This window comes from Vanellus vanellus (genome assembly GCF_965231255.1).
Source record: "Vanellus vanellus genome assembly, chromosome: 5".
In the NCBI taxonomy this organism is placed as follows: Eukaryota; Metazoa; Chordata; class Aves; order Charadriiformes; family Charadriidae; genus Vanellus; species Vanellus vanellus.
The window spans coordinates 25755575-25827663 of NC_138910.1; the positions used below are offsets into that span (position 1 = coordinate 25755575).

General features: G+C 41.2%; 1 protein-coding gene across 2 annotated transcripts; it reads left to right on the plus strand.

The window, feature by feature from the left end:
* The first annotated feature begins 2295 nt into the window (after window positions 1–2295).
* On the plus strand, window positions 2296–38451 carry MTX2 (metaxin 2). Of its 2 annotated transcripts, none has more exons than XM_082484445.1 (10): window positions 2296–2412; window positions 16247–16294; window positions 17277–17323; window positions 29835–29907; window positions 32976–33055; window positions 33798–33890; window positions 34622–34660; window positions 35071–35196; window positions 35844–35920; window positions 37951–38451. In XM_082484445.1, exons 1-10 carry the CDS (start codon window positions 2373–2375, stop codon window positions 38159–38161), a joined length of 834 nt encoding a protein of 277 aa, XP_082340571.1. In that variant the 5' UTR covers window positions 2296–2372; the 3' UTR covers window positions 38162–38451. The 2 variants fall into 2 exon arrangements, with proteins under 2 accessions (XP_082340571.1, XP_082340572.1); XM_082484446.1 differs by having other exon boundaries at window positions 32976–33052.
* The last annotated feature ends 33638 nt before the right edge of the window (window positions 38452–72089 follow it).

Here is a 72089-nt window from a genome sequence, read left to right on the forward strand (position 1 = left end):
ATGGCCTGAGCTCCACTCAGTTTTCCCCCTGTTTTGGCTAACTGTTTGGATTTGTCAATAGGTTTCTCTCGGTATGGATTTGTTGATACTTGCTGGATTAGTTCCTGATTTCTGTTCCCTGACTTAGTTTGCATTGTCCACCTCCATTTCTGGAGACGAGCTCTTTGTGTCAAACCGAGCTGCACAGTGAAACCTTCCTCTTTAATTGGATGCTAACATGTGGATTTGGCCTAGCTCATACCTAATTCATGCTCAGCCTTATCAGGGCAATTTCTGTGTCATGTCTTGTGTTTTTAGCCTTCAAAGTACCGTTGGTGATGAAAGGACGCAAATACGACACACCAGCTTAATTTAGACTGTTGTAATCTCCTAATACAAAGCCAGTCAACTCCAAGACCACTCAGAGTTTCTGTAATTTTGGTGCTATTCAACTACCACTGTAAAAAGAAATGTAGCTTTCATCATCATTTAAAAATAATCAGTCCTCTTCCACATCACTGTTTTCAGTCCTCAGGCCATTGTTCCAACTTATTTACTGGCTCTTCTGCTTTTGCTGCTGCCCTATTAGCGTGCTTCCACTACTAGATGGAGGATATATTTAGTGATAATGCTTAGTGATTCAGTACTAAGTGTCACCAGAGGACTTTCATGTGCTTTACAAACCTTAATACATTTCTATATTTGTTCCGTATCTTCTAGTACTTACAAGATTTAAGATCTTACAAGACTGAAATATCATTGTGTTATCTGTCCTTCACAGTAGAATAAGTCTATCTGATAAAATGAGATATTCTTAATTCTTACTAAAGTGTGGCTAAAGAAATGAGGATCAAGAGGCACAGCAGAATAACGGAACAAGTCTTTCACATATCCACTATCTTCTCTGCAATCTACAGGTTAGATGCATAATTTAATTTTATGGCATTTTTCCAAACTTTGGATAGTCTTTATATTACAGAATTAAGACTAAGAAATTAATGGGTGTTTAAAGGCAAGGTGTACATCTCAAAATGCAGAGTTTGTCTTCTGGAATCTTAGCTGGGGATGAAGAAAAGGCAGCTGTACCCTTTACTGAGTCCCTTTAGTTATAACTTATTGTCCCCAAGACACTTCAGGAAGCATTTCAGTACCAGGCTGTTGAGAAGATATTCAGCATGGTGAGTAAAGAAAGCACCGAAGATTCCCAGAACAGCCTCCTGTCAGATTCAGATCGGTTTATGCCCACTTTGCCTCTCCTCCATCATTTGTGTTTTAAAGGTCAAAAAATTAATGGTCCAACTGGTACATTGTTCTGAACCAATCCAGGGGAGCAATATATCCCAAAGCTGTATAGCCAGAACTAACATTTTTGTTCATGTTTATATCAGAGAAGAATTCTAACTTGCAATTAGTGTGGCACTTTCAGGAAGTTTTTTCTGCTTTCAGGTTCTAAACCATATTTAGTGATTTCTGTGATCTTCAGGGAACTAATGGGGTTAAAACCCTACATGTGCCGGAGCTCCAGATAGATGAACAGCAGAGGAACTGAAGATGGCTGTCTTGGGAGACCCTAGAGCTCGTTACATCATTCCCAATAGCTCTTTCTACACTGAATTTAAAAATAAAAACAAACACCACCCCCGACTTTGCCTGAGCCACAGTATTTTTAAAGGTGGGTGGGTTTTTTTGATGTTTCTCTAGCGTTCCAGTGCAGCCTTGCCCCCGATTCCTCTCTGTAGGACCATAGCCTGTATTATTTCATTCTTCTACCAGGGCAAGGCTGAAGTGTCTGCAGCTATTCGAGAAGGGTTATGCCGCTGAAGGGTTTGGTGCCCACCACGCGTTTGGCGAGGGACGCCATGGCTCCCCGCGCCATGATCCTGGACTGTGTTTGTGGCTACCATTTAACATATCGGAGGAGTTTTTTCACTCCCCTTATATTTCCAAGTTAATTATTACACCGTGGCTAACTATCGCCATTTTGCCCCGGATAACGTTTCCACGGGAAGTGAGTTCCAAAAGTGAATTGTTTTATTTTTTATTTTTTATTTTTTTTTTAACTCAGACTGGAGTAACTGAGGAGACCGAGACACAAAGATCCCCAAAACACCGGTTTATTCAGGGGTGTCTCTCGGAGTGGCCCTCCCTCGCCCACTGAGCGCTCTCCCCCAGGAACGGCCCCGTTCCCCACACGCACAACTGGCACCTCGCCGCCTCCCCTCACGGCCAACGGCGGCGGCGGGAAGGGGGTGAGGACGGCGGCGGCGAGCGGGCGCGAGGCCCCGCCCCGGGCGGCGGGGGCGGGGTGGGCCCCGGATGCAGTTGCTGCCGCGGCGGCGCGGCGATCAGTTCCTGTGCGTGCCCTCGGCCTGTCGCCGCCCGCTCGCCGCGACATGTCGCTGGTGGCGGAGGCCTTCGTGACTCAGCTGGCCGGTGAGGGGCGGGGACGGGTGGGCGGGGGGGGGGTACGCGGCGGGCCTCCGCGTCGTGTCAGGCGCTGCGCTGCGGGTGGCGGCGGCGGCGGAGCAGCAGGAGCAGGCCCGCTGGTGGCCTCGGGTCCCCTGGGTGACCCCCCTCAGGACGGGGCTGGCTCGCCGTGGGAGCGAGCAAGCCCGGCGTGCCCCGGGCAGGGGCGACAGTGGGAGGCGGGCGGCGGTGGAGCTGTGGAGAGCTCGGCCGTGGGCGCCCGTCCCCGCCGGGCGCTCTGAGGGGAGGGCAGGTCACCCTGCCCAGCTCCACACAGGGCAGGTTCACCGGGGCCCCTCCTTTACGGGGTCCTTAACCTCTAGCTGTGCTAGGGCGCGCCTTTGATCCGATTGATTCACTTCTCTGTCTCTAGAACGCTTTACTTTTCTTCAGTGGTCAAAAAAAACCCCGCATTCTATTTATAATTTCAGCAGCTGGAGTTGAGTCCTGCTCTGTGGGAGAGCTCAGTGCGGTGCCATCCGCTCCCCACGGGCGTGTACCGTGTCTCCTGTGTTGCTCGTGTGAAGCTGAGAAATGCAGGGGTACCTTTGCTACTTGTTTAGTGCTCTTCTGGTCTACTGCAGCTGGTTGTGAGCTGTGTCCTGGAACAGAAATGTGTATCACTGTGGAGTTATTTAGCAAAAAATAATATTAATCTGCTCTGAAGGAAAAAAAAAACAACACACACCTTGCATAATTCTTGTTTTGGAAGTTGAAAATACATTTAGTATGTTGTATGCTGAGAATCAGTGCATTGGCCAGTTTCTCCTTACTTGTTATTCTCTGTTCCTGGTTCCTTGCTGCTACGCAAGCTCATAAGCAATAAATACTGCAAGGAAACAGCGTTTCAATTGCTACTGACCTGGTGAGGAGGAAACCAATGTTTTGTCCAAGCAACTGGGTCTTCTGTCATTTGGTAGAGGCCCCAGTGTAAGAGTCTGAGTTGGATTCTCTACTATGAATGTACAGTTTCCAGAGCAGGCTTGCCCCTAACTGCTAGGTAAAGTGAAGGTGGTGGATCTTGAATCTGGGTGAGTAGAGGTACTCATAGACAAGCTTGAAAGTGGTGCTGGGGTCTTGGGTTGGCATTTGTTAATTGACAGATGTTAGCGCAAGCCGTGCTTATGTTCTGAGGGCCGGAGCGCTGGACCCTCAGGATGCGGAGAATGTGACATGAAGCACTGCTGATCGGGACTATTTACTAGCCATTATCATCTCTTCAGTATATTTTGTTTATATTGTGAAACACAAGGATAATGACTTATGTGAGTAGATGTTAATTCTGCTGTGTTCCTCTGCTCTGTGACCTTTATGAATATTCTAGAGTGACAGCTTGCTGATATTTACTTTTTTTTTTTTTTGGAATTACAAATACAAACTCAAAACTATACTGTACACAGCCATCTCGTTACTCTCTTATTGAAAGTGCTGGCTTTTTTTTTTTGGGTTTTTTTTTTTTTTTGGAACAACTTCCCACTAAACAAGCAAATTGTTGTGGAATACAGCAATGACAGATCCAAATTAAGTATAGCGTAAGGAAAATGTGTGTTTGAAAAACTGGAAACAAGACGACAAAGTTCTGCAACAACTGGCTCTTTTCGTCCTTGCTGAAGTGTTCTTCCTCTGTTACTGGAGAGATTCTTGCCTCCCCTTCAGGGTAGTTGCATGCTGCTTATACTAGCCTCAGACTCTTGTGTTAACAATTGTACTATTAAGGTGGTGCTTTGAGGACATCAGAGCTGCTCTGGACCCTTCTACAATTTGATAAGCTTAAAACAGTAGCACTTCATCTTTTACCTGTCAGTCACAGGTTAAGCGATGCTCACTTTGTTTTTATTGGTAAAGTAATATGTAGGCATCTAATAGAAAAATACCGTCAATATTCCTCTGTTTTGCAGAGCAGAAATGATTGGTGCTTATTTTATTAATCTTGTACTTCTGCTGGATGTGCAGCTACTTACTGTGACTAAAGGTACAGTACAAATCCTTGTTGCAGACCTGCCCACTGAATCAATCTTTAAAACAAAATTATGACATTGCCTTTGCTTTCCCAAAAGCGAATCAGTGTCAAAAACAGTTACCTGCCTTGAAATTAAAAAATAACTTTGCCAGTGGGTCATGGCCTTCCTAGCTTGTCTTACCAGTCCCAGACTGAAACTAAATAATGGCAAAATCACTCTATTTGTTCATATGGAATATTTTTCAAGGGAAAAAAAAAGAAAGTTATCTGGGATCTTGGCCAACACTTACCACACTTCTAGATTTCCTGAGACATTGCACAGACAGAGAATATTTCATTCTGGTACCAAGAAGATATAAATGTCCCGCAAATGTAAGAATATTTGTGAGGATGAAAAATGGTGTATCTGCAGGGAAAAAATACCACTTAACCACGACACTTTTTTTAATAGTGCCTTACCCCCATATCTGTGGTTGTGAATACTGCCTTTCTGTTACGTAAGGGTGGAAATGTAAGAATGATTGAGAATTTTTTCCACATCCATAAAAATGAAATTTCATTGGCTTGTCATTGAGGGTCCTGTTCATGAAGACGGTCACTTTGTCATGGCAGTTGCAATGAACTACTGCTGCTCTAAGATGTAACATCTATGAAGCATGGGTCTTTGCATGCAAGTGTTTAAAGACAATCATCCCAGCATAGTTTGTTTTCTGAAAATGTTTTAAAAGCTGAGGGGAGGGTTTTGGTAGAGAAGAGGGTTATAACTTCCTTTTACATACTGACTTGCTTGTGTACGTATTAGAATTTGTTTTTGTTTTGTTTTTTTTTTTTTAAAGTAGTACCTATCTTCACCTTTCTTGCATCTTATGCATTCACTTCTGACGTGTCTATTCACTGTCTTGGCACAAATTGAAACACAGAAAATACCATCTGAATACAAGAAAAACTTTTTTTTTTTTTTTTTACTGTGAGGATGGTTTAACATTGGAGCAGGTTGCTCAGAGCAGTTGTAGAGGTGCTTGGAGATGCTCAGCACTGAACTGGAGATGGCCCTGGGCAACCTGCTGCAATGTTGCAACCTGGACCTTCAGAAGTGCCTTTCAACCTCAGCCATTTGATGACATTCAGTTGCTCAGCCTGATTGCACTGCTGCAGTAATTCAGCACCCTCTCTGTGTATCATGCATTCACTTGAACATGCTAAGGATAGCCTGCTGCTGTAATGCATTAATGATTAAATACAAAATGATGACTAAATCACTTATGTGGAATAAGACACTTGCTTTAGTGCCATTCAACTGTTTGCTTATTCAGAAATATAAAGAGGTTGATGCTGTGTCTCAAGGAATAATAAACAAATATTTCCATAGCTTCATGAATTGCAAGCATGTTATGGCACGTTTTAAATCATCTATTTCTGAACTGTAGAAAATATTAATTGGATAATATGGTAGAAAATTTGTTTAGAGTAGCTCAGCATCAATCACGTATTAACAGGATAGGAAATGAGTGTTTATACTGTAAGAAGAATTAGAGTGCCAGCTTTCAAGTGGTCCAGAACATTAATCTTTCTAACTCTAGTAGTTGTGAGAAGCTGACTGCTCAAATAATCTATAAAAGATTGTTGAGAAGATATTTAACTGATCACTAAATTACTCAATATGCTTTACTTTTTTTTTCCCCAAACAGTTTTAGATCAGTGATCAAAAAGAGAGAAAATAATATCCTTGTTTGTCCTTTGATCTCTGGAAAATTACTTATGTTTATTGCCATTGAGTTACGTCCAGGGGTCTTAGGCTAGTTATAATACTAAGGGAAATGAATGTAGTTTGAAAAACAGATGCCCTTCTGCCTTTAGATATTTTACATTCTTAGTGAGTCTACCTCCAGTGAGACACGCCAGAGCAAAAATAAATCTTTGACGTGCATGTTTTATGTATTGAGACAAGCTGCAATTTGACTGAGAACAAATACAGAGGGAATGAAACCTGACCACCTAAATTGTTCCTGCACATAAAGACATAAAATTTAAATTGAGCATTTTGTGCATCGAAATGTGCATAGGTAAATGTTAAAATTTCCTGTACGTGTAAAGTGAAAAAAATAGTTATTCTTGCTTAATAATAGGTTGTCTGTAGCGCAGATTGTTTAAGCCTGCTACAGAGATGCTTGTAGTCAAAAAGAGGTGATTTGAAAATACCAAATTTGTCAGGCTGTATGATTTTATCTTACAGTGTTCTTTTACATGTGCTTTTTTGGTAATCAAACTGAAAGGAATCCCTTTAATACCTGTTCAGTTTCAATGAACAAGTCTCTCATGCTGCTCTTGCCAATTTATACTCAAATGTTTTATGACTTGATTTGGACCAACCCCTTGAGTGGATTGTCTGCCTAATCTTTTTTTTTTTTTAGGTTGGGGAAAATGACTTTCACAATTACTATAGTACAGTACATATTTCATTTTAAGATATTGTTATTTCGTGTTTTTAAGAAGCAATATAATTACAGTTTATAATAGAGTATGCTTCTATAGTTGTTTCTGGCTCCATTAAGACTAAGCAGTCTTTCTCTAATCAGCATTTTATTGTTATATGTTTTCTGCTAAAGTAGTATCTTCTTTTCTCGTGCCAGAAATTAGATTGCTCTAGAAATAATGGTAACAAAATCAGTAAATGAAAAGTAACATGTGTTTTGATGTTGTCCAGTTTGATTTGCAAGTGAACTTTCATCAATTGTAGAATGATTCGGGTATGAGTGCTGTTTAGGAACCTCACTGTTCAGCTTACAAGAGGTCACAGAAAAATGACTTTGGAGAGGAACCAGATTTTTCTTCTTTCTCACTCCTTCTGTCTCTCCAGTCCTTGGATGCTCTGTTCTCTGACTGTCTCCAGGCACTAACCTGGTCGCTTCCTGTAGGTTTGGACCCTATAAGCCACTTCCTTTTCAAAACAAGAATGAATGAAGGAGCTTGGTTGCTGTCCTCCTTTGGTCTAGTTGAACAGGTCTCTCATGCTGCTGCGTTGCTGGGCATTTTCAGCTGTCTCTCTTGAAAGTCAATGAGAAACTGCAGGTGCATGCAAGCCATGAGGAGGACAGAGAGAAAGTCCACACCAGGTTCTGAAATTTTAATTTTTATTATTTTTAAATTCTGGTCTTTAGTGATTAAGAAGACAACATAGATGTAATGTGAACATGAATACTTTAATACAAACTGGAAGAAGGTACGTGTGGTAGTAAAACCTATGAAATGGGTAGGAAGGATTGGAAACATCAAAGGAAAAAATTACAATGGGGCTGCAAAGAATGCAGGAAAAAATGATACCAGTCTCATTTAGGGGGGAAAAAGCCCAACTGAAAAACTGAAATGTGCATACTGAGTTGGAAAGTAAAAACGCTGAGATGGGAATTTTTAACAGTTCTGCCTTCTAGCTGTTGCATAATAAAATTGGAAGTTCTTGATAGGGATGCGAGCATTACATTGGCTTCAAAGTCCAACTGCACATGTATTTTTTTGCATTTGAATGCCATATTGGAGAAACTGGATGCATTGGAGTGTGTTGACTGAAAGCCTTCGGAAAGAAAAGAGGAAGATGGTGAGGATATGATTAAGAGAACACGATAAATGTTTCAGATTTTGAAGCAGGGAGTCTGCAGTGTTTCCTAGAGGTGAGGAAGAGCCTGAGCGGTGCTACTGCAAATACCATTGTCTGTTTTGAGCTGACTTAAAGACTATGAGCCCTAAAGTAGTATCTTCCCTCTTACTGTTTGCATTGCGTGGCTGGCTGACTGCAGCAATGCTAACTGCTTGCCTTTCTACCCTGCAGAGCTCTGAGATCTTGGCTCTTCTTGCGCCTTTGCAAGACTTTGGCATGGAGAGTCTCTGTTGTCAACACTTTGTATCTCCTAGTACTGCTGCGCTCAGGGCTGTGGGTGAGATAGGAAAGAGAGAATGAAAGAGCTTTAACGAAAGGCTACAGGGGCGAGGGCTGGGCGAGCAGGAACTGTGTTGGGGGGGAGCAGCTTTTGGAGCTGGTGCAGGATATTGAGGTCCTGTCTGGTGGGACAGATCTGTAGGATCTCTGTCACGGATAAGAGTAGGGGTGCTGTGGATGAGAAAGCAGGGAGCTCCTCGGGGCACATCGCAGAAGTGGTGTTCAGACTGCCAAACATCCTTAGGGGAGGAGGAATTCAGACTGCCGCAGAGAAGAGAGGATTTCAATCTAAAAGAGCTTTCAGAGGACCGATTCAAAGTATACAAATGTGGATAACATAGCTAAGAAATGTCCTAGTCCAGTAAGGCACTTAAGGCATTCACGAGTTTCATACCTCCACTGTCCTAATCTTCACAGCTCCTGTGCTTGAAGTTTCGCTTCTTGAGTCAGGGCTAAAGAGGACCAAGGGACTTAAGTAGCACAAAGGGAAGAGATTGATTTAGAGATCTATAAAAAGCTATAATTAAGAATTACAGAGCTTCTTTGAGATGAAACATTTATGCTGAATATCAGGAATAAGTAAAATAGCTCCAGCTTGTCAGGACTTTATAAATAGATCTTTTGAGATCATTTAGCTGGCTCACTGTCTAATTTTTGCTGAAGAAATCCAGATGTTGATTTAGGAACAACTTTTATTTATGGATTTGATTTTATTGAGATTTTTTGGCCTTGTCTTTTGACGGAGGCATGATTCTGCAATCACGGAGATGCTGAGCGATCTCCCTCCTGTGGCTTCCCCTAGCAGTGAGAGCGCTGAGCACCCTAGAGGACTGAACCGCAGATGTGCATGCTCTGGAAAGCCAACTCAAAGACAGTAACAGAATTGGACTAATGCTTAAATACGTGCAATTAATAGCTTGCTTGGAGGGTGAAGAAGCAGATTGTGTCATGCTAAATGGCTGCTGCAGTAATGTCTGACACAGACTGTCTTAGTGGTGCAGCCACAGGAAACTCAAGTTTGAGAATTGCTGCTGAGATTGAGTCTTTACATTGACAGTCTGCTTGATCAATAATTACTGAACAGTCATGATTTATCTGAATTGTAATATCTCAACGAAGGAGGCCTGGGATGGATTTAAGCAAATGATGTAATTATTTGATACATGATTTAATGCATACTGTTTAACTTGTGTGAAAGTCAGTTTTCATTTGGCAAGGCACTATGAAACACTTGGTCCTTTGTCAGCAGAGCGAGGGAGTTGCTGATGCTTTCATTTTTTCTTGGCCCTTTTTAGTTTACAGGATCAGGCCAATTACATGAAATTGATCTGTACTCAGTGTGGGTGGGTTGGACTGGTGGGTCTTAAGGCAGCTAATTCACAACTTTCTCATACTTCCTTTATTGATCACTGTTAATTTATGAGATGTATATTTTTAACCGCTTTAGTTCCAAAGTGGCTGCAGCTTCACTGTATTAAGCAAAATACACCCCTCCACTTATCTCCTGTAATAAGGATCTGGAAACACATCAATTCCTGGTGTTTTCTTTTTAAACAATGTATTGCTACTTGCAGATATGGCTGATTTGTGTTATGAAAAGAGAATGAAGTGATTACATGCCCCTTTTTTGTTGCATCTTGACATCAAGCGGCTAGTAATCCTCTTTCCTTCTGGAGTCTGTGGGATAGCAATCAGTGCGGTTTTCTTTGGGTTATTACATCTAGAACATAGTGAGCAGCAGTTGCTCCCGTAGCACTAGTCTTGGGAAACCAGAAAGGGTTTTCCTGCTGATTGTTATGATGTTTGCTGCATAATGTTTGGAGACTTGTAAGTAATGTTGTTGGATGTGCATGTTGCCCAGATGTAAGAATTTCTTTTTAGTGTTTACTCTTGTGAGAAAACAGTTTGGAGGTATCTCATTATAATTTAATCAAATTTGTACCTAGGGAGAGGCTGAAGGAAACTGTGGAAATAATGTGTAAGTTAATCTCTTCAGCTGTAATATTGCAATACAGTGATTCAAATTAATGCCAACTTTTTTTGGTTTTAACAGAGGATATCTTGCCTCTTGGCTGTTTTAACAGGCCTTTAATGCCATGTGAACTAAACTGGTAAATACAGATGTTTTAGTGTTCCTCCTTTTTGTGCAAGTTTAATATCAAAGTTTTTAAGAAGAATATAACAGAATGGAAACTGATTCATGCAAATGTGGTGACTTCAGCGAAGCAGTTGTCTTTATTTCTGTGCGATCCATAAACTTCTTAATGTTTCAGGAAATTGCTCTGTCTGAGAAGATCAAATGTTCCCGATCCAGGCCCTATCTTCACCTACAGAACAGCACACAGTGAAGTACATGGAAGAGGTTGTTAGTCAACTGAGTACTTCATTTACAGAAGCAGAAAGAAGATATCAAAGGTTAAATTGCTGGCATACTGAGAATTCAGTAAATTTTAGTTTATAGGAGATTTGGGGCAGAGTTTATCTTGATTTACTTCTCACTGTATAGTTTCAGTACTTGAGAAATACTCAACAGGATAGTAACATTTGGTGTTAATTCTTCAGCCTTGTTTCTTATTAGGCATAGGCTAGCTTTATAACAGAAGATTATTTCTATCTGCATTGCCTTCCAAAAATGTTCTTGTCCCACTGAAAGTCTATGGTTTTGCTAAGAGCTGGGAACAGCCTAATTTCAAGTTGAGTGTTTTTCTACAAGAACTTTTAACTTGTTGATAACTTAATTTCCTGTGCAGTAGGGAACATCTTGATGCCTGGATCCAGAGGTCTCTGGCGTCTGTCTGTGCCCGATATTCAAGAATGCTGCAGCCTGACAGCAAGTGTGCTAAATGGGTGGCAGACTAGCAGGGCAAACCGCACCGCATACCCTACTGCTTGAAACTGGCTATTCGAACTAGACCGCTGAAACTGCTAAATTATTGTTTAGCATATTCCACAATTTAACATGCAAAGTATTTCATGTCTTCTCATTTTCACAGTCAGTCTTTTTTTTTTTTTAAGTGATAGGATTAAAGGCATAACTGTAAACCATTTATTTCATTACAGCTCTTTCATCATTGTGAAGCTGCTTGGGGACAGTGGATGAAAATGTCAATTTCCCCCCATCCATCCAGGCAGTACTGACACAGGATGAATAGTTTTCCAGTAATTCAGAGTGTAGGAGTTGAAACCGAGTTTTGTACACTCATGAAAAGACTGTGAACAGCCTGGACAAGGAATTGGTGGGGCTGAGGCGCTGCAGAGTGTCTGGGGAATGTGGTGCTTCCTCTTGCACAGGCTTCACTGGAGGAATGTTATTGCAGCCTCTCGTTCTTTGAACAAAAGTTCACCTCTGTCCAAGTATAGTATGTCCTGTTTCGAGACCATTAGTTGGACCTGATCTGTGTGGAGGCCTTAGGTGAGCTGCTGATCCCCTGCTGATAGTGGGGTCCAGTGGTCTCAAGTGTCTCTTCTTACAGCCCACGTGCATTCTTCTCTCTTGCTGTCCCAAAAATATTTGGGTGGATAAAGTCTTATTATTGAAATGATCGTCTGAAACATCTGGAAACATTGAAATCAAAATGCTAATTGAATATCTGTCTCTGGCCTTAATGTTGCTCAAGTAGAACATTTCACCACAAAATCTGAAAAAACGCATCTAGTGCAATACATCTTTAGTGGCAAAGAATTTGACGCGACCGTCATGCCTCATTCTGTGTTTTGGAAGTTTTTTTTGCAAGAGCAGAAATGATGTATATTCTAAGTCGTTCTCTGACATGACAGGTGAGGAATCTAGGAATCTGTTTTAATAGATAGTTACAAACTTGAGTAATTAAAACTTCACTGGGAACATGCAGCACACTAGTTCACAGAATTTTCTTCTAAAAGTCTAATTTGACACTTAAGAACCCTGTTAACACTTTGAAATCTGCATTTTCTATGCTAAACTGTTAATAAGTAAAACATTTTGACTAACAAACATGTTGAGCTTAGTGAAATTTTCATGCGTTTTTAGTCATCCACAAAATCAAAGAAGATTTTATGTAGGTGGTCTACTTGCCATTTTACTTCTCCGGCTGTTGTGATGCTGCATCTGCTGAATTCTCAGCTCCTAGGATAAGAAGACTTATGTAGTGATGCTTTGTGTGTCCATCTCCCCTTAATTCTCACTTCCCAGTTACTTTTGAACTCAAAGCTTATTGTTATTTTAGACAAACCTAACAGGGAGGACTGATCCTGCAGATGCCAGTTTCCTGTAACTGGCATTATAACAAGCAATGTGGTAAGGGGAGAAGTAGGGAAAGACAACAGTATGAGGTTTGATTGTCCTAAAAAACCAGCAGACAATCCACATGAAAGACTAAATATTTGTATCCTTTAAGCATGGGAAAAGTTTCAGTAGGATGGGAAAACAACTTTTACTAAAGACTGCAAGCCTGAGAAACAGACCCATTTGAAAACCACACAATAGTAATTCCTCTGATTACGGAGGCAGAAGGAAGAACCAAATAGTTCCTTATTTCTAAGATATGTAGAGAAGCTATTCCTGTAGGGCATACTTCCAGGCAGTTATTTCATCCTGTGAGCAGCTAATAGTAAAAACGTCTGTTGCGTAGGATCTAACAAATGTGATTCTGCATTGAAAGCTTCTGAAACTGAATTGACATCACAATTGTTAATTTTCTCTTTGTATACCTAGCGCCACAGTAGCTGTGGTTATCAGGGAAACGAATATCTACAGACCAGAAGATTATAGTTGCCGAAGGATAAACTGGATGTGACTTCATTAGTGCACAAATGATAAGTTTGTGAGGAGTTATTATAGCATTAATCAACTTGATGGATTGGAAATATGACAGAACTGAAGCAGCGTGTAATATTAGTGCCTATTATTCTACAAATTATGTCTTCACCTACATTCATAAGGCAAGAGTCATTGTCGTACATTAAAGATGTTACACACTTTCTCCTCTTGTGGAGGCATGTGACTTCCCTTCAGTGATTCTTCCTCCTCTCTTCCCCCAGTGCAGTTCTGGTCTCCCTTAGTTGCATGTTTTCATGTTACAACTAATCAAAGGCGGCTTGGGAGCTGATATTTGAATTTAGCTTGCACCTAATGAACCTGGACCTCTCACGTAGCAGTGTGTATTTAAACTTCTTGCTTCATCAGAAAAAAGTATTTCGTATTCTAAACATCTTGGAAGAAAAAGAGTGAGTAGAAATTGAAAGATACGGGACAGATAGTGAGTAGGTATTTAATTCTTTGATTCTAGAGAATTGTGGAGGCTTTGCATATATATTCCTCTGGTATCGTTGGAACACAATCTGCTGTGTGCAATTCTGAATGCATGCTGCTGAGTATTTTTTCTGGGACATGAGTAATAATAAGTGAATCTTAGTGTGAAGTTGATTGTTTTAAAATTCAGCCTGTACAGTGCTAGCAAAACCAATTACCTTTTATCTGGTCTGTGTGTAAAGAACTGAAGGCCTCAGTTCAAAGCTTGTGAGCGTGTGTCCACCTCATCCCAACATGGTCAAAATTGTGACCTCCCTCTGGAGAATGTCAGGTGCCAAGTGCAGGGGATATTGTTAATTCATTTTCTTAAAATTGCTGAAATTTGGAGTTTAAGGTGTACTAATAATGAAGGGTGAGATTTTCATGTGTCTGTTTGTCCTCGCTTCATTTACTTGTCAAAAGACATATATTAGTACAAAACTAAACTGTGAATGGATGAACACAAAGATTTTAAACTACCGTTGTCCTTTTTTCCCTTTAAGTTGGGTGTGTGCTCCTGCTTATACTAAGACTGTGGGATGAAGACTTCATATCATGACTAATAAAATTAGGGTCAGCAGATACGGTTCATGAAAATCTGTATGTGATTAGTGGAATGTGGAAGGAAAATTTAAGGGAAACTAGTTACAAAAAATATTCTACTTGTGATGGATATGGCATGCCTTAGCAGTGGTGTAGTTTTGGATTCTGTGCCCAGAAGCTGTTTTATATATGTATGTATATCTGTCTCCACAACTGCGTATAGCTTAGTGCCAAGATCAGACTGGAATTATTATTTGAATTTCTTGAAATATACCTAGCTATTTTGTTGGAAAATGAAACGTTCACGTGATTTTTGTGGGCCTGAAATATTTGAGTCACGCGCTTGTGTTAAAGTAGGCTGCTTCCTTTTTGGGCTGGAGTCCAAGAATTAGATATAAATCTGACATTTCAGACTGAAGAAAGAGGATCTGGCAAAAATTTTCAGTAGAAATAGGCCTGTGCAATTTGAAGTCCTCCGTACCATTTTGGACATGTAAAAAGGATGTTTTCACTGGTTGGCTGGAGTATTTATGAGGTCAGTGTACCTTCGTGACTTAGAGTCCAGCCCAGTTAAGTTTGTTAAAGTATAGTAATAACATTTTTAATTGCCTCATTCCATTTGCTCTTGCAAGACTTCAGTGGACCTGAAGAAATGTATGTTAGATAAATTATTTTAAACAGTTAAGGTTGTAGTACCGCAGACACTATCTTAGTCTCTTTTTATTTAAAAAAGTAAATGTACTTCCACCTCAAGAATTTTTACTCCAGGGCAAAACTTTAATGGAGGGGTGTAAAACCAATAACTGCTATAATAAAACATAAAACATTTTTTCATGACACTTAAATGTGATTAGTTGCTTTCTCATGCCCATACTAGTATAGCTTTGATAGGCTCTGTGCCCTAAAGTTAGAGGTAGTGACCTTTGCAAAACTGTGTACAGTGTTATAAAGTTCTGTTTGACTTCCATAAAAATTAATACTTCATGAGTATACAAAAAGAATGATCATTAGAAAATTGTGCATTTTTTCTTTGAGTTCTGAGGGCAAAGACACAAAGAATGACCTTACTGAAGCCAGAGGCGTATTTCTGTTTGAACCACACATACTTATTTAGATACATTATTGCTTTTAAAAAAATATTATGTGATTAGAGCATTAATTGTTTACAAATAGCTAGTTTGGGTAGAACACAAGGTTTGAATTGGTATTTAAAAATAGATTTTTAATCAGACATTAACAGAGAATGTAATAGAGATAAAACAATGTGATGACCTGTTATTTTAATGCTACCATTAACAGTAAATCAGTACTGATTGTTATTTTTGCCTTCCCATAAATTCAAGTGGTGTATGATTGATTAGTGCAATGGTTCTCAACTGGAAGATGTGATTGTCTTTTATTTCTTTGCCTTTTTTTTTTTTTTTAACAACTGTTGAACTGTTTTGAACAAGTGATGATGCAGTTTTTTTAATGCATAGCGACATTGCCATTTTAGGGTTGACCAGTACATCATTTAAAGCAGTAGGTAGTCTCAGTCATCCTGGTGGGTAGGTTTCTGAGATGCCTGAGCACCTGGCTTTGTACGTATTGTATACGACCAGTGAGTACACAACTTTAAAAGGTAGAAAGCTTTTTTTGTTTCCCCAAAAAATTCTTCACACTTGTTTTGGAGGTTTGTGCTCTTTCCTCTGGGTCTTGTTCTGTTCTTTCCCAAATTCTTTGTTTATTATCTTAATAAATAGTTGCTCTTGAGGGTGGCCAGAATTGTGATGGGAATGTGCATAAGGATGTCTCTATGGTGGAGGGAAAACAGCTGCTTTAGCTGCTTGAGAATTACAAGGCCATTCTGTAATGTAGCTTGAATTTTACCTTTTCTTGCAACATTAAATTTTGGGACTTAGTTTTCTGCTCTGTGTTGTCCTTCTGTGGGCAGGAGAGAAGACCAGGAGAAGAAAATGACCGTGGGACGTTTTTAGGGCAGGTTAAATCTTGCATCAGTGTCTTTGCAGTTTGACTTCCTGCTCTAGGTAATGTTCAGTTAGCGTCTGCAGGCTCATTGTTTTTTGGCTTGCTTAATTAATTCTTCTTCTTTCCACAGCCGCAGAGCCTTGGCCTGAAAATGCTGCATTGTATCAGCAACTGAAGGGTGGGTACACTGGTTTTTGCAATTAATAGTTACTTTATTTTTAGAAAACAGATTAAATATGCAGTAAGATAATTAGCTGCAAGGAAGCACAGAAACTGTTAAAAGAGTCTTTTGTGTTGTTTGTCTGGTCAGAGGTTTTAGCTACGCTTGCATCTGCCAGTATAAACCAGCTATTCATGGCCTATAAGGTCCTTGGTTTATTATTGACTCATTATATTGGCTGCTGTAGGCAGTGTAAAATGATGTGGTTGCAGGCACAGTTGGCAGATTTACTGCACCAATAGCTGAGGCAGCAGATTTTTGAAGTCTTGTGGTAAAGTGGGCTCTCAGTAAAAAGGAACTGTTAAAATGTATAGGCTAGGATGGTTCAGGCTCCCTTTAGCAGCTCTTCATATATCATCAGATCACATTATGGCCCCCATTTGGGGCTCAGCAGCCTGCTACAGTTGTCAGAAGACTGCAAAGTAATGAAGACTAATAGGTAGCAGCCCTAGTCTTCTAAGCATGGAATTTTTATTGCAGTGAACTTGTCATCTTTCTTTTGTGTGACAGACCCAGACATAGTGTGCAATATTAACTGCAAGCCGCTTTTATAGGTTTCTGAATGCTTTTACTTTTTAGCCAGAGGAGTTATGAAGATGCAGTTTTATTTAACTTTGATTAGAAGAAGAGTAATTGGCATAAAACTCAAGTATTGTTTTTTAGTTCTGAGCATCTTTTATTGTACATTGTTGGTAATGTATGATAAATGCAATTGCATTTGCAGGAGAAATATTCCTGGTATTCTTTTTTGTTTTCTCTTTCTTTTTTTAATATTCATATCACAGGTTTTGTAGTCCAGCTGCATAATAATTATATATGTGCTCCTTGTTTTATGCATGAGAAACGCAACCCGGAATGACTTACAGTTACAGGTCAGTAGCTAAATGGGCACGTTTTTTTGTAATCGTGTTTTTTGTTTTTGTTTTTTTTCTTTCAACAGAGGAACAAATTTTGCTTTCTGATAATGCATCTTCACTTGCTGTTCAGGTAAAATGTCATCTTTTCTAAACTAAAAATGTTAATTTCATTTTATTTTTTGAATGATTGGTATCTAGCTAAAGTAACTATATTTAGCTAAATGAATAATTTAAGAACTATTTCTGTCAAAATCACTGACTTATTTCTTCCATCTGATGTGCTTTACATTGAAGTACTAGAGCCTAAAGGGCATGAGGATTTTGAGAGTCCTGTATAGAGTGCTGCTGCTTGTACACGTATTTATATTGGTCTATGCTTGTACAGTATCTGCTTACCTGCCTACTCTGGGAATTGTGCATGGTTCCCATCTTTTTTTCACTTGGTATGCTAGTTCCTCTTGTAACATCTTGCATGGTGCTTGCTGGTTATTTAATTCTCAAAGCTAATACTGCCCCAAACTCGAAGCATATTTGCTTCATGCTGTGAGCATCAAGTCTCTCTATGTCTCTGATAGGTTTTCTCAATTTCATCATGTATACAGAGCTGAGATCCAATGTGGTTTTTAGAAGTAGTCCATATAATTGACAAACTTGCATCTCTAATTGACTTAAAAGCACCTCTGTGGTGTGAAGTCCGCGTAAGCTCCATTAACCTGTTAGGTTCAGTAACCCCAAATCTCGAGGGGATGTTTTCCCCATTAGTAGAGAGGGTCTGGCTGTCAGAAGTGGTGGTGAGCAGGATGTCTGTAAGGTTCCTGTTCTTAAAAGCAACTTTGCTGCTGCTTTGCGTAGTAGGGAGTTGCACTGTTCCCCTGCTTCTTGCTTTTGGTGTGTGGTCTAGCTCAGAGCAGCTAGAGCAAGCAGTCTTTGAGGGCTATGCAAAAAGGTGACACCTCGTTTAGCCACAGTGGGACACTTGGAGAGTGTAACTGACACTACCAGTAAAAAGGTTAGGATCATTTGATCATGGTACTACTTCCAGGATCTCTAACTTATTTCCTTCTAGTCTGGCAATCTAGGAAATACCTCTAAGACTAAATTCTATCACAGCAAGAAGATACCTTTATCCTTTGCTGGAAAGATGAGTCATCTTTGATATACTAAATAAACAAGGCAGTTTGTTTGGGCATTGTGTTTTATATTGTGCCTCACAGTAATGCAAATAAGTGTTTTTATTGCTCACTTCATCTCAGTGTTCCTTTTTATTCCAGCAACTGTATTTTTTGGAGTTCTCATGAATTTTCTTACCATCTAATAATATGTATAGGTGTGGCTTGTATTTAAAACACAAAGAAAAGCAGCGACAATATAACCCTAAAATTTCCTTTTCTAATGCATCATTTTGCTTTACTGTTTCCAGTCCATTGTTATCCTACACATGTCACTTAGATGATAAATTAACTATAATATATTAAAAATGCTTGTTTTTCTTCAATATTCTCTAGCTGGACAGCTGATAGTAGCCATGACTATAAATATGGCTCTGGTAGATATCTGATCTTAAACTTTATAGAACAATTTTGTGTTGGGGAATCATATCTATTTTGAAGAATCTGTGTAACATGGTTGTGACTGCAAAAGAATATCTGTCCTTGGTGTCTTTAATGCATTTTGAAATGATACTAGGATTTCTAGCTGTGTATTACTAGTTTAGTAATCAGAAAGCTGTAAATATACCTGTGTGTTTTGCGTAAGGAAATTGCTGAGTTCCTCTGTTTTAGGATTTACTTTTTATTCTAATGAGAGCCTGTTTATCTTTTCACTGGATATCTTTTTGCTGTTTTTTTTTTTGTTTGTGGGTTTTTTGGTGTCTGTGTGTGTGTGTGTTGTGTTCTTTTCCTGAGGAGGAGGAAGAAATGGGAGTGGAATAGGAGGGGAAATAGGAGCTGGTACCTGGGACTCTCTTTCCCACTGTTGCCATTCCTTTTCCCCCTCTTACTGATTTGGGGCACATGAATATCACCAGAGCTTGTTCATGGCTTGTCAAACTTCCATGTGGTGAAAACACATCAGAATTTTGAGTCCCTCTGATCAAAAGAGCATGTGGAGTCAGCCGCCTTCAGATCTTTAAGGAACATGGTTCACAGCAAGACTCTAAATGTACTGCAACTGGCCTTTCAGACCTTTCTCAAAATCTCCTTACAGCATCTCTTCATAATGCTGCTCTGGGCTAGCTCTCATAGGACATACATGCAGATAGTTACATCTAAAATAAAGAATAAAATCCAATGCCATAGTAAGTAATTAGTGAGAGTAAAAGTTGACTGTTTTAAAATTGACAACCCAGCAATACAGATGGCATTTCATGTACTTCTCAACAGAGCAGATCATGCAGACAGCAGAGCAAGTTACTCTCAGTGTAGCTGTAACAGACTATTGCAGGCATTTTGTTTGAATTAATGAGTAGTGAGGGCTGCAGATTGAACATAGGAAGTTGATTGAGTCTTGCTGTTTTAATAATGATTGGACTTCTGACTTCTCATTGTGCAATGAAATCTGATCTCCTGACTATAGTTACATGTCAGATAAGAGAGGGGAGGATAGAATCTTCTGGGAATTGCTGAGTAACAGTGGTGGTGCCTGCAATAGTTAAAAACCAACCAAACCATCATAGAATGGTTTAGGTTGGAAGGGACCTTGAAGATCATCGAGTTCCAACCCGCTGCCATAGGCAGGGACTCTTCCCACTAGACCAGGTTGCTTAAAGCCCCATCCAGCCTGACCTTGAACACCTCCAGGGATGGGGCATCCACTTCTCTGGGCAACCTGCCTTACCGCCCTCAGAGTGAAAAATTTCTTCCTAATATCTATTCTAAATCTCCCTTCTTCCAGTTCAAAGCCATTTTCCCTCATCCTATCACTACATGCCCTTGTAAAAAGTCCCTCCCCAGCTCTCCTGTGGGCCCCCTTTAGGTACTGAAAGGCCGCTATAAGGTCTCCCCAGAGCCTTCTCTTCTCCACGCTGCACAACCCCAACTCTCTCAGCCTGTCCTCATAGAGGAGGTGCTCCAGCCTTCTGATCATCTTGGTGGCCCTCCTCTGGATCTGCTCCAACAGATCCATGTCTTTCCTATGTTGGGGGCCCCAGAGCTGGAAGCAATACTCCAGGTGGGGTCTCATCAGGGCAAAGCAGAGAGGAAGACTCTCCTCCCTCTCATCTTGTGGAACCTCTCTACTGATTCTGATAGGGTTTTGTTATTGCTGTTGCTTGTTCTTTAATTCCTCTTCTGCCCATTGTTGTTCCTGGAAACAGACTAAATTAACAATTCCTTTGTCTTTTACTGGGTTGAGATTCTTTATATTTGCTGAAAATGCAACATAACTTCAAATGATCTAGTGTGTTATCTCTGGTACATCTTGGTGTTTGCACTCCTTGTTGTTAACTTGAAGTAGTGTATTATACAGTCCTGTTGAAAGTGAAGCCCATTTGATCTTAGGCTGCAAAATCTTTATATTGAATGAAGTTTTATTTTCACTGCGAAGGAATTAAAGTCAAGGGAAAATACTAATCAGTAATGATTATCCAGCTACAGGAAAGAGAGTGTTGTATGTAGAATGAAGGCTGTTTTCTGCTTGTTAGAAGTTCAGCCCTGTTCCCATTAAAGTTAATGAAAACGCATACACCTCCTGGGTAACGTGACTCATGGTTAAAACCATTCTTCGTTTATTTATTGTGCAGCTTCCATTATACAGCATTCCTGCTTATCAGTCTTATAGTAAAAAAAGCCACCAAACCCCAGAAGTGAATACACAACTATATTTCAATAACAAAATAACTTCACAACTTCAAGGAGGGAAAAGTGGAGTTTTAAATGGATTAAAAGTGAATTACCACAGGAGGGTATGTTTCAGCCTGAAGCAGAGAGCCTGTCCAGGCCCTGTCTCCCCTTTGATGCCTGGTGCAGGTAAAGCCTTTTTGTTCAGTGCCTGGGTGGAAGTAGTTGGCTGAGTAGCAGGGAGGGGGTTAATGGAGCTGCGCTGTGCCAGGCCTCTTGCCTCAAATGGCAGCGCAGAGCATCTCTGTGCGCTGTTCCAACTTGTCAGGAGGAGGAATGTGGATGTTGAGACTGCCTCTGTTACAGATTCTTCTGAAATCTTTATGCTGGTCCTCTCAGAGTCTTGCTTAAAAGGCTGCCTAAAGTGTTCAGGATTGTGGAAATTCTCATAGCTATCCGGAGGTTATAGAGGCTGCAGCTCATTATGTTAAGATATGTATTAATTGCTTGTGAAATTGATGTCCTTGTAAATGGTCTTAATATATTCCAGGAAAGTGCATTTAGTATTGTCTGTTCTTAGTCCTGAATGACAGAAGGATGTTTGGGCAATTTAAAATTGTGTTACACAGACCAACTGCTTATTTACTTCAACAAGTAATCAAATAAATGTGTAAATCGCGCATGATTAATTGCCCTCGACGGATTTGTGATTTTTTTTTTGTGTGTATATGAATTGTGGTTTGGTTTTTCTCTAGACAAAACATTAGCAGAAATTTGAACTTGTTGCTGAGGCTTGAACAAAGGCTTAGTACTGAAATGAAAATCTAACAATCTCTTTTTTTTAAAGAGAATAAAAGCTGGAATTCTTCACGATGAGAAATGCAGTATCAACATAATCAATCTAGCAGCATTGCATTGTAGCTGAAAACATGCTTAAATCCCAAGCCATACAGGTACTGTTTGTGAGTGAAACATCTTTCATATAGTTATAAGATGAAATTACCCCTGAATGAATAGCATCTTCATTTATCTTCAAAACCTCTGTGCTACCAGTGAATCTACTCTTTCCGCATTCTACAACAAGAATTACATTACACCATTAGAGCAGTATTGTGCTGCAGTGTAAAATAGATTGTTTTGGAGAATGAACGTGGCTTTGCTATAAATTACATTCACAGGTACAAAGGAATGTGTTATTTTGTTTAAAATAGTCACAAATATAATTAAGCTCTTAATTTATGTTAAACTACAAATGTGGCCATTACCATAACTGGATTAGGAATTTAATCTGTCACTCAAAGAATGATACTGAACAGTTTTCATTTATAACCTTAGACACACTATTTCAGTTACAGGGTCTGCAGCTGTTTGATATGAAAACTGAATTATTCTGTAGATTTGTTCATGGTTTTTAATTTTACAATGTGTTCCCACAATAAAGTAGAGAATAACTCTTTAGTTGTCATCACATATTGTCCTTTGTATGCTCAAGAAATAACGTAAAAATGAAAACAGAAAACGCCTTTCACTTTTTCTTCGCAACAGTATTGTGTGAGTGCTTTTAGAAATGCTGCTGAATAAGAGATGGCTTGGAATGGCTCGTTCTTTATTAAAAACTAATCATAAATATATCTTCTGCAAATGAAGCCTGGAGTGTGCCATCTGAAAATAGTGTTCCTCATGTGGGGACGTAAGTTGTGAACTATTTGAGTCTTGGCATAAGTAATTTCATTCTTGCCTCTGATCTCAGTAACTGCAATCTGGATATGATTTACATCAAGTTGTAACTCATTTTTAATGAGTATATGTGTTTGCTCATATGTATTATTCTGAGAGGGGACTGGAGAGGAAGAGGAGAGCGTTGTGATGGATCTCTGACAGGGTGATTCGCTGCCTGATGTGCGTTTGTTTCCAACTGACGATGTCCAAACATGCCTTTGTTAACTGGGGAGGGCAAAGAGGAAGGGAGAGGACGAGTAAAAACGGCACCTGAAACAATTAACTGTAGGAATAAAAATACAAAACTCCCCCCTCCCTTCTCTTATTCCTTCCCATTGTATTTTATACACAGTCATTTTCTGTCCTTGTCATGATAGGAAGACACAATGGGATCACTTTCTTGCATTGTTTTGAGGGTGGCAGCAGCAGTGGAGATCAGAATGCCAGTCGTGTGAGGAGGAAAGGGAGGGTGGGGTGAGTTGCCCCATGGCTGGCTGTTGTTTCTGGGCTCTGGGCTTTTGAACTATGCTAAAGCAGCACAAAGGTGATAGCTTTCATCTTTTTTTTTTTTTTCTTACTTTTTTTTTTTGATAATTGAAATCCAATGTACTACCTACGTTTTGAATTGGAAATTGGTCAGGCTATAAGAAAATAAAACAAGCATTAAGTTGATTGTGTCCTTTAAGCAATGCTGTTGTTGTAAATGTACTCCATAATTCTGGCAGGAGGTGTCATCTGCTGTGATTGAAATGAATGATAGGCATAAGATTGTTGATTAATTTTGTAACAAGTTGTCACCTCAAAGCTTCCTTTCAGCCCTTTTCACATAGCTGTTGATACATTGTTCTCTTGCTGCAAGAAAATGAACTGGCTTGTTTTGTGCTGACTTTGAAAACCGAGTGGCTTGTGCTGCTACTCTCTGGGAGGAGAAGACAGTGCAGTACAAGCCATAGTCCTGTGTGGATCAATGTGTGGCAGGACTGGAGAGGCACTGAGAGGCTTCTCCGTGGCTTTTCTTCAATCCATTGTCGTCACTCCCACACTCTTTCTTTCCTAGTCTATAACAGTAAATGTTGGGAGGGCAGGGAAGGACAGACATAATTCATCTGGTGGCACCTTTTTCCTCCCTGTACTATTGCTCCTCATGGGCTTGCAGCAGCTCTCCAGCTGCCTGTGTACACCAAAGTCTCCCATTATAAACAAGGTGCACAGAGGCAGTAGCAACTTTGTAGTCTCGGTGCTTTCAGTCTGGAAGAAGAGAGGTAGCATTGCTAAAAATATATTGTTCACATTTCTCCCTTCCCTTCCCAGGTGCTGGAAGAGTAGGTGATGCTACAGGTAGAGAGGCTGGAAGAGCGTGAGAGGGGAGACTGTTAGCCTCCAGGGAAGAGAGGCAGAGAGCATGCGTGGGAGAGAAGCTGATAGAGCCTATTAAGCCGAATCTTTATTTTTTAATGTCTTTATCTGTTTCTCGCATTAACGTCATCTAAAGAAAGGACACACTTTGTTCCAGAAATAACGTAGAGAAAAGTTTTTGTGGCAGACATTATACGGTTGACCAATGCCAATACTGCACAAGAAATTGGGCCCCTGTTTTTAAAATCACAGAAATGCTAATAATCAGTGGAACATATGGATAAAGGAGGCACTCCTGCTGATGCCAGGGGAATAAATTCAGTTCTTCCCAATCTGAGATTTCATTACCCTTCTTTTATGCTGCGTTAACTAGTATGAGCCATGAAATTACTCATTCCTTTTAAAAGCCTGAGTGTTTTGGTTTCATGTCCTTCAGTTGTAGTGAATTATGTATATTTATGCTTGAATGAAATTTCCTTTATTTGTGTAAAGTCTATTGGGCAATCATCTCTTGATCTTCTGTAGCACGAGCAAGGGGAAATAAGAATGTTAATCACTTCTCTTCATGAATTGATCCAAATAGTTAACCCTTTGGATAGGTGTTAAGCATTAAAAAAAAAATATATATCCTTTCCAGCAGGAATCCAGTTCTCATTTCCTTGCTTAGAGTTTGTTTGGAAGAGTTGTTTTCAAGGGATCAATAAACATTTTCAGTGGATATCTTATAGTAACTTTGAACCAGAAAACTTTAGATGAAGTAATTGTGTCAGTTTTACTACAGACATGAGAGCTAATTTTTTTTCCCATATTCTGAAGAACTGCAACTGCTGTAGTATTATTGCGTGAGAATCCTAGGTGCTAGAGGGATCCAGGTTGTGGCCTACAGTAGTCACTCAGTTCGTTCTGTGCTAGTACACTTTTTTCCCAGAGGTGAGAGAGCAGGAAATTTAATGCTGTTCTGGAATTACAAGCATCTTTGCAAGGTATGACAGGCTGTGCTCAGTTAAGTGTCTTGTTTCTAGTTTTGCTGTTACCATCTTGTTTACCAGTTTTAGGTTAATTTTCACAAGGGCTTGATTAACTAGCTTATGTGTCACATGGAATTCAGTTGCCCCCTTTCAGTCCCATTTTTAAGTTGATCAGCCAAATTTATGATGTTAACAATAATCTCTGATGTACTAGAATAAGCCTGGGCCCTTGATCTTTCAGATTGCTCAGCTTTTGATGCGGTGTCTTTGAAGGGATGTTGATATTGTCATAAATCTCAGTAGAATTGCACTGGGGTGGTTTCAGCCTTCAGTCTCTCACCCTTCACTCTCTAAGCACTCAGAGGAGCTGAGCTCACTCCCATTTACTGATGGTTTGTCTCACAAGAAAAGCGAGGGTTTACTCGCCTGCTCAAATTATATATGTGAGGTACCCAAAGGGAAACAAGATAATCTGAGCTGGAAGCTATGGTGGTCTGATACCATCTGCATACCAAATGTGCTGGTTCTTGACATTCTTCTTGAGTGGTCAAAAAGAGAACAAATCCTCCCTTGATCGCTGGGCTAAAGCGTTAAATGAAATAAAGACTCACAAAAATTGCTGCTTTTTCCTATATTCTCTCTGTAGGGTTTCTTTGATCTGTGCCAGTTTCAACTATTTTGATAATAGTTTATGCCACTTACTGTCTAACATCCGTTATTGTCTATAATCTAATTTACCTAATTGAATGCATCAGAAAAATATTTGAGGTTTTCTGTCAGTGGATATAAGGTCACGATCCTTGTACATCTTTTCTAAAAGAAACCATAATTTCTATAAATATGAAATGCATTCACTATGCTGGAAAAGTCAAAAACATCTATGTTGTTAGTACTAATAATTTTCGCAGCCTGTCAGTCACATCAATGAAAGAATGTCAGTACTCTCATAGCATTGTAAACTGCAAGGCTTGTTTCTTAAGCTGAGCCCTCATAGTTTGGGATAGTACTGTCTCCTCTTATCAGTTGACGTGTATTTTTGGTCAACTTGAAGGCTGTCCAATGGATCCAGTTTAAGCTGGATCAAGAAATAGATACTGTCCTTCTCTAGGTAATGATTAGTTCAGCAGTGTAGATCCAATAAGGATTAAACTTCTCTCATTGTGGAGCTTTCCTTTGTTTTCCTGCAGAACAATATTCAAGGAGGACTTAAAATTGAATAGGTCATGCTTTGGGTACAAATTACAGCTCAACATACTGGTCTTTTAATTTCCGGGGCTTCTATCTTTTTCAAGACTTAATAGCAGTTTTTGATTTTTAAATTTTTATTTTTAGGGTTATTTATGGCATTAAGTAATTTTGTGTTCAACTCTCTCACTGTTCTGTTTTCTCTTGTTTTTGTATTTCATTACTATTTCACCACTCATATTAAAGCTGATCCTAATTATAGACAAAGGCTGAAGTGGAAGAGGTGTTGGCACGTGGATGTTGAAGGGGGTTGCTGGAACAGGTCTTGTAAGGCTGCTAGAGGCAGCTCTAGCAATCAGTGTTTCTGAACTTTGCAGGGGGACTGCTGGGGTGAACACAGAACCAGATGGATTTGCCCAATTTTAATCTTGAATCATTCTTCAGTTTCTCAAATTCAGTTCTCCTTTCCCATCTATAAAATGTTCATCAGAACTGGAGATGACTATTCCAAGGAAGTTTTCTCAGGTTTTTGGTTTGGTGTTTGCTCTAGGGTCTCTCTGAGGGCAGACTGACTTATTTCTAAGCTTTCTGGACTCTGCTCTTTATTATGCAGAGTAGTGAATGTTTTTATGTAGTTAATATTTGTTCCCACATCAGAGCTCAGTTCTAGTTCAACCTCCTCTGTCGTCTTTTCTTTACAAAGTGCAAAAAAGGAACATGGACCCAGTGTGTTTGCATTTCTGAGATGCTGAAATGGCAGTGTATTCTCCATCCCCTTTGCACTAGGCCAGAGACTGAGGTAGAATTTCCCTGCCAAATGTAATAAAGGTCGATATTCCTTGTTCTGTGGATGTTTATTGAGGCGAAGGAGGGAGAGAAAGGTCAGATTCTGATTTTTTGATGGAAACTTGGCTGAACTCTTTACACTGAAAAGATTTTATTTATAGTTTAGCCTCTGTGCTGAGGACTGTTTTTCAGTCACAAACTGGGTTCTTGGTAGAAACGTTGTACTGTGTAGGAATGAATGTACAATACAATGCACTGCAGGCAGTAATTTACTGAAGCAAGTCATGTAACCTAAGTGTTCTCTGCCAGCATGTCTCATTTTTGACACGCTGATATGAGAAGGTAAAAATAGTTCTCCAATTCACCTCTTTTTCCTTAAATGTGTATCCATGCTTAGAAGCTTTTCAGTTATTCATGTGTTGCCCTAACTCCAGTGCAGTTCAGACTTTTTTTCTTCCGAGCTTGCAGTGACAATAGTACATGGCAGTTAAAAAAAATTCATCTCTAGCTTACTGCAGAATTGCAGAGTTAATTTAGTGGCTTACTGCAAAGGAAATTCATTTGGTAAGCCTAGACCAAATATGTTTGAGATGGAATTCAACAGCCAAGAATTAAGTAGAATGGTACAAGTTCGTTCCACTCCTCCCGCCCAAAGATGCAATTCTTTGAAGCTGTTGTTTGATGACATCGGTATAGTACTGTTGAGAAGATGTTGTTAGCTACTGGTATAGCTTTTGGAAGAACCAAGTCTCTGTACCATCTGAGTTAGAGTGAATGTTTTTTGTGGGTTACACCATGTCCAGCAATGGTAAAGGAGTGTATATATAAACTAAATCAAAGTCTCTGCATTCTTATCTCTTAGCTATTTCCAAAAAAGTTGCATATGAAGCCCCAGTTTGGGCAGAAGATATGATGTGTATAGCAGTAGCTGGAACAGCCTGCACATTGCTAGATCCTACAGAGCCAGCAGGCAAAGGAAGAGATCTAGGACTGAGACAGACCAATGTCTTAAATTCCTGTTTAAGGATTGGTCCTCTGGGTATTACTGTTTGCATGGAATTTGGGATGCTAAAATAGCAAAAGCATTGATTTTTGGTGGACACACAGACTTAGAAAGTGGGGTGGTGTCAAATGTGGGCAGTGCCTTATATTTCCTTTGGATCATAGTTGCTCTGTTAAGCAGTGATAGAGATTCTGATTGGGATGAGGTTTTGGCACTCTAAAGACCAGTTTATTGCTAAGTAGTACAGGACTTGCAGTATTTGGCTAATGTTGACTATGACTAGTACTCCCTTTTTATCTCTCTATCTGTATCTCTGCATGTGTATGTATAATAATTGGCTCCCAAGCAGCGCTTTAAATTAGAGTTAGGCTGAGGAAATCAAAAGCTGTAGAAACCCAGGTTTGTGGTGGGTTTTGCAGAGCTCCTAGAGTTCTGAGGCGGGCTCACATCAGCCGTAATCAATATCTTGCCTAGCAGCTTGCGACCATAGTTCCTTGTTTTAAATTGTGATTTGGGTTTGAGTTAGGTCATCTACACCTGCAAGAGCCAAGTGTTGTAATGGACCGTGCAGTTCTTGAATTTGGATGGAAAAGGACCAAAGCTTTTGGCTTCTTTTCCCTGTGGTACAGTTAGTATCAGCGCTTGGATTAGGGTTTGGGAATAAAGGACTTCAAGAGTGCAGGGGAAGGGAGAGGGGCTGTTTGGGTTATTTTTGTTTGCTCGATGGGTACTACAGAAGCCGGAAAGTTAGGAACAGGGCTGATGCCAGTGTTAGTTCATGCCTTATGGTCTCATTTAGTGCAGAGGTCAGCAATCTCAAGGTTAAAGTTTAGGTTACTTTGATGTCTACGATTAGGGTCTGAGCATTTAAAGCTGTGAGTGTGCAGCTTAGTGCTAGATCCGGCCATCTGATGAGCTAAGAGGATGCTTATGTAGAAAGTGCCAAGTTAGCAGCATTTTTCTTCATGGTGATAGCCGCCTTGGTGTAGGCTTTTTTAACCTCAAGCCACTGTGTGGTAAAATAGGTGTATTTTTGGAATCTGGAATTCTGCCCTGTGTTATTGCAAAGACAAAATGAACGATAGGACTTCAGCTGAGTTGAGAGACTCTAGAGGTTTAAAAAGTTCTTTATTTTCCATGTTCTGTCCAAATTGCAAGTATTTTTCTTGATAATTTGCTATTTCAACAGAAACACACTAAGGATTTTGTGATAATGGCAGGTGCTGATGAAAATTGGCATCCTACTCAGAATGCTGTGAATCTAAGGTTACAGATAGAAACAGTAAATTGATCACTTACACTCTCCATGATTCACATAGATTACAGATAATAAATACTTCTTCCCAAAGCAGACTTGTGCTCTGACAGTATCATGGAGCAAAACTTCTGGCGTTATATTTACTATTGTAAATATAATGTGGGAAGGTGCCATATATGTTTGCTGTGTTACACAACATGAACGTGGTTAGCCAGCTTTAGCTAGAAGTAGTAAGCACAATGATTTTCAGAAGGGGCAAAATGTCGCTTAATTTTGTACAGCCACAGCACTAATTGTTTCTGTGAGATACTGCTTCTTTGCTCATCTTGAAGAAAAACAGTAAAAGTAGATGAAATTTCATTAGAATAATTCCAGTCAATGACCGGATGATAAACAGTTGTCTAAGGAAGTTAAAAAACCTTGTTTTTCTTTAACCTACCCTTCTTTCTTCCTAAAAGCAATATGCAAAGAGCTACGCTTCATAAGCGTGTGCTAAGAACTAGCTAAAATATAGTCAAATGTATTGAGAAGAGCACGCTTATTTGTCACTGGTGTATTAATGCTTTTTAAATGTGACTCTTTGTTTCCAGGCCTTTTTGCAAATGTGCAATCTGCCAATCCAGGTGGTTTGCAGGGCAAATGCTGAGTACATGTCCCCATCTGGTAAGTGTGGCCTTCATTTAGATTACTACGTTATACCTCCATTTTGATACCATGGCAACTGCGCCTTGTCTTGCTGATAACAGTCGGTCAGTGCTACCGTGTATGGGTTGCCTTCCCCCCTCCTCTCCAGTGCAGTTTCTCCCCTGTAAACAATTAAAACAGTCAAATGCAAAGTAACATTGGCACAATGTTTAACTGCGACTGCAGTACCTATATATAGCATTCACACATTTCAGATGCCTGGCGGAAACCTCTAAAATGCCCGAGAGGAGTTGTGTCCTGAAGCAGGAAGACTTGCGTTTCCAAAAGTGGGTTTATTCTGCATCTAGGCAATATTCTAGTGAATGCTGTTATATTTTCCCATTGCTGGGGTAAGACAATACCAGAGGAGTATCTTTTGTTACCCTGTCTGGGAGACGATTGCCAGGATGTTGAGACAGGAGAAGACTGAAGGGTCCATTGTCACTGTTAAGGGTGACAGGCAGTTTTAAATTGTCCTCTGATCCATGAAACTGTCTGGGGGAAAAATACAAACCCACCAACAGTAAATTAAGTATTAGAAGGGTACAGCACCTACCTTTTGCTGGAGATGTCTGGTTGCCTAGAAACGTCCAGAGGCCAGGTCCAGAAGGTTGCCTAAAAAACAGAATTGTTGAATGCAGGGCTCAGAAGACTGGCAATCCTCACACTGTGTCCCAGATTTTTGTTGTGTAAGGAGGTACTTATTTACTGATTACCTGGCTCTGGCTGATGACTGCCACATGCAAGTGCCTGTCAGTATATGTATACCAGCTGTATGGGTTCTGCTGCTGCTACTGGTATTTTGGTCAAAGCAGTGGAATTACGCTATATAAAAAAACCCCAGTTGCTGGGCAATAGTGAAAAAACAGCAAAATATGAAGGTATATAAATTATTTGTTAGTAAATAAAGCTAGCTTTGAAATGCTGAATCCATGTAGAGAGGAGTATCTCGCATGCGCAGGAGTAGGGCTGGTGGCGGTTGCATGCTCTTGCTTCTCTGCCACTCACACCCCCATGTCCACACTTGCTGGCATCTGATGTTGTAATGTGGGTCTGAACACTTCCTTCTGCTGAAAACAAGGAGCACAAGAGGGGAAATTATACGACTTCAATTTTTAATGTAGGTAGAAATACATGTTTTCTTTGTGCTCTTACTCCTGGAGTCCTAGTTATTTTATTCACTTGCCCTGTTTCCTTTCTTTGTATTGGTTCTTTAATGATAATTCAGACAAGGTTTTCATTTAATCCCTTCTCCCTCCCCATCACCTTCTGTCTCACGGTAGCAGCAGACAAAGATCTGCAAAGATCTCATTGTTTTGGGAGGAAGGTTATTTATCTCATAGTTGTCCTAATGATGAAACCCATTCTGAGGGAGTCAAAAGTATGATACCAAAGGATTGTCTTGGTGTGTGAAGTACAGTCTGACTGAAACTGCTGAATTCGGTAACATAGAGGTCTGCGTATCCTTCCTCAACGTGCAGCGTGTGGATGCAGATGAAGCCTTGGTTGGTGCGATGCACTTCATTTATTACTCTTAGGCTGATCAAGCCAGCGAGAAGTGAATCTCATGATAAATACCATGACCGAATCTGCTGTTAGCATGAACTGGGTTTGAGCTAGGCAGAACAGTAGGTTTTTTGCGTTTCGGTGAAAAGAGCGAATGTATTGCTAGTAACATATTTGGAGTCAGGCAGATACTGATCTTGTTCTTTGGGCTGTCTATTGAGAGCAGAGTTTGCCCACAGTGAGAGGCAGGAAGGTACAAGGATGCTGTGCTCCACTGCACTGGGCAGGCTCATTTAGTGCCTTTGGGCTTTAGGATGCTTTCAGTAATACAAAGCATCCAGCATTTATCTTCATTTTATTTTATGGATTATTTGTAATGTAAATAATCCTAAAAGATTTAGTCTTAAATATTAGGTTGATGTTTGTCAGTTGCACTTGGATGAAGATTTGCAGGACAAGCAACCTTATTAGGGTGCACTGGAGCAGGAGCCCTCAGCTTCACATGTTGGGAGCTGGGAAGAAGGGGCGTAAAGCAACTTCTGTCATTCTTTGTGGCTTGCTGTTTGTAACAGGGCTTCCTCTTGTATCTCTGCCCGCCTTAAAGCTTTGGCTCAGTTCTGCGTTTAAGAAAAGTTACCAAGCAGAGATGGTGGTGCATGCAGACTCGGGAGCCCTTCACACCCCCTAAAGTTTCACCAGTGACACAGTCATTTCCCAGTTTCCTTTTGAGGACTGGCCATTTTTAGCCCTGCTCCATGCTGGACCCTCAAGGCTCAGCTTCATAGACTGAACATTGAGCCTTACTAGTATTAAGCTTTAACCCCATGCTTCCATGATGATGTAGCAGCTCCTTCCCTCTCCCAGCCCCCAAGATTGTGAAGCTGTGGGTTTCATACTGAGAACCTGTTCCTGACCCCAGGACCACAGTCTCAAAAATACCAGCTCACAACTACAGGGTGAAGTCTAGGGTAGCCAGCAGGAGCTGGTGGGTCCAGTTGTTGGAAATCTGAAGGACTGGAGGAGGGAGAGTCAAGATCCTGCCTGGCTGAGTGTGTGTTTGCACTTCCCCTGCTTGCTTTTCTGGGCACAGTGCCACATCTCCTGTCATCATTTCAGCAGTCCTTTCCTTGCTAGTGGGTTAGAAGGGAGGGTGGGAACGCGCTGTGTTGTAAAACTAGCCAAGGGCTCTGTCTGCTTTCCTGGGGTTTCTCAGTTGTACTTCAGAGAAGCGTTGAATTAAGTCTTTCCAGCAAAGCAAAATCCATTATTTAAGTACAAGTCGATAGATCTCAATAACTTTGAAATACAGAATTGCAAGTATTGCATGTAAAAGAGGGTCAGGAGGAGGAAAATCAGGAGGAAGATATTTGTTACTACATATGTTTGCTGGGTGAGCTATTTGTGTTAGAGCTTTACCTGTGCTTATTTGAAAAAAAAACATATGTTCAGGTGTACCTGCAAAATTTAATTGCTTTGAAAATTGTAAGTTATGTTTTAGAGGTATAAAAAGCTCTTACTAAAATCCATCTCTCGTTTTACAGGCAAAGTACCCTTTATTCATGTGGGAAATCAAGTAGTATCTGAACTTGGGCCCATAGTCCAGTTTGTAAAAGCCAAGGTAATAGTACATTGTTTTCTTCAGTTACTGAAATAGCATGTTAATCCTGCTTAGTGCTTGTGTTGATTTGTGTCCTCTTCTGGAATGTTACTTACTTTCTTAAAACTGTGTAGAAATCTAGTGCCATTTTAAAAGAAAGATATCCTATACTAGAAATTTGTTGATGTGGAAGTGTTTTTCTTTGTCATTTACTCAAATTCTGGAAGTAAATTCTGTGTGGGATAGCTGCATACCAGTGCCAGTTTCTGAGGCTGTTTTTCTAAGTGCCCTGTCTCTGGGTCTCAGAGCTCCTAAATCCAGAACTGACTGATTTAAATCCTGAAGTGTCAGATAGTGTTCAAATTTGCCTTGGCTTCCCTCTTCCCCCCCTCATTTTTAAAAAATACTTTCTTTTCACCAAGCAGCTGATAAAGCTGTATCACAGATGTAAATTTATGTTTACTTCTTGCCACAGAGATACACAGGAGGCTGTGTGCTCAAACTGCGTTCATCTATAACTGATAAAATAGTCTACATTTCTTGTAGATTAGCTGTGTTAACGTTACAATGATTTCTTTTTAATTCTGAAGGACACTGTATGTAAAAATGGCATATGTAATTTGTTCTTGAACTATGTAAGAGATCAGGATCTGAGCCCAAAGCTCATTGACTTCAGAGGTCCTTGGGTCAGGCATTGCTGAATATTCCAATATCCTTACATGTGTGTCGGTTTTTTTTTTGTTTTTTTTTTTCTTTTCCCCATTAGGGCCATTCTCTCAGTGATGGGTTGGATGAAGTCCAAAAAGCTGAGATGAAAGCCTACATGGAATTAGTCAATAATATGCTCTTGACAGCAGAGGTACAGCAAACCACAGTAACTCCACACGCTTACATAAGTGATTGTAGGCCGGAAAGCTTTAGGATTTTTCCTTATATTGGAAACACTACTTGTTCTTAGATTAGGTCATCAAGCTTTGACGTGAAAGGAGGTAGGAATAAATTCTCTGGACCCTATGGATTGCTTGCTGAAATGTTCCTGTAGACAGAAGCCATGGGTGTGCTTCCCTGATCTCTCTCAAGTGTGTCCTGTAGCTGTAGAAGTAACTGATTTCCACAGATGGAAAATGCCAGTGGTTCTTGGGATCCTACCCTGTCCCACAGCTGGGCAGGCACCCCCCTGTCAGCTCCCACGGTGCATGTGCTCATGTGCCTAGCGGGTGGCTGGGTTCCCTTGTGGTTCATGTCCACGTCCAGTTAACGTGACACATTCCCAGCATAGGAACAGTGTTGGAAATGCTGGCAAGCTGGAGGTGGCTGAGGGCTGGTGACCTGTGTGCCGAGTTGCATGCAGTGTGGGCAGTGGGAGTGGGCCTTCAGTCTCAGCTTGCCTCTGGTGCTGGTGAAGTAAGGACTAGCAGCTGGGCTTTTGCCTTCCAATTTTGATTTCTTTTCTGCATTCAGAGGTCTAACAGAATGAATGAAATGGAAATTTAATCTAATATAGAAAAAACATATTCTACTAGTGAGAAATGATTGTCTCTGTATTCTCCTTTATTAGGAAGTTTTAGTAAGCGTTCTTTCTGTTCCTAGCTCTATCTCCAGTGGTGTGATGATGTTACAGTAGAGGAGGTGAGTAGTTCTGCAGCATTTATCTTAATTAAAATTTAATGAGAAAACACTTTTGCTCACAATTGCAAGTCCCTACTCATAAATGAAACATTGAGGTTTATACCATTAATGATACAGTCTTTTCACTTTAATTTCGCTTGCATATACATTTTAGGGAAGTTGTGTCATTACTGGAGGTAGCTGACTGCAAAATAGATATGAGTTTTGTATATGTTTCTGAAGTAATAGTTTTAAATGGTTATGCTGCAAACTATAAATTCTGTGCAAATAATTACAGCATATCACACAACTTGCTTTCTCTTTTACAACTCCCTTTCTGATAGAAGTATGTGAATATTAGCTATTTTGGGCATAGAGGTATCTGTTTTTTCTTGTATGATAACACACTACCTTTCTGTTTCTAAACAAAGATTACTCACCCGAGGTATGGCTCCCCTTACCCGTGGCCTCTTAACCGCATTTTGTCCTATCAGAAGCAATGGGAGGTAAGGCGAAAAATGAAAGCCATTGGATGGGCTGGCAAGACACTTGAACAGGTCAGTGTGAAAAGTGAAGCTTACTGCTTTACTGTGTTTCTTTCTGCCTTTCTGCTTTGGAGAGTAACACTTTATTGAAACAGATGTAGTAAAAAATATATTTTGTACTTAAAATGTTATCTGGAGTCAAGTATTTGCCTGCAGCAGCAATAAATCTTAAATTATGTGCAACCCGGTGGGGTGGGAGGAAGGATGTTTTACCATGAGTGTACGTCTCTGGTGATGTTAGTTTAGGCCGTAGTCCTGAAAATAGTTTGTAAGTTATGGCCCTCACTTCCTGTATGGTATTAATACGCGCTTTGCAGGATTGCGGCTTCCCCTGTCAGAAGTCTTAAAAAAAAAAAAAAAAAAAAAAAAAAGGCAAAGCAGTTTTGAGGTATGTTAGTAGCTTTAATTAAGCTTTAATTTAAGTTATAAATGTTATGGGAAGCACTTAATCAAAATTGCTTTACATCAAATATTAGATTAAGTAACACTTAGCTACCTGCCTACTGCGTAGGTTTGACTGACTTTAACAGCGTTTGATGTTCCAACATTGTGTATTCCTTGTTCCCACTGTCAGCGCAAATACTGTAAGGAGGTTATTTTTTGCAATGTTGGTATTTCCTGACAATATGGATTTTTTTATCTCTTCTGTGTTTTGATAGGTGCTTGAAGACGTAGATCAGTGTTGTCAGGCTCTCTCCCAGAGATTAGGAACACAACCATATTTCTTCAATAAGCAGTAAGTTACTCTTTACTGAAATATTACATCCAGGAATGTGAGATACAGATATACATCCACGTTTTAAAAAATATATATATATATGGAAAACTCCTGTTTTATTGTAATGCCATGTGATTAGTTAAGGAAATACAAATGTGTGACTGGAATATAAACGTGAAATTTCAGAAATAAGATATTAAAGGTTTTAAAAGGAAAGTTTCTTTAAGTTTCTGTTGTTTTTTTTTTTCTATTTATGATTTACTGTTACTCCTGCTTGTCTTCTCTACAGAGTCTGCACAACTTACGTAGGCTACAAATGTACACCTCTATACAGTTTCTTATTTAAAATAGTGTGTTTAAAGCTTTAGTTGTATTTCTTGGTTAACATTGTCTGCTAGGTACAGGAGAGTGAATGTATGTTGTACATCATGCCATCCTGACCAGGGCAGCTTCTTTAGCCCTTCTTAACACCAGGGGCAGCTCTGAATGAACTGATTCAGCGTGAGGGTGCCTGTGAGTTGTAAGAACTGGGGAAGAAACTAGCCTTGCATTGACAAAGGATGAGTTGCAAAGTGAAAACTAAGATTCACAATCCCAGGGGGAAAAAAAGGAACACCATGGCCTTTGTGGGATGTCCTCTGCTTTCACTCACTTCTTTCAATTGCAAAATGTCTTTTTTTTTCTTTTCTTTCCAATAATTCAATATATGTTAAATGTTACAGATTTAAATAGCATCACATTAGCTCCCTCTTGTCTCCTGTGCATAGACCAGACTAGAAATGCTTAGCCCTGGACTTCAGTTAAGTACGTTTGGACAGAGAGATATCTTTAAAAGGCAGCATATGGTCTTCGTTACTTTTCTGCGTGGGTCTTTGCCCCTTAATTTTCCGAAGTTGAGACTAGGTTGATAGTGTAAATTGAGTGGATACAGAAATATGCATTATAGAAGGCAAGTTTGAATTGCTTCTTCTCATCATTCTTTAACATAGCATCTCCTAAATTTTCTTTCTGTATTTGTAAAGAATTGTAGCTTGGGGATTTTGTCTTTGTTGTTTGTTAACCAGGCTTTCCTGGTAAAGTTTCAACCTTTAAGATTTTTTAGCTGAAATAGTACTAAGAAAGTATGTGTTCTTAGTCCATTATGTTTCAGGAAGTTTGTGACTTCTGGGAATCTGTAGGAGGTAAATAAGAAAGGAAGCCTCTTGCTGCCAGATTTAAGTTTGTTACACAAGGATCCACCGCTCCACTGGAGAGTTCTTAGTGATCCACAAATAGAAAGGCAAAAAAATTATCAGTTAAAAAACCCTCATGCTGCTTACCTGAACACTAATGAAGAAGGATTCTGAAGTTATTAATATATTTGAAAAAAAAATATTTGCTCATGGGCTACATATATATACAAAGGTTCAAGATGACAATTCAGAAGGCTCATACCTAAGCTAAGTTAGGACTGGAAACATTCAATAGACCACTGTTTCCCAAAATACCTGTTTTCTTCTATGTAGTCCTCTTTCAAAAAAGAGATGTTTCCAGCTGCTGTTACCCTGGAGCTCCTTTTCTTATCGGTTGGATAGTTCCTGACTATTGAAAAGCACAAAAAGGGAATAGGGATTTTATGCTTTTTTTTCCCCCCTCCTCTTTTTTTGTTGTTTTTTTCTTCCTTTGTGAGACAATAGCTGGGTTTTTTTATATACATCTGCAGAGGAAAAAGAAAAACCCTCAAAAGACCTGATATGCATTCACCCTTGTTACAGAACTAAAAGGTAGAGCCTGGTTTGATATTGGATCAGCAACTCTGCCCTTTCTAAGGAGCGTTATTTCCAAGCTACCAAAAGCAAAGAAAGATGCCATACTAAGAACTAGCAGTATGCATATATACTGTATATATAGTTTTCATGCATTTGGCAAGTTCAGTATTGCCTGATTTCTTCCCAATTTTTAGATTGCACGGCTAGCAAGAAGTTATTTAGAATAGCAGGGTTGTTCTTGATCAGGAGTTGCCTTCCACAATACCTGTTACCTGTTCTTTTTTCTGTTTGTTTTTACAGACCAACTGAATTAGATGCTCTGGTATTTGGACATCTCTTCACAATCCTCACTACTCAGCTAACCACTGACGAACTCTCTGAACAAGTGAAAAAATACAGTAACCTCACAGCCTTTTGTCGGCGAATAGAGCAGCAGTACTTTGAGGGTCATGATAAAGACAGCTCTGCAACTGTTGCAGCCCGATCTGCTAAGAGGTCCTTACTGAGATAAGCATGTTCTTTGGTTGGGGTAGATTGCATTTCAGTTTTGAGTTTTGTTGTTCAGTGGATTGATTTTGAGACTGGAAACGTGTGTTAGCTTTTTTGAAGCTGCCAAATCATTCTGGAGCAAGAAAAAACTCTAAATGCATTTTTTGTGTTGTAGAATATACTGTACACATTTAACCTGAAATGACTGCACGGGCACTTCCGTTTTAATAGCCGGTATGCAACTTACTCTAAAGTGACCTTGGAAAAATATTGTATCTGTATGAAAATAAATAAAATACCTTAAGAAGTTTCTCTGATCTTTCTGAATGCCTTTCTTACTAAGTTTTATGTCTATGTAATTCATGTCTGTGTAGTTAATGGGTGGGATGCTGTTGGCAGGACATGTGGAAGACAGTTGTATGGTAAACTAGTTAGAATTATTAAGCTGGGAATAAAAGGACTTATTAGAGGTCTTAAGTTTGCCTGCCTCAGCCAAAATTCATTCAGGAATTGGATGACAAAAATGTCTTGGAGCTCTATGGCATACAAGTGATGTGATTTTATTCAGTCAGTTCTTACTTTGCGTCAAAGTAGCTCCTGGCTGTTGTTACTTCTTATGTGTCCTGTCTCTGCTTTTATTTGTTGTTCACCTTTGGTTTTTGGATTTACATTTTTTTTTTCTTCCTATGATTTCCTGGTTTTAATCCTCAGCTTGTCTTGCTCTTTGTTTAAAAAATGAGTTTGCTAGGTAAGCGTCTGTCTCAGTGTTTCCACTTCCAGTAAGTTAATGTTGCTTCTGAACTTTCATGTACTTGCTGGGGTGGTTCTTGTAGCACAAGGACTTGGTATGAGCCTGTGGCTGGCATGCCTTGGTCCTTCCGTCTCCGTGTTATGCTACGGTACATGTAGGCACAGTAGTACAGCAGTAAACAAAGAAATACCATTGTGGTGCTCCAAAAACCCTGGCAACGTGGAACTTTTCGAAGGAGACTTCCTGTGTGTAAGCAAGGACTCAGTCTGACTAGTATTTCTTCAAACACATGAAATGGCACCACTCTGCTCTGCTTTGCCAGTTGTACTTGACACTTTTCCAAAAGCGACAACAACCTTAGGGATGTGCTGGTGGCAGAAACAGTCCTTGTGCACTCAGGAAGTCCCGGGCACAAGCAGGAACCAGCTCAGGATGTTTGGCTAGTTGGAACCATCGTGTTTTCTTACTGTGAAATATATTCTATTGATTGTTCTCCTCAGTGTCAAAATACTTAATGGCTTGAACTGGTTATGCAATGGTCACAAGATTTTTGGCTGCCATTTCTTTCTTTTTAAAAAACTGAACAGAAAGCAGCTGTGTACCTTGGACTGGCTGGGTCTCTCTTGACTCTCTAGCTCACGGACCACTACTGCTTACTCATTCCTGCTGCGGGGACCCACTCTTGTCAGCTCAACTGGAAAATGGAGCTGAATTCTTACTGCCTGCTTATGATACAGGACTCCTACTGAAGTCAAATCCATGTAAGGACTGGTGTGTAAAGGGGTCTTGGCCTGTTAAGAAATCATTCTTGCCAGGAGAGGAAAGTTGCCCTTGTCCTGCATTTCAGTCTTAAAATTTCAGATGCGTATGTTGAATACCTTTCTAAACTAAAACCCATCAGCTCTTGACTGATTAGTGACAATTTCTGCTATCAAAGCAGTCGGTAGCTGAGAACCCAGATATTTCAAACCTGCTTTTCTGCATTGATGCAACTTATGGGAAAACCGGAAAAGAATTTGTTGTGGGGATTTTCTTAGTTTGGAGAGAATATTATGATATACACTACTTTGAGAGAACACTCTCTAGTAGTCTCTAAAGCTAACAGTGTCACGGCGATGGGGAAATCCTGCATGAAAACTGAAGTGTCTTAATCCAGAGCAATTAAACTTGCCTTTTACTTCCTGCTATTTACAGAGCACCATTTGTGAGTAAAGATTTTAACCTAGCTTCTGTGGCTTTGGCAGTTCTCCTACCAGTAGACTGAACTGCAGGAGTAATTTACTTAATGTATTTCCAAGCCCACCTATGCACAGTCATTAACTTATATGCAGTCCGAAAAACTGCAAGTGGGCATGTGTTCCTCTTTCAAGGCTGTGGTGCCCATTAGTCAACTTGTAACCAAATGTTAGCAATTGCTTTGAAACAGCATTGAATTAAACCATGTTTTTCTATTTTGGCAAGGTTTCCGTGAGGCAGAGCAAGCACTGGTTAATACCACACTTTGAATGCTGAACTGCTGGTTACTGCAAATTTTGTGTGGTAATATATAGCAAACTTTATAACTTCAGAGGATTAAAAAACCCCACTGAGGTAGCCATATGCATTAACCCACTTTGAATGTCTCATCTAAAAAATATACTCAAATGCTGTGGAAGTGGTTCGGCAAAAGATACTAATCTGTTACAAACAAAGCTTGTGGAAATACACCTGAGCTACTCAGACTGCACTTAAGCATACAGAGACAGGCAAATTACACGGAGTTTTCAATATTGAAGTGAGAGAACAAGCAGAGACTGAGCTCTGGAAGCTAAACTGAGTAGCTTCTGAAAATTTAACCATCCCTTGTTCCTTGTGTGTGACTTTGATAACTTAATTAGTAAAACAAAATTTAAATGGGAAAAAGCATTCCTTACTTCCTTGACTGAAGAGCATACTTTCTATACGGCATGTTTGCCACAGGGCTGGTTTGTAGTTCAGGCTGCACCTAATTCTGGGTGATATCTAAAAACTACAAGGAAAATCTTGGCTTTGCTACAGGTGTTGAAAATAGCTATTAAAATCCTAGACAAAGGGTATACTTTGTGTTTCATGAATACAAGAAACCATTATGCTTTTTTTTAAATGACATTGCTAGCAGAGCGACTGAGCTGAGAGCACCAAGGACCAAAGATTGTAAGCCTTGCTTTAACTCTTGGGAAGCCACAGTCCTATAAAGGACACCGATGCTGAAAGGACACTGATACCGATTGCTCCTGAAAGGCTGTGCGTGGTTCAAGAAAAAGAATGAAAAAATGAAACAGAACCAGCAAAAAACCAGTTAAGGGTGGAAAAAAACCCTAGACCAACCCTAACTCAAACCCAATAACCTTCACAGCAGGGGAGCTGAGCAAGTCAACAATCTGCCTTAACCGAGGCCAAGTAGAGAGAGCTTTCTGTTAGTCTGAGTAGCTCTCTACTAGACAAGGCTGTGCAAGTGCAGTCTGTGAGAATTTTACTCTTGGGTTGTGTGTTTTTCTAAAAGATCTCCCATGACTGAAGCACGACTGCTGCACCAGAGGCAGGAAACGGGCCAGGAAGGCCTATGGTGTGTTTCATGTAGCAGGACAGTGTGGATGATGATTTTTCTTTCCTAGCTTTTCAAGCTAAAAAACCCCAAGGTCCCAGAGGTTATTTTGGGTGAAGAAAGCAGACAGCTGGAACCTTTTAAGTTTCCCAAAATGAAGACAAAAATTAGATTTCTAACAGAATGTCAGGAGCAGCTGCACCATGGCTTAACATACATCCTCTGAATATACCCCACCAGGAACTGCAGGAGTCACTCAACCAAAACAGTACACAAATCCGTAAAGGCGCTCGTAACTACAAGTGAATAGACATTACTGAGTCTGAACAATGTATAAATCACTTGCCCATGGTGGTTTGCTTCTCGCAGTTGTTTTGTTTCATGAATTAATAGCTTCATATGGAGATGCTCAAGTTGAGCTAAATGCTAGTTGGAAAGTAGCAGATGCTTTCCTTGCCCGATGGAGATAAAACAATTGGGAAAGTCCTGGTGAAAACAGATCTCCTCCATTCCTGAGATGATGCTTTGGGGTTGTGGAAGGGACTAATTTTGCTCAGTACAGACCCCTCTCAGCACAGTTACCTGGTTGCAATCCTTGCTGGATTCTGGTGTCTGCTCCTATCAGAAATACGTGGTGCCAATTCCAGATGTTGTGGAGGTCTTGTTTGCCTGACCAGCACAGCACCATACCCTGCGCCACCGCATGTACAGCGTGGAAAATGGAGCAACCATCCTGCTCCACCACAGGCTGCAGCAACCCAGCTTGTGATTTGAAAGCAGATAGAATTTCAGCCACAAACTAATATATAGTATCGGACCGTTGTTTCCAACTGACGGCCTTTCCCAAGCCCCTGGTTTTCCTGTCCCTCTCCTTGACTGGGGAGTCTCTGATGTTACGTTTTACGATGTTGCGATGAGATTGCAAGACAGACATTATGAGAAGGAGCTTTGGTGGTAGCAGCTTTTGCTAGGCTCTATCACTCTTCACGTATCAGTAAAAGTTATAGTATTGAGTGGTGTTAATGAGATAGTCATCTGCTATTGTCTTTCCCTTTTATTTTATTTCCCCTTTTCCTTCCCAAGGAAGGAAAAACAGCCTGGCAATCTCCTGCTTCTCAAATGTACTTAAAGCTCAGTGTTGCGGAAAAAAAAGAGCCTAGTGCAGACCAGCACACGGAGAATGCTGCTGAGCTGCACTTAATGATGCCTCTTAGGATCAGCTGTGCTGCTAGAAAACGCTTCATTTCCTGTGGCTTGCTTTCTTCACAAGCAGAGTGCAGCTCCAGTGGCTCTCACAACAATTAGCACCCACTTGTTCTGCAGGTTTGAAGTTTTTTGCATTAGTCAGGTTGAGAAATTCATGGTATTAATCATGACTGAAGTTGTTATTTATCACCTGCTGGGTGAGAAATAATAATTTTGGCACTGCTGGGGCAGCAGGCCAGAAGTACCAAATTAAGTAAAACATCTAAACACTAGCAAGGATCATTTCTCTGATTAATGAATTGTTACAAAGAAAAAGTGCTACTCGTTATCTGATCTTAGGATAAAAGTAGGAGTTGGAAGTAGAAAGCATAAGCAAAGTCAGGCTATACCCTGATGGAGTTTGAAACTTTCCTGGCTGATCTCTCTTCTGTCATTCACTAACTGCTAACATGCGCTCATCTGCGTCACAGGTTTGCAATACTTGGCTCACGCCCACAAGGCCAACTTTGTAAAAAAAAAAGGTAGTGTTTGGCAGAGAGCTCACAGCCCATTGTGTAATCGCCTCGAAAGAAACGTTGAAATGACTTTAACCTTCTAGGGCTTGTCTAGGCTGGAAGGTTTTGCCATAGGAACAGTTACCAGCCTGGCAAAACACCATTGTCTGAAGGCAATAATAGAGGTGCAGGAAACCAAATCAGCGACATCAAGAGAATTGAGTTTACACCCAGGTAACTATCCATACCGGGGCCATTAGTCACCTGCGGGATTAAAAGAGCCCGCAAGCTGTAGCCACCTGATGGGAAGTGTTTCACGTGTAAATACAAAAAGGGTTGGCCTACACAGAAGTGGTTAAGTTGAAATGAGGTCTGTGTGTGCTCTTACAACCTTAAGCCACCAAGTCACCCTGGCATACCAGGTCGTCTCCCTGCAAGACCATTGCGGGGAGCTGAGGAGCTGACCGTGCAGCGATGCCCACAGGAACGCTATTTTCTGGGTTCATAAATGGGATGTAAAAACTGACTTAGCCTTGACTATGGTCAAAGAACTCAGCCCAGGAGACAAGCTCCACCACTGAAAGCAAGCAGAAACTTTAGGTGCAATCTTGTTTGCTTGTTGAGGCTTGCAAGAAAAAAGAAAAATAGCGAGTGTTTTAGAGACCCTTTTTGGCTCCAACTAATTCATTTGCTGGAAAGAAGGCACAGGCTTTTTCCGTAGGGAGCATCAACCATTCACATCTATTGCTGCAGACTTCAAATTTGGTACTAGTTGAGGTGAAGAACTTCCCACTGTTGACACAGGCGGGCCGCCCCGCTGACATCTGTGGCAGCCAAAGTAACTCCTGTATACTGAGCCAGTGGGCCCAGAGGCTGCCTTGAAATAGTGAGCTGATGAGAGGTCAACATGAACTCATGCCTCTCCTATTTGGCTTAACGCTGAGAGAATCCCACTTTGTCAGTAAGGACATTTTTGTAAGCAAGCTTTATGTCACATACATGCTCTCTCATCTAGATTTTTTTTACCTAACAGTTTATTCTGCATTTAAGAAGAAAATTAGAGACCTTGAGGATATAGGGCTTGTTGGTCACCTTCACTACAAACACTGTTCAAATCATCAGTCTTTCAGGGTTTGTGACCTCAGTTCAGTAACAAAGATTTGAAACAAGAATAAAAAGGACGATCCTTCATGGAAAATAAAAGCTGCAGCAAAGGGCTCATTTAATCAGAAGACCGTCTTCCTAAGCTAAGCAGGCAGCCATCAGAGAGCATCTGAATAAACCTTGTTGCAGGCGCTGTGGGGAGGATCCAGTGCAGGTTAGCCATGACAAGTTCTGTGGAGCTGGAAAGAAGACCAGCCATCACCCAGCTGGACTGGACCAACTGTGGCATGACCCAGTTCCCAGAGCATCTTCCTCTTCCAAGTTTCTCTTCTCTCAGCATGAATTTACACTCGCTACCGCTTCCTGCTGCCAAAGATTTGGCAGCAGCAAGTCCACCTCCCTAGTCATACATCTCAGGTTGTCTGTCATCCCCTCATGGCTGGTGACATCTCTCTCTACTTTCAGCTACAAAATACAATTTTGGCCAGGTATTCTTGACTTTGGAGCTATCTGTTGCTGGTCACACCATTCTCTCACTGCTGAGATCAACGGTATTGTCACTGATGCACAGGACTAATACCTGAGATTATCTTGTGAAAATTATCCTTCATCTCTCAGACAAACTCACTTGGACTGTTGGTTTAAGAGCTGCCCACTTGCTTTTCTTGTCGAGACAATAAAAAGTTCCCTTTAGGTCCACTGCTGTTTCTATTGTGATTCCTGTAAATTTCTCTCTAAAGTTCCTTTGCAGTTTCTGTCGACCCCTTCCCTCAGAAGTGCGTAGCATTTTGATCTGCGATGCCTCCTAGCCAAGACGTATAAGGCTGAGATTACTGACTATCTCCACGATCTCTTTCATTTGCAGTTTTAAGTGTGTGTTGTGGCATGTTTAAGGAACCAGTTGATGAAGAACAGTAGTTTGGGGGCATTAATGGGAAGGGTACGTTTTTATCTACTTAAGTAAACTTCTCTCCAGCATATTTTATTGTAGGTTATAAGGTTTTGTAAAAAGGCAGGTAGGTTTCTGTGTGTGATGATCACAGACGTGCCCGTGACTTGTGTATTACGTGCAAGTGTGAGAGCAAAGCTCTCGCTGTTATGCCAAAGCACACTTGTAGCAAAGCCTAAAAACTCTGCTGTGGGAAACGCTGCCCGTCACCTGATGGAAATGCTTTTGACACACAGAGGGCAGCTCCTGCAGACCTGTTCCTGTGGTGGCACTCTCATTTGGTTCAGTGCATCTTCCTGGGGCCTGTCCTGCTGCCCCTTCTCCCTGACATCCTTTTGTGATCCCCCTGCTGTTGCTGCCGCTTCAGGGTCTTCCTGCACTGGGAAAAGGAAAGACTCACCTTTAGGAAAGGTTTTCACGCCCACGGGTCTGCATTCTCCCCTCTGCTTTGAAACGGATTCCCTGTGCCCGTGAAATCACCTTACTAGGATTTGTTTAGACAGAGAGAAGCATCCTGCAAGCCTATCACCTTCTGCCCCTTTCTATAGTGACTCCAAATGCTACTGCCACAGGAAGCACATTGTGTTTCCATAAACTATGGAAAATCTGCTTTTCAAACTCAGTAATCACAAACAATTCTAATCACAAGGTAATAGGTGTTCTTTTTTTTTTTAAGTTTAACAAAATTCAACACTGGAAAAAATGGAAAGTGAGATTAAAACTCGTTTGGATAATGCAGTTCTCTCAAATTTCTTTGGCATTTTTTTGTTATAGGAATAAAAAATTATTAATATAGTCATAAACTGTGATTTACTGAGAAGTAGGCTGGGAAAAGCTTGGAAAGGCAAGGAGCAGATTCCACTCCTGATGGGGTTAAAAGCGCAAAACGCTCAGAAAAGGCTTCCAAAAGAGGAAAAAATAGTAGCAATGAGAGAATGGAGTTCCCTTTCAATCCTTAAATCAGCTCAGTGAGTTTCTCAGTGTATTGTCCTCCTCACCGCAGTGAATTGGAGCCATCTCTTGCACTGAAGCCAACCGAAGTTGTTTGATGCATCCCATTTGAAACGTCACCGATCTGCAATCAAACGAGTGATTTCTAGCCAAAGATTACGAAATACTTGGCAAACTTAGCCAAATGGATGAGTCAGACAGAAAAACCTGCCTGACAGAAGAGTAAGTCAAGCCGCAGCAGTTGCAAGTAATTTGTCCCAAATGTGAGCAAGGCAAAATCTAGAGCAGGAGGCTGGCGGCTGGTTTCCCAGCTCCATGCTCCGACCACCGCACCGCATTCTTTGCTGCTTTTTTAACCACAACGGCCTCTGAAAATCACCCTTCAAAGGCATTTCTTGGTAGTAATAAATGAACCATCGAAACCTAAACAAAGAACCCAGCAGTTGAGATAATGCAACTTAACAAATAGAAATGACTAAGATTGCCTTGTCCTCTGCTTATTTCCGAAAGAATAAAGCCCAGGTCATTTATAAAGCCTTCCCCCTTCCCCTCTCCTTTACAGCCCCTTGGGAGTCACCCGGGAGACAGCACCGCTTCCCTCTGCTTCCCTGTCTTTAAAATACATTCATTCCAGTTTTCAAATTGCTATTTTGTAGTGCTAAATCTCTACCCACACTAATTTCTCCAGGTCAGAATCTGACCCTGATTTGAACAAAATCTGGAGTCAAATATTCACACCAGAATGCTTTTGCCTTGCTGCATGTCAGATGCCATCTCCCTGCAAATGTTTCACACACCTTGGAGTGCAGCTTGTGGAACTGATGAGGTGAAGAGCACTGCAGAGCAGCTCTGTGCTGGTAATCACAGGACTGAAGAAACACATACATCATCTGCCACATAGGTTGGCATTTCAAGTAAAAAACCTTCACAATGTGTAAGATGTTGGACAAATGATGGCCATATGCATGTTTGTCTCTGCGCAGATGTCTTTGCATTCTCAGCTAGGAAAAAGCTGAGGTAGGCTTTTTTCGCCGACAGTTTAATATTAGTGACACAGTTTATGTCCTCTGCAAAAACAATAATGGAGGATAAGATGACATAAATTATTTGCAAATCGTTTGACATATGCAGGGCATTGTCCTTGCAATAATCACCATCAGTCTGTCAGTTTAAGATATGAACCGTGCCACTGCCATTTTATATCATTGTGTTAAGCTTTCACATGTTGTAATTTTACAGATTTGTTCTTTGCAGAACACTGCAACACAAATCAAATTGTATTATGTTTAGTCATATGCTGTGCAGAGCACCTCCCTGCAATTAGGGGCAGGGGGAGACGAGGAGCAAACAAACAGTCCTAGATAAGAGGCAGCTCCTCAAAAGTTAGGATATTTCCTAGATACCATTACTCAACTTTCGTGGTCATTATTCAAGGCAAGAGGAATTATTTAAATTCATGCTAACATCAGTTGCTGGCTGCATGAACAAAGTGAGCACTGGAAAGCACCATACTGACAGATCAATTTAAAACACCCTTGTCTGTTTTGTTTCTCCCTAACAGTCAGGCACAACGTTTGATTCTTATGAATAATGTGGGGGTTTCTAAAATAAATATACTGATTTCTTTCCAACTCACCGAAGACCCCTTCAGGACCCAGTAGGTGCCTGTAGTTAACTCTGCTTTTCACAGGCGCGCAGAATGGTTCTGGAATAGCAATGAAGTCAGCATTGTGTCTTTTATTCCAGGCAAATTAATTCCTGTGGTATAGTTTAAAAAAGACATAAAGTCGACTGCTTATTTTTAGTCTTTTTTTTTTTTTTTTTTAAATTTGAACTGCAGATTACTGTGGGAGTCATTCACAAGTGTATTTATTCTAAGCATATTCAGTGCCAGATACCTTATATTAACCGTTTGAGAAACGTATTAGAATGTAAGTGTGTCTTAATTGGCAAAGGAATCAGTAGGAAATACTGTAATATACATTCCGGAGTACCACATTTCTGTGACTTTTTACTATATTTTGAATAGAGAAACATGATTTGTTTTCCCCTGGGAAAGTTGCCCACATTCAGTTGTCAGCAGAACAGAATCTTTCTGCTTCCAGTGAGCCCTTAAACTAGAAAGATTTATTGCACTTACACCCTTGAAAGAACATATCTTTTTCTTTGAAGGCAGCCATTATCACCATCCCATTTTATATCTTTTCTGATAAGTGCAGGCAGTAAAGCAGATAAACTCCTTGCATACCAATTAAAGACACATGCACGCTAAGACACTGTATACTATCAGAGATGCTCAGAGTAATATTCTTCCTAGCACAGTAGATATATCTAAGGAGTTTGACTTTTATTATTCTCAGCTTTACACCTCTGACATTTCTAAAAACATGGAGGAAATTAATGAATTCTCACCCAGGACTCCATTGTCTAATCTTGCCCCAGTGCTCATGAATTATGGAAAATGACAGATCAGCTGATGACGTAAACCGGGCTATTTTAAAACTACCCTTTTCAACAAAACCCAGGGCGTGAAAGGCTCACTGAATTTCATGCAGTCACCTGACAAAATATTGGTCTCATGTTATTTGATACCTTAAATAATGTCCTTCCTTCCTTGCATCCAAGATGTGATAATTTTTATGCGCAAGATGATACCTGAAAGCCTGAAATTCCCGAATCTCAGGAAGCCTCCTTTTTTTCTTCTCAGATAGGACGCTGAAGTGCAGTCCTAACTCTTGGCAACCTGCCTTGGATTTTTCCATTTTGAGATCTCCGCAGGCTAAACTCGGTAACATTTTAAGCTTCTTAAGCACAACCTCCTCCACCTACCTACGGAACTGGTGCTTTTTCTAGTGCCTTCTCCCAGGCAGAGAAAAGGCCTTTGCTCGTCCTGAAGGGTGAGACCAAGAGGATTTGTACGAGAATGCCCTCCCAGCTGAGATCGTTGCAACGACCGAGCTGCAATGTCCAAGAGCCGTGTCAGCAGCTGCAAGCCCCAGGGTTGCTGTCTGACCCGTAATGTTTGACTGGGCAGTAAGAAACCAAACTACCTATGAAACCTTTGGCTAGGACATCTCCCACACCCTCTCTGTCCCAGTGAGCGTGCAAATTCACTGGGGCAGGAGCCATTCCGATGTGTTTCTTTCCAAATAAATAAGAGCCCGCGAGCATCAGCACGGGCAGACGATGCCAGCATCGCCGGCTTGCTCGGAGGAGCTGTTTGGGCAGCCCTGCCCCGCTCAGACGGCCGCCCAGCGAGGGGCTGCCCTGCTTTCCTCCTGCAGCCAGGACCGCTGCCGTCTCTGGGCTGCTGCCCAACCACCACGTGCCCAAGGAACCCCGCACACTCGGCTCCTTTTTCCTTCTGCGCTCCAATTCAAAATAAATTACCGTATTTACCCACGACGTTGTTGTTGGGCGGAAAACTAGCTGTCTGTGGTGCTGTCTGTGAACTTATTTTTACCTCTCCAAGAATCTCACCCAGGGTTTTCCCTGAAGTACAGCGTCTGAGGACATCAATGACTTCCTTGTGCACGGTGGCTGAGATACCAGCTTTCTGTCAGGGTTGCCTTTAGATAAGAAACTATAGAAAGCAATACATCTCATTCCAAACATCTGCAAGAGCTGAAGATACAGAAAGCACTAATCAGTAATTAATACAAATAAAAGAAACAATCTTTCATGTAGGTGGTAATAATAACACTCCAGACTTTGCTCTAATCCATCTTTTTGTCAAATGAAGCAGCAGGGAATTTGTCTGCAACAATCAGAGTATTTTCAGAGTCTCCGCTTTGATTTGCAATACAGGGTTCAGAATAAATAATCAAAGGGAATGGTTTTAAAACTGACAAGCTAGGCTTTAATATGCAGAGGAATTCTGCTATACTTTTGTATAAATTTTCCAAATAAAGAAGCCTCCTCTTCACTTTATATAGGAATTGCAAAAGTGTGACAATATCCCGTCACACAAATCCTGATAGCTGCCATTCTTCTGTATTAAACCACTGACAGTGCCTGGAATAAGGGCTTCTACCATTCCTCTGCAGAGAAACAGCGTCTTCCAGAACATCAGACAATCCTGAAACCCTTTAAATAGCCCTGCATTCGTTATATTTAGTGACAATTACACAAGTGACTTCCTGACTGCAAATATGATTCATTACTCTGCAGCAGAAGTAATACCTCTAATAGACTATGCATTGAGTTGACCCAAAATAGCTGCTGAAGAATAGTTGTTCCTGAACTGCTCCATGGATAGATCTTTTTAAATGATTATAACCATATATAAGAAGAACAGATTATCCTGCCATGTAATTATTTAGCACTACCCCTAAATCTTTATGTAAACTAAATTTCAAATGTGGACAACAATAAGCAATGTTTAATAAGGAGTTTTTAGAAACAATTTGTCTTGAACTTGCCGGGAGGTTATAAGACCTATTTTAAATGAAACAATTTGCATTCAATGTTTAGTCACCCTTTAGCTCCGCTATTACCATCACTCTCCAAGTTAAAAAAAAAAAAAAAAAAAAAAAAGATGATGAGAAAAAGAGAAATATAAAAGTAATTTTTTTCTTCTGAGCAAAGGGAGTAGACACTGAGTATTTCCAACCCTGCTAGACCTCAGGATGCAGCTCCAGCTCCCTCGCTACTCTGGAAGAAGGCAGACAACTGAACCCCGCTGAGGCCAGCGCTACCCCAGCGCCTGCAAGCCCGTCTTTAACAGGATGGTGCTGCCCTGCTATTGATTTTGATGCCTACACAGTGCTGAGCACTAGGGTTTCACCTCATACACAGATTAGGACGCCTGGAAACGACCTCAAAGGATTATCATGCCTCCACCCCCCGAGGGCAGAGCCCTACACCGTGAAGACAACCCCATTTCGCTTGTGCACTGTCACTGTCCTCCTGGGAAGGGGTTGCCCACTGGTCTGCACTGATGAACCTCTTTGGGTTATCCTCAGCGTTGAGCGCAGACCTCAGCGCTGCCGTGTGCCACACCGGCTCCGTCTGGCGGACACGGGGCTCCCCGGCACAGCCCTTTCCCGAACCCGGGGCTGCAGAGGGAGGCGGGTGGCCGGGCTGCTGCTGCCTGGCTCACACGGCTGCCCCCAGCCGAGGGGATTTTTGATGCCGCCACATCCCTGCCCTCGCTCCCAGGGCAGGCAGAAAGTAAAGACTAGGGGAAAATCGGAGTCTCGCCCCCTCCCTCTCACTGACGCCAGCTGCAGTTTACCCGTGAACTTCAGAGAAGCCAAAATTTCATCTGTATCGTTCAGGATTTCTGCAGGCGAGGCTCAAGGGTACGGCTCAAGGGGAAACCCAACCCTAGCAGCTTTCAAAAGAAGCCACAGAAATACTCCATTGCCTTTACATGGATGATACCAAACGCACGTGCAGTAATCTTCTTTCAGCTCCTTTTTTATTCTTTTTCATAGCGGTCGCTCGGGGAACCTTCCAGGCGATAGCTGCTGCCAAAGAGGAAGGCTGGGAGGCCTGAGCTGTGCTTGACACGAAATTATCCAGGTGGGTGCTCTCAGCTCAGCTTTAAAACTTATATGATTTTTTTCAGCTTCCTGTCCAAGTGCTGTGCCTGCTCCCTTGATTAGAGCAGCGGCAATTTAAACTAAACCTCACACCACGCAACGGCTGATGCTACAGCTGAGAAATCTCACTGATGAGGTCCCAGAGTACTCCCAGCGTCCCAGCTTACCGTGCATCTCTCTGTTCTGGCTTGTAAAATGGCATTCTACAATGCTGGTATGTAATCTAAAAAACATCATAAGTAATAATTAAACATTAAATCAGATTAATTCCAGGCTTGTTTGCCCTTGACAATAATACTATTAATTCTCTAGAGACGGAAGTAAGACAATCGTGTGAAAACAAAGCACAAATAAAGTCCATAAAATGCAGCGGAAATATTTCCAATATTAATTTTGTAATATGGAGTATTCATTTTGTAATATGGTGCTGACATAAAGCATGCAGCAGCAACAAGCAGAGGAAAGTTGATGGACTGCCAAAGCTGTTTCTCCTTAAAATGCAGATTGCTCTGGAGCAGTTAAGCTCGGCGCTGAGATCAGACTGCCTACATGGGTGCTTTCAAAGGGCTCCTTCGAGGCCAACGTGCCACTTTCAGCTCTGACATGGGATCAAAACTAAAGCTTGGGGATCACGTGAAAACCCGTCCGGGCTGTGTGGGACAGCCTCAGAGAGGAGGGCTACGAAAGCTACCGTTGTGGTCTCAAGGGGGGTTCCCACGCTCGCTGTCTTCATATCAGAGGTCCTCTGTTTATAGACAGCAATCTGTTGGTACCAGGCAGAGACGGCCGTGTGATGTATGGCTGTTTGCAAAATGAGCCCGTCCGTGGGTTATCACCGACTCTAATTAAAGGAAGACACAGGCTAGCGAGTCAGGGTCCCTTTCATTGGAGCTGAGAGGACAGCAATCTCCACAAGAGCCGCAAAGGAGGACAGATTCATTTGACTGATTGCATGATGTCTGAATTAATGGTCAGGAAAAGAGCTATTATTGTGCCCTCGCTGGTAGGCTGCTTCAGAGAGAGCTTTTGCTGCGCCGTCTGCCTGAGTGTGGAGGGGAAAGCAACGCGCTCCTCAACACGCGACCAGCAAGGCGGGAGCCCGGCTGATGCGGAGAGCCTTTCCTGGATCAATTTTACAAGGCCGAGTGTCTGATACATAATGAATGTTCAATAAGCTCAAATACAAATACTTTGCAAGGAGCAGGCTGTTAGTCAAACCAATGCTGCTCTAACTTTTAAAACTTTTTTTTGTTTGTTTGTTTTATCGACAATGCGGGTGGCAGAGACAAAGCAAAGCAGAGCACGGTACAAACCATGGCACCAAGAAACTTTGGCTCCTGGTTTACCTTGTGTCTCCTGGTTTCTCACGCTGGGAAAAACTCACTAATTAAATCCTTGCACCTAAGCTGGAGCTGCTGGGAGGAAAGGAGTGGGGAGTAATTGCTACCAAATAGCAATGGGCCAGCATGTGTTTGACAGGTGGGAAAACTTGGTTCAAGCCCTTGGTGTTGGGGGACACTTTTTTTTTTTGGGGGGGGGGGGGGGTTTAATTCTTAAGAAAACACTCTTGGGCTATTCATGGTGCATGTAAGAAATCTGGCCTCTCTCAGGATTTCAGTAACCTTCCAGAGCTGGAGCAAGTTCCAGAGCTAAAATTAAATTTACAAGCTGTAGCAGGCTTGCAGGCTGGAACAAACTTGCAAGCAACAACCTGCTTCCAACATCACATTTGAATGTAATGCTTACATTTCTAAGCTCTTCAGGATCACAACAGACTTCTAGCTAAATGGAATTAACTGCAGACTAGAATCTGCTCTATGTGGGCCACATCATCTCTCACTGGGTGATGCTGGATCAAGCCGTAGAGGTACTACGTAGAGGTGTGAATCTCTAATACAAGTGACCCTCATCAGTCTCACCCCACTTCAAGTGCAGTGTCCAGGTTTGCTTCTGTGGCAAACTTTTCTGCGTTTGGGAGACTTCCACTAGTTAAGTGAAAGTCTCAGAAAAGACAAAACTAAGGCGACGATAATGACAAGCCAGCCTGGGGCCTGGTTTCCGATTTGCCACTTCTCTTTGGGAGCCAGTAGACAATTTGAATATAAATAAATTACAAACCTCCATGAAGCCACCTGTCAGTGACCCCCGTGGGCCTTTGGCTCTAGCTGGGCACATTGCTGAATACCAGTGCTGTTACATTGCTCCTGGAGGTGGTGCAGCGCCAGAGCAGGTCATTGAGGGAGGTTGTCAAATCTTCATCCTTGGAGGTCTCGGGACCTGAATATATAAAGCCATGGCTGGCCTGATCTGGAGACAGCAATAGTCCTGATCCAAGCAGGAGGCTGGACTAGAGACCCCAGTGGTCACCTCCTGCCAGCAGCTCTGTGATTCTCTGTTGGTCCTTCGTTGCTTCAGCTATCCAGCATTTTAGAAGGCAAACTTCTTGGTCATGCATCTCTTGAGAAACTCTCCCTAGGGTGTACCCGCACTTTCACATTTCCCCGGGAAGGAACACGGCTACTCAGCCAACAAAAGAAAGCCCTCATTGAGATCTTGTTTTCAGGAGATCAGACAATAGCCTTGTAAGCGGATATATGGGAGCCGATACAGACAAATACACTGAGGAACTTAATCATATCGTATTTCTGTGTGATCAAGATAACCTATATTAAACTGTTAGCAGTCATTTAAATATTTAAACCAGTAGATGATACAAAGAAAAAGGAAAGATAAAGGTTAATAATGTGCCTCAGTTCTATTTAATATAACTGTGAAGTGGTATTTCTGGTTATTTGGGAGTGGAAAAGCATTTACTTACTAAATCGTTTCTCCATAGTCATCATAGGCTTAGGACTCAGTGATTTGTATGGCCAAAAACTTTAGATAATCTAATCCATTATTTCAGATAACGTCTGTAACATGCAGAGAATCTCAACTTCCAAACATTTTCTCACGCCCATAGGATATATCTTGCTGTTATGGATCATTGCAATTGCAGAAATGGTACTTGTGTATATAACTTTAAAGTCATAGCTTTGTTTATATTTAAGGGAATGCAAGTAAACTTGACTGAGGAACTTCTTGGATATCTATTCATACTTGGCAAAACATTCAAAGTACACTTCTTAAAATTCCCTTTAACTTCCATAGAAGTTACTTACACACCTAAAACTAAGCACATGCTATAGTGCTCTGCTAGTTGAAGATGATATATATACACAATTTTGAGTACTATTTATACGGGATTAAACCATCAACAGTGTTATATCATGTTCCTCAGTTTTAAGAATAAAAATTTTAAATCTCCAAATTAACGTAGCAAAGAAATGTATTTATTTAAAGATATACTTTTCTAAATAATTTATAACTTGTATAAAATGCAGCTGCACCACAGGGTCTGGGCCCCATGGCCACTGTGCCGGAGACACTCACTTGCGTCCCAGAGACGATGCTTTTGCCAAGACACAGGCACCATAAGTGCCTGGAGCGGCATCTGCAGAGATTGCATTGCTAAACACTCCCAAATCTCTAAGCTCATACAAACTGATTTTCTTTACTAGTTTACTGCGGAGTTTTTTTTTTTACCCTGCTTTTGTTGGAGGCTTTGCTGAGTGTGGTAGATTTTTTCACAAGAATAGGAACAGACAGAGTAGCAGAATAGCAGAACAAGTATCCTGACAAGTTTCCTGTAACAATGCATGGAAAAGTTTTTCAACATCTGGTTATTTTTTTTTTTTCAACAGGAACAAACCGACCTATTTTTCTCTCAACTTCTTATCAGAAATCATTAAACATTTTTATTTGATTAAGAAAATAATTTTGAGCCACAGGAAATCTCAGCTGTTCTGATTAAGATTTTAGAGAACAATAAACAATTCAAACCATGGTCTCATAATTACACGTGAGGTGATTGTAACCGTGCCAATACCTATATGAGAAAAGCAGAAATAAGATGATATATCTTTCTGTGTGTTAGAAACAGTATAAAAATGCTCTAATTTCACCACATTCATTTCTGAAGCGTCCCTTCTTATGAACTTCCTAAAAGAATCCAGAATTATTTAACAAACTAGAGAATATTTAATAAGAAACTTCTCTGTTTTTATAGTGTGCCTTTATTGAGACTTACCGAGAACTCCTGAGATACTTATTCATGAGCTGAAGTTATTTAAATCAGCTTAAGGATAGTATGTGTGTACATGCATGTTTGTACACAGACTCAGTCAATATATGAGGGGTTCATACTGCTGTAATAAACTGGAATAGCAAGAAGAAAACACAATGAACAGTACTTCAGAAGAAAGAGGTAAACAGGGAGGAATTACATAAATGTAATGTGCTACAAAAGGTATTTTCCCATTATTCACTTAGCGCTGATTCATTCTCATGAAATGGTAAAATCAGCTCTGACATCAGTACTCAACACCAGTGTGGTATTACAGCTAAATGCTACTTCCCCAGTAATCTGTTATTATACAATGAAATTTTACATTGGAATATTTGAATATTTATACTGGAATAAGTGCATATTGATTTGGCTCTTCTGTGAACACAAATGCCTTCCTAGCAAGTGGGGACACCACGTTACAGCAAAGAAATATTTAAAACTATTTATTTACAGCATTTACTTTAGTGGCTTCTGGAAAAAAAAATCACATATTTAAACTGTCAGCATTAGGACATGGAAATTTATTTTCTCTGCCAATTTAAAAGTTTTTTTCCCCTTTTTTTATATGTCATGGCTCCAGGGCTCTTCACAGCGGGGCTCTGCAGGGTCAGAAACAAATAATGATTTGCAGCCAGGGTATTAAGAGGTCTTATTCCTATTAACTCTGGCTGAAGAACAAGGTCCAATTCCAGAGCTGCATTTTGATCATCTTCCCCTTTCAGCTGGTGCTCCGAGCCCATCTGAGACTCCCTACAACCACCATATACTCCCTGATTTAGACTGTTAATTTTCGTAACGATACAGAGCTGGTGCTGACCCTCCTTCCATTCCCAGGTACCCTCACTGCATGCTCCCCTGGCTACGAAAAAATTCGTGCATACTTTAAAGCAATCTGGGGCTGATTTATTCAGTGCACCTGCGTGAGGCTTGAGGGAACATACTGCACCGCCCATTGCCTCCCAGGCGCTCGCATTCCCGCTCAGACTTCTTGGTCATGACCCTGTCTCCTTCTCCCTCAGCCCTGCATCGCATATCTGAAATGTTTCGCAGAGAAACATGTCCAAAGGGTGTTGGTTAAGCAGTGAGGAGACGGAGACGGGACGCGTCTGCTGGGTCTGGTGAAACCTGCTGCCATTTGTGCTGGCTGTCCCCTTGCTGTGCTTTCCCGGCCCAGGCACTACGCAGAGAGGGGGTGAAAGTGCCTTATGACTTTCAGAGCACATCAGAAGATAGATATTGTGATCCATCTTCAGGACAGAGGTGTGAAAGTGGCAGCTTTGGGGAGAAGCAGGAACACGACAGTCGTTACGGTTCCCTAAAATGAAAGCGGCTCTTCCCATGATACCTTCAAAAAAGTAGAAATGATACCTCAGAAATCTTACAGGTCCTGCATCTGGCTCTTAGTGCAATCCTTCTTCCCTTCATTAGGACTTTTGTCTGTTCGGATGAGTCAGAGAGGAAGTCCTCTTGAGTTACATAGCAAGCCAGATAAAACGAGAGACCGGTGGTCTCCCCCTACAGATAGCACTTGGGCTAACGTACACATGCACAAGGTCAGTGGTCCAACAAAGGAAGTTAGCAGATCTGTCAAGTCGTCTTTGGACAACCTCTTTGAGGAATTAATCGTATCGATGTTTGCTCCACAAGGTTCTGTTCACTTCAGGCACTGTTCTTTCCTCCTACTCTTTAAACAAGGAAACACTTCTTTCCTAGGATTTAGGGGTCAAGTTTGGTCCCCTTCTGACATCTCAAATCCTTTCAATTTGCCTGCTGCTGCTAAGCTAAATGGTGGCGTGAGGTTATTTATTTGGGATCAGGGTTAAAGTGTTAATGAGAGCACCACATTTCTCTGAAGCTCAGCAGAACTGAGAGCAGCATTCTCAGCTGAGAGAAAGAAAAAAAGAAATCCTGAGCACATACTGGAGCCAAGAAGCATATGGAGCCATTTTAGTCCACGGTTGCATAGCTTCTTCTCAGGTTTCAGTGAAGTAAATCTGAAGGGCAGTTTGAATCCTAATATACGTGCAGGAAGTCCGTGCATTCAGGATTACTATAAAAGTAGGCTAATTGGAGCCCTTCTCCAGAGAGGTGCTGAGAGCCTTCAGCTCCACTTGGAGTTAAGAGGACCGGTATGTTTAGCACCTTGAAGGATTAGGCTTCTAAATGTTCCTACCGCCGATAGCACATTTGCTAGGAGGATTGATTTGACAAGGGTAGCGATGGATGGCCATTAAATTGTTTGCAGATTTGACCTATCTGTCCATAATAAGAAATAATACCTGAAGTGCCATAACTCTGTCAAACATTTCAAAGGAATACTTGTTTAAAGATCGAATGCATTATGTAATCTCATAATGTCAGATTAGGACATAAAACTATGGAACATGACACAGAGCAGCATTACCAGACACAGTGTGTCAGAAATTTTATAAACAATTTCTTCTGGACCTCTCACATGTTATCAGTTTGAGTAGTGACTATGACGCATTTCAAATTTCTTCTGGCAGCTGGAGACAAAATGACGTGGCAAAAATGTGACTGGAAATATCATCCAGGGGCTCTTGAAAAATATTTTTTTCCATAGCAAAATACCTCAGACCGGCGGATTTTGTCCTGATGTGAGGGAACGTATGGGGAGAATGGGAAAAGAGAATGGAGAGCAGAACAATCAAAATCACGGAGAGTAACAGAGCCTAGTCCTGTGTGTCATTAAACCGAACCACAGTCCACAGTTAACAGCCCCAAAATAATTAATAACAAAGCAAATGTAAAAATCTGTTACCTACAGCCAGCACAAGGGCTTAGAGTTACTCAATGCTTATGCCTATGATTTCATAAGCATCTTTTTTCTCCACATGGATTAAGTTTTATTACATGTTATTTGCCTGAGTATGAGACTACCTAGGCAAGACAAATATCTTTTACCTTGGAAGGATCTATCTGATTTTTTTTAAGTATAAAGCACCTTGGAATTTGGGGAAATGGAAAAGCAAAATAAATTACCACAAACGAAATCTAAAATCAAGACAGGTATAAAAAACCAGAGCTGAGAGCAGAGAAGGAAATAAACCAGCAATGAAATAAACAGTGATCATTTTTTATGAGATTCATAATAAAGAAAAATTATTTCAACTTTCCTTAAGTGACAACTAGTGGAAAAATAGGAAGCGGCTAAAGAAGTAGTATTGAGAATGCTAGGCTGGTGAACATCAGCCAGAGTTGCCTTTTCTGTGATTTTCCTTTTATGTTTAATCTTCATCTTTTTTATGACCTTATTCAATTCAAAGTATGTATAAATGTATACATGTATATAAAAGTATATATAAATGTCGTATGCAGCATTTTTGTGAATTGAAATTTAATCAAGCAGAAGCATATGGTGGGCCCCTTCAGCCACATCTGCCTTGGCCAACGCAGAATAACAGACCACACGAATCAGTGCTGTGATTGCAAAGGTCGTGATTTTTCACTCCCATGTCCCACACCCACCAACCTGCACCACGGGCAAAAGAAGAGGGGTTAAAATGGAGCTGTACCAGGGTGGGGACCGGCTCTTGTTCAGCTCCTGTTTTTCCTATGCAAAGCGGCATGTGGTGAAGTGAGCGCAGCCCTGAGCAAAAGATTTCAGGAATTGAGAGTTCAGGCCTCTCAAAGCAGCACTAATGCACTCTGGGATGTGCCACCACTCATTGGAGGAGCCCGGAGCGCGGCAGGGAAGTGGCACCCCAGATACTGCTGCTCTGGCCTTGCTGTGATGCTGTGCCTTGGGGAACGGGTGACAGAAGAAGGATGCCAAGATATGGCTCTGACGGGGACCAGCTGAGCAGACGCTGGGTTTTTGTCTTGCTTGCCTTGACACAGCGAGTGCCAAGCTGGTCCTGCACCCCAGGAGCCACAGTTTTAGGGAGAAATGCGCAAGTGCTGCTCTGCTGGGCACAGCGGATTTGGAATGAGTTTGTCTCCCTCTGTGAGCCATGTGGACATGCGCAGCATGGGTGCACATCACGCACGGCGAGTGGAGGAGCCGAGAGCTCTCTGAGCTTCTCTAATCTCAGCACGAGTTTTGCCCTTTGCTTTGGCTGCTCCTGCCCCAGCAGGCTGTTGAGCCTGCACCCTCGCTGAACTTTGCTTCTGCCCCGGGACAAACCGCAGACAGCTCCTCTCGAGAGGCCAAGCAGGCTACAAGCCGGGGACCTGAACTTCTCTCAAGGGGCAGGTGATCCCCTCCGCCTTTCCTGGTCCACATCTCTCTGTGCAGGAATGGTGCGGAGCAGGGCTGTCAGGAAGCTGGGACCAAACTACGTTGAGCAGCATTAGCCTTGGTAGCAACGCCTGCGGGATGTACCACCCACCAGAAACCTCGGTGCTCGGTGCCGACTCCCCACGGACGGCTGCTCCCTGAAACCTGTCAGTTAGCCAGCACCTCCGCGTTAGCGGGTGCTAACTGGGTCAGTATTACTTTGTGTTAGATGTAATAACGCTTTGTTCCCTCCTTTTTCTTGTTAATAAGTAGCTGCTTCCTTACATCCTTTCCGGTCAGCCCTGCCTGTCAAACGACATGTCTTTCAAAATACGTATTGCTCAAAAACGGACCTGTTGCCAGCTCTGGGAGGCTGGGGGATGGGTTCATGTATCATATCACTCTTCCCTTCCATGCATCTCAATTTCCTGCTTTCTGCATGATTAATGCACATTTGCTTCCCTCTACATAATGTAGACAGCAAAGAATGAATTATGCTGCTTCATTACATTAACTGGTAACATGTCTTTCCATACCTATATATGCTAATCACTGCTTTCTTGTGCCTTATGTTTGTAAATGAAGTGGATAGAAAGAGTAAATAGAGAATAATGGCACGTTATGCTCCTCTAATGTAACAGAAATCAAAGAGGGGGTCAAGAAGCTGTTTCTCCTACTACAGAGTTAGTTTAGTAGATTTTCATAACTTTAAATTCATCACTGTGCTTGTGACACCTACATTTGATCTTTGATGTTGAGCTTCAGTAGTTTTTACTAAATTCAAGGAATAGAAGACAGACCTTTTCTGCAGAAAATGGATACAAGTGACGGAAAATAGCTAACATATATGTTAGAAATGTAGACTACAAGATATTGGTCATATACTGAGTGGTTAATCTCTGCCCAAACTTAATACTAAATAAAACAAGCGAATATTGGCACTCTCAGACAAACTCCAGTATTGCATCTGGAAATAACAACATTATGCAGACTTGAACATATTAGTAGCTTGAAAACAGAGAGCAATAGCAGATGCTATAAAATACACAGAATCAATCCTGCTTGGACATTTATTGCATTAATACTATTTTCAATTTATTTAGCAGCAAAGTGCTTTTATTACTGACTACTGACTACATATGAGTGAGAATGTGTGTGGATGTGGGTGCTGTACACACAAACATGTGAGTGCTAGCTGCTCTGCCTGGCATAAACAATCCCTAAGAGGACAGCAATAAAATGTTCTAACAACACAGCAGCATCACACAATATGCCACAAAGACAGAACAGAAGAGAATACTGATGCCACAGAGCCAGTCATAGTTTAGATACAGGGGATAAAAACATTATTAACCAAGCAGAATTTTATTTGACAATTAGCACTATCAGTTTATCCTCGAGAAACGCCATGGGATCTTTAACCACGAGTAAGAAACCAGCTGTTGGTTGTTGTCTGCCTTTTTTCCCCCTTTTACTTCACAGAGCCTCCAGAACCTTATGTAGAAAGAAAATCAATTAAATAAAAATGGACAATGATGAAGAAGTCAAGAGAGCAATTTTAAAATCAATAAGTTGCTTCAAAAGAAGCTCACAATGTGGTTGCAGAATATGGAACAGAAGCCCGATGTACCAAGCAGACACAATGTTAAGCACCAAAGGAAGATCCCACAATACTTTCATATATATCAGAAAGGATGGCATGGAAAGATTTGCAGTAACCCAACGTTGTGCTACGATAAGAACATCAAACCAACCCTCTATTGCCTATCCTGAATCCTAGAGGATAGCTAGTGAAGTTTCAGACATTAGGCCATGTCTTTAAGTGGACAATGTTTGGTTTTGAAGAACCCAAAACTTCAAGAGTCAGCCAAGAATGAGCTTTTGTAGTAGCAAACATTAGTGCAAATATCACCAACTTCTGCTCTAACTCCAAGACATAATTCTTCAATTTTCAAATAAACACATGCCACAGACTTTAAAAAAAAGCAACAATTAAACAATAAAACTCTGCCAAAGCAAAATGTTCCATTATGCATGCAATTTTCTCCCCAAGGAGGGGACTGAAGAAAGAACAAACCACATGTGAAATGTTAGTCGTGTCGTTTGACGCACTTTTGGGTGGTTCTCAGATAGTGTGGTAAGGACAGTACAAGAGTTTATATGGACTAGTGGAGAAATCAAGGGAAAAAATGTCAACAAACAAATGAACTTCATCTTAATGCTTGCTTACAAGTTGGTGTGGGCAACTTTATGAAATCATCAGAGACTGAAGTCACCTAAATCATCATAAAGTATGGGGATCTCAAGCTATTTCTCGGGAAACGTGCTTGGGAGAAAAGGGTCTTAAATAGTGAATAACTTGCTACAGTTAGCTGTGTTTCAGTGCTGCTTCTAAAATTACAAACTGTCAAACTCAGTCCAGAGAATTTCTAGACCTCTTTCGCTGCGGCAAAATTAAGGCAGAGTTAAATATGACTCAAGTAGTCAGGCAGACAATTGAGTCGAGAAATTCTTAGCCATGTTCACTTTTCACTTCAAACCCATTTGCGTTTTATTGCAAGTCTGCGATTCTGAAAACGTAGTTCAAAAAGATGACTTTAAAGAAATTCCATGTTTTTGCGTGCAAAACATCTGTGTAGCAATATACCATGATGAGCGTGAGGCGTGCGAATACAACTCAGAGCAACTGGCGCTCCTGTCAACACAGCACTGAAAACACTGATGTCATTTGGTATTTGTGGTAAGCCCCAAATATTCCTCTTGCAGCAGAACATTTGTTGCCTTCTTGCTATGGAATTTCTGAGCTGGAATCAGGACCAGCTATACCGTATTCTATTTCTTCCATTACACAAAGTTTTCTTTTTTGAATTCTTCAGTATCAAATGCACACAAGTTCACATCTGAACTTGAACGTCTGGAAGTCCTACCTCTCCCTGGAAACAGACTTGTTGGCTTTTCTTTCAGCTGTTATTATTTGCAGGTTTTTCAGTCATACTCATGTTGATGAAACAAAACGATCTTGTCACGTCTTCCCTTCATCTAATACAGTATTTTCGCTAATTTCAGTCACAAAGGTATTTGTAATGAGATTTTTTTTCTTCAATTATTATTCTTCTGTAAGGTGTGCTTATAACATTGTACTTTTAATACAGTCACTTGTTACTGTCACCCATGCTTTTAGAAGTTGACATCATCAACATCATGTGTTTTTCCATAGATATTGGCCAAATTCTATAGCCATGGCAGAGAGCGCATCAGCGGTACTGTACCTCCATCCTAGGATTCTCAGGGATTATCATAATAAAAGCAGTGGCACTGTCTGAAAGACATATCTACAGTCTGTTTTCTGTCACTGCTATCCTGAGACCAAGGACTGTGCTGGTTGCCTCTGGGCCAGGAAAAGCTGGTGTAAGAGCATAAACTGGAAAACTGGGACAAAAAATTATTTGAACGGTGTACGTGAGATGCCCAGCTTGCCCTTCAGAGGAGGTACATGCTGCTGGGAAGGCATCAATAAGTGTGTTAAACCGGCAGTGTGTTAAACCGGCAGTGTCACCACCAGGAAAACTTCAGTACACACCTGACTTCCTCCGCAGCAGCCGCACATGGAACGGTGACTTATGGCTGCTGCAATCTTAAGAGCACACAGGGCTCACGGTCGCAGCCGCACGCCGCTCCTCCTTTCTTTCTGCACAGAGACCCACATTGCTTCCTATGGGGACAGAGTAAAGGATAATCATGCAGCTAATTTGTCATATACTGCCTGTTTTGAAATAAAGACTAGAAGCACGGGGGCCGTGCCATGTAAGGCCCCAAGCGAGCATTTGCAAAGGCTGTGTCTCTGCTGTGAAGAGCTAACGGTCCGGGGAAAAAAGGTCTTGCAGTGCTGGAGATGGAGCACAATACAAAACTTACAGAACACACTGGGCTGTGATTCATCTTCACGCATCAGCTCTGCTTTCTAACCCAAACTCACGGCAACCCACCAAGGGCCCTGTTCTAGCAATGAGCCCGTAGGCGTGCATGAGGCAAAGCTGGGGTTGCTCTTTGGGAGGCTCTCATCTATAGCTTTGACAGGTATTACAGATTTGGAGGTATAACAATTGTATCAGATACAACTTTATAAGGTACTGGAGGTCTTTACTGGCTGCTTGTCAGCTGAAGTCCTATCAGGACTTAAGTTTGCCATGCTAAATCACCAAAAATATTTTCCATAAAATACAATGCATTTTGGAGTTAATTTTGTATAAATTGCTCTTTTTTTTTAGATGCTGTCTGATTTATCAGGAATGAACCTCAGAGCTGATGACTGTGATCTGCTCGTGCAAGCAATGCGGTCAGCAAACTGACACTAGCAGAAACATGAAGAATTTGAAAAACCAAAAAAATCCCCAATGACAAAATGAGAGTTACATTTCAACATACACATTTCAGATATTTGAAACTGATATTCCCTGGCCCTTTGAGTATGCATCTGTGACTTGTATATAGAAAACCTGGAAAATCAACAAAAGGAACCAGAACAAATTAATAATCCCCTCCTTCAGCAAATTAAACTTCACTCTGCTAAATTAGTTGACCTTCAAAGTTTGCCCCAGGGAATGATGTAAGTTTGGAGGTTTTATCTGAAGAAACAAAGATGAAAGTAAGGTGGCTAGCGGAGTGGATGGGCCCGGAAAGGTTTGTTTAGTTACCTTAAAAAAAGTTCATTGAAAGGGGGAACTACCACCACCTGCACATAAAGGTGGATTTTGTCATGCCTTATTATTTACTGTAATGGACTTATTTACCTCAGTAAGCTCACGTGTAGAGAGGAGAAGGAAATATTCTTCACTTCTCAGTGCAAAGTCCGCTGCACCAGCTTGGACAGGGAACCAAAAGAGAGGGCAGTATAGAAAGACATTGTTTTTTTCAAGACAGTCCAAGTCGAGGTAGAGTGAGATCATTACTCAGCTAACATAAGGGGTCTTCAGAGTGGACATTGTTTCAAACCACCCCAGACACATGAACTGAGACTAAGAACTGTAGCTCAGCTCCAGAGCATCTTCCTTCTGGTATTTCAAACACACTGGGTTTATCTCACAATGAACTCTTGAAGCTGAATGTCTAGTAAGAAAAGAACTAGAACAAGTAGAAAAGACAGATGATCGTGCGGCTGCTTAAAAAAAAATTCTCATTAAACGTGGAGTGTTAACCCTCATGCTGGAGTTCACCTGCTCCCGCAGAATTACGGCCTTATCCCCTTACCACACTGCAGAAACTATTCTGGGACAAACATGTACTTTTGCTTATTTTGTAGGTTTTATTAATGGTGGTTATTGCTACACAATTTTCTAAAATTTGTCATATGGGCTACCTGTATAATGACGATAATTGTATGAGCAGACAGAGGTCCATAAAAGACTCCCACGATTTCTCGAACTATGAAAGTATATAGTTAGTCCCGATTATTAGGAAGACTCGGACACATCTTGATACAGCCGTAACTTTGCTAACGGCTACAGGCAGATTCTCACTAGCATGGTTCTTGCAAAAAGGTGGTCTGACTAATATCTGAAAACACTTACACGCCGCTTGCATTGATGGAGAGCAGGAAGCGTAACCTTTGACCACAGAAGTAATAACAGTATAAGCTTTTCTAAAAACAAAACCTAGAGGAATTAGTGTCCAGTATCAGTCACAAACTGCATTTAGGGCTCCCTATAAATCTCGCTGAAGCATTTAATGAAATGGTCATCTTCCTGTGTAATTTGAAACGGATGTAAGAGTTTTGCACTGACAATGAGGTTGTTTAAACTTCCAGAGGACTAGGGCTAGAACCAAAAGAGCGTATGACACTGTGGAGTTGAGGGCTTTTACGGGCTCTGACCTGGTACCTCGCACCCATATGCAGGACTTTGACGTCTGGAAGAGCAAATGAGAATGAGCCACCTCCAGATGGGATGTCCAGCATCAGCATGCTGAGTAGGGCCACCTACCTCCAGTCACTTGGAAACACTGAGGAGAGCAGGCTTATGTGCTCTTTTTAAAAAAATACATAGGTGTTTCCATTTTGTGTGTCCTTTTGTTTTTAACACTCCCTACATATATCACACTTCACCAGTCAGAAGATTTTTCTGCCACGTGGAAAGTTTAGATTCAGTTCCCTCTTCCCCTTCCTCATCTGACATTCAAAATCTAGCTATCATCTGCTCCGTTTCCAGCAGAGAAAGGAGCATCAGAAAAGGACTCGATCCTAAGAACGCTGAGGATCCTCACTGGCTACCGCAGCGGATGGGAGTGGTTGATCTTCTTTTCCTGGTATGAAGCATCACTATCTCATAAACAATCAGCTCACACGCTCAAGTCCATAAATGTTAGTAAATAAGGGATGGACCAACACACACACTGTAAGCTGGCTTCCATTAACTAATTAAAGATGGCTTATTCTAATAAGGTGTTTGATGTCAGCTAGGTTGTTTCTTTCTTCATTTGAGGAAGATTAATGGGCCTATTTTCTACCTAACTTTCATCATGATAGTCAACTTTTATTGTGATTTTCTATTTAATGTGCTTTTATCATGATTTTTTAATCATCATATCTGAGCTCCCCTACTATGAAGCTTTTGTATGACCTTGCTGAAAATTTCTTTCTGATGTCAGAACCCCCGTGTAAGCAGGTGTTACACGCTTTGGCAGTGACAGAATTACTCTCTTATAGTCTATAGAAGCTCTTAAACTGCCTTCATCCCCATAGCATCTAAACTCCATTGAGTAGCACATTAACTGACAAGACTAGCATCCATCATCTTTGCTTCGTTCTCCTCTCTTAAGGAAGTGTGTATGTAGGGGAGCGTATGGTTTGGGTGGGGTTTTCACACTGTGTTTTGTTTTTAAATGTCCATGCTGCTACTTGTCTATGTCAGAAAAATTCTGGAGGAGAGACTGCAGAAAAGTTTCTAAAGGTCTTTCACTTCTGCCATTATTTACGCTTTTGTCTCCAGTTAGTCTGTATCTTGTCCAGAAATTAGGTTTACCATGACAAATAATCTAGTCCAAGTGTTAAAAAAAGGGATCTTTTATTACAGCATTTTATACCAATTAAGTCATTTGCATCTATAGTAGAAAGAGCCTTCCAAACTAAGGATTTTTTTGTATGGTCTCTCAAGCACACAGTAACAGTATTAGCTAGAACCATTACTCACATACATAGCTATCAATAACAAGACATCCAGTTGAAGTTTTGCCAGTGAGTAAAGGTTGATGATTGCTGTCAAAGACCATCCTTGAATTTATGGTTTACTTGTTGTTTTACTTATTCAGCTTGTTATTTTAGGAACATCTCCAGCATAAAGGGATCCTACTACTGATGATAATGAAGTATTCTAGCGTGAGGGTACTTAACCTTGGAGAGCTGGACAGTCACTCTGTTATTAAAAGATGTCATGAAATCAAAATATAATTGCAGATTAATGTCTTGTCAGTGTTACCGTATTAACACTAAAACACTGTATAGGTACCACTCCCTTACCACACTTTAAAGATGGATTGGGAAAGCAGTATCACTGTCCACCCAGGACATGATTATCCTGCGATTCTATCCCTTCACCTCACTCGCGCTCCTACTTCTGTGGGACTCCTTCTCAGTCTTGGCTCACCGCCACTCCTCCTCAGGGAGAGGAGCTGCTCAGTCCTCTGGCACCATCAGTTACCCTCGTAGCAAGACACAGCATCGGATTAAACAGGAAACAGACCTGCTTCAGCGTGCCATCAAATATGTAGATGATAAAATGCTCCCGGACCACAGGAGTTCTCATCTAATCTAATATGGTCAGTGTTAGCCACAGTGCAGTGAAATACCAACTCATATGACTTTGTTACCTGTTGTGGTGAATTTATAAAGCTTCAGTTCTCAAATTCCGGTGGTTTCTTGAAGATCATTTTTTACATTATTTTTTAGTCTCACAAAACCAGGGTTTGAGTATATAAGGCATCTAAAACATATAAAGAGAACCCTAAATATATTACTTTAAAGAAAATTTCATTGTCTGGGGAGGGCTAGAGTTGCGATTTTTGAACTCTCAGGTTTGATACTGCTGATGTTGCCAAGTATGAAATAGCCCTTGCTGACAGATCTATAAGGAAAACTTGAACTCTGTGAAATTGCTGTACCTCCCAATTTTCCCTGCTTTGTTTTGAGTAGGTCAGTTTTCCTCTTCCTATTTCACAAGAAATCTCCATTAATTATTCCCCTTACTCTCCCCCCGACGCCACTTGTACCATTTCCTGTTGGATTTCACCCTCCACCTCCTGCGCAATTAGCAAAGGAATTTTTATTCATGCTCTGATTTCTTCCCACTACTGCTGTTAGGCTCTCTCACCATCTCTCACAGCCCCTTCCCTTTCTTCTGCTGCCTGATTTTTCTCCATCCCCTCCCTCTCGACGCTAGCCCTCCTCCTCCACCTTCTCTGCTCTCCCTCTCCCATCGCACCCCTCCATTTTGTTTCCCTGTCAGCCCAGCAGCAGAAATCAAACTGACTAACGTCCCCGTCCCTTGCTGGTATTTCAGAGCTCCGGAGCCAGATCAATTTTGCGGTGCTGCTAGCCGAGGCGGGGGAGAGGTGGGACGCATCTGCCGAAGGGGGGGGAGCCGGGAGGCAGCACAAAGGGCAGAGCGAGGCGGCAGGCAGAGCCAGGCTACACGGCTAGCGGGACGGTGGCTCCGACACGAAGGGAGACGCGCGGCTCCATCCGTCGATCCACCACGCTGTGTCCCCCCCCCCCCACAAGGGCTGCGGGCGCTGCGCTGGGGACGCGCGCGGCTGAAGCGCCTGTGCGCCCGCGGAGGCTGCACAGGCCGGCCTCCATGAATGCTCGTTGAGAGCGGGGATACGACTTCAGGATTTTCCCCAGAGAGGACTTCTAGAAGGAACTGAACCGTGGGACTATCTGGAGGCCTGACTGACTTTTCAGCTCCACAAAACGCAAACCGCTCCCAGGTCCGGGGAGCGCACAGCGGCTGATTCCTTTGTCTGAGCACAGTATCGAACTCGCTACTTTGCAAATTGTCGGGATATCCTGAAGATGAAAGGAACAATGTACAGTCTCATAATTACAATCTACAGGCTCGTAATTAGCGTTTGGCACCAGAGAAACCATTAAAAAAAGCCATGACTTCCCTGTGGGCAACTACTGACTAGAAGTTTGACATAACCTTTGCATATTACTGACCCAATAATCCAAAGAAAACAAAGAAAGAAGTGTTTTTAACTTCCCATGAGCTGTGACGGCGGAGCTCGCTGTTACCCTCCTGTGTTCTGGGGCTCTTCTAGTAGGGTCTGTTCACTCTGGCCCTGGGGATTACTGCCATGGGTGTATTTCCCACACTTCCCCTTTCTTTTTGCAAAGAGATCACACGACGCTGAACAGCTTTAGTATGCAGCAGCAAAAATACACATTCCTGAGAATGAACGTCTTGTATCCCACTGCGGGGAATACTGACTAGATATTTCACTGGCACGGAAACCCTATACTGTAGCTTAGCCATCAAAGGCCATACACCCCATACATCCCACAGTCTGTTGTCAGTTCGTACACTGACTCACCTACACCAACCTCTATGTTGTTTCAACTCCGTTCGTTATGATGCTGAGCTGTCATTCACGATCACACACAGTCTTCCCATCGCCCCCTTCAAGTAACCTGCCTACTCCACCACTACAGCAAAGCCGCATCAGGAAAAAGATGCAGAAATGAAAATGAGTGGGAGGAGGTAACCAAATGCTTCTGTTTATATCTTCGTCCCACTAGATGTATACAAAAACTGAAACACAGCAGCCTTAATAAAGAGGAGGTGAAATGCCTTCTGGCCAATACCAAATTAATCTGTAGCTCTTGCTGCGGCAGGAGTCAGACAGTATATTCCATGATAATTCTGAATAGGAGGTGCCAGGAAAATTTGCATTCAGTGAGTTAAGTTATGATATATATGCGGTTTACATACTATTTTCTGTGGAATTCTCTGTCCTCATGGAGTCTGCAGGGAATCCAACCAGTAAAAATATCAGATTTGATTATTCATATAGGCCAATCCCAGCAAATAACCTAAACTCCTCTTAAACCAGTTTTAAGCTTCAAGGTTTCTTGGCCAGGCTGCCTAGAGACCAGCACACAACCATTATGGCCCAGATCAATCCTATTTTATGTGAGTAATCCTTCAGAATTGAACCCTGGGATGAGCAAGGCAACCTGTTTTGGTGATTCTAGACCAGTATGGAATGGGAAAACTACAGATGCCTTTAGATATTTCCATGCATTTCTAAATAGGAAACAGTGCCTCCTACCTGGAACGGCTGTGAGAACCAGGGGGACTTGGCACAGGTGTTGCATTCTCTCCATTCTACCTACTGTCAGTATAAGCAGGTTTTTTGCCTACCTCAGGTCTTTTGCATGACCTTCCTATGTTTGGATGAAAAAAAAGGCCTTCAATTGCATGGGAAAACTTGCAGAAATATTATGCTCTCGATGGCTGTTTCTAACACAGTACAAAAGCCTAGATTACATGAGAGGGTCTAAACTTTCCCTTTGTAAAAAACAATAGAGTGTTTATTTTTAGTAGAAAATCCCGTAACTTTTAAGGACAGTTATCTTGGTACGGCCATATTACAAAAATGTTACGTTTATTCTTTTATCCAAGTGATCTTTTGATTTTATTGCCTATGTAGATTACAAAGTTTACTTTAATGTTAAGAGGGGAAAAAAAACCAACTTTGAGCATAGAGGAGTCTGAAACTATCAATGTATTTTCTGTCACAGGCTTTTATCTTTATCAAATCCTATTATGTCCCACTGTTGGGGCAAAATAAATACAAGGGAGAAATTCCTACTTAGCAGTCTGATAATATATGGTATCACTGTAGTGAAATTGTACTCCTGCTTTGCCCCAAAAGCAGCCTGTTGTTACCCCAAGAGGTACAGGGGACCAAACCACTAATTTACATTTGTAATAGGCTTCTTCCTCTTTCCTGGTTGAAACCCACAGTCCCGGGGAAGTAAGTCACCTTCTGCAGACAAAAATGTGGCACTGTGCTAATTGGAAATATGTAGGCACTAGTAAAGAGCATCTTTTGCAACATGCAAATGTGCAAGTGTTGCGGTGCATGAGCACTGTAATGTCTCTACAGGGATACAGCACAAATGCACGAAGAGATCTCTGACACAATTTAAAGCTCATACAAAACACCATGTCAACCCACAATACCCAGACTTTATCAAATAGATATTTTAAGATGAAGTCTTGAATTCTGATTATGTTTGCAATGTCGACGGGATTGCTCTCGCTGCGGAGTCCTGTTCCACTTTGACCAGAAAAACATTTTAGGCCCAATTCATCCTCACTGTCCCTAGCAAAATTAACATAACAGCTAGAGCCTGTTCTTGGCCTATATTTTCTCCATCCTCATTTTAAAAAAATACACTGTATTTTAGAGATAGCTACTTCCTCTACAAGGCATAGTCTGATAATGAAAACATCATTAATCTATAGTACAGGGACAGATAGATCTTTGACAAAACACCTTGTAAATGGCTCTAACAGAGTAATATTGACTGATTCTGTCAATACATAGTAAGGAATTTGTTGCAATATCACAGAATCATAGAACAGTTTAGGTCGGAGGGGACCTCTGGGATGTCATCTGATCCAGCCTCCTGCTCAAAACAAGTCCAACTAGGTGGGGCTGCTCAGGACCTTGTCCAGTCAAGTTCTGATTGTCTCCAAGGATGGAGACTTTACCTTTCTGAGCCCCCGGCTCCAGTGTTTAAACACCCTCACGGTGAATTCTTTTTTCTTACACCTAATAAAAATTTCCCATGCCACAACTTGCATTTGTTGCTTCTTGTCATATCACTGTGTGCCTCTGAGAAGAGCTTGTCTCCTCTACAGCCTCTGATCATTGCAGACAGCAATAAGATTCCCTCTCCGCCTTCTTTTCTTAAG

Coding starts and splice junctions, on each gene's coding strand:
- MTX2 (XM_082484445.1), top strand. CDS start 2,373: ATGTCGCTGGTGGCGGAGGCCTTCGTGACTCAGCTGGCCG. Junction 17,324..29,834: donor CATCTTCACTTGCTGTTCAG/GTAAAATGTCAT, acceptor CTTTGTTTCCAG/GCCTTTTTGCAAATGTGCAA. Junction 35,197..35,843: donor CTGGCAAGACACTTGAACAG/GTCAGTGTGAAA, acceptor GTGTTTTGATAG/GTGCTTGAAGACGTAGATCA.